Source organism: Nicotiana tomentosiformis, chromosome 9 (genome assembly GCF_000390325.3).
Source record: "Nicotiana tomentosiformis chromosome 9, ASM39032v3, whole genome shotgun sequence".
NCBI classification, from domain to species: Eukaryota; Viridiplantae; Streptophyta; class Magnoliopsida; order Solanales; family Solanaceae; genus Nicotiana; species Nicotiana tomentosiformis.
The window spans coordinates 105967263-106039351 of NC_090820.1; the positions used below are offsets into that span (position 1 = coordinate 105967263).

A 72089-nucleotide genomic window follows, 5' to 3' on the forward strand; every position below is an offset into this window, starting at 1 on the left:
GGCGTTGATAGGTGGCACCGGCGTTCTTTAATCTGAATGGCATTACATTATAAAAATAGGTGCCGAATTTAGTGATTAAATTAGTCTTCTTTTGGTCGCCAGGGTCCATCCGAATTTAGTTGTAGCCGGAATAGACATCGAGAAAGCTGAGTATCTCGTGCCCCGCCATCGCGTCGATCATTATATCGATGTTAGGCAAAGGAAAAGAATCCTTAGGGCATGCCTTGTCCAAGTCTTTGTAATCTACACACATTCTTAGCTTATTTCCCTTTTAGGTACTACCACTACGTTATCTAACCAATCTGGGTACTTAACTTCCCGAATGGGCCTTTTTAAAAAAAGTTTAGATACCTCGTCCTTGATGAATGCATGCTTGACCTCAGACTAAGGTCTCCTCTTCTATTTAACTGGGTGGAACTTCGGGTCCAAACTCAGCTTATGAGTGGTTACCTCCAGTGGGATCCCTGTCATGTCAAGATGGGACCAAGCGAAATAAACTATGTTAGTTTTAAGAAAATTAATGAGATTTTTCCTGAGCTCGGGGGCTAACCCCGTGCCCAAGTATACCTTTCAATCTGGTATATGTTCGATCAATGTGACTTGCTCCAACTCTTTGACCATCGATTTGGTGGCGTTGGTATCATCATGTGCTATGAATGATCTCGGAACTTCATAATCATCTTCCTCGTTCCTCCAGTCTGGACGGGACCGGCATCGGTGGTTGCTATTTAACTTCGTCCTTTCTAGTCAGTCCCACGTCCCTTAATGTTGATACGGCAGGTACCGGGAGTAATTCATCAACTGTGAACAACTCCTTTGTAGCCGGATGTTCTCTGTATACCGTCTTGATTCCTCCCGACGTAGGGAACTTCAATGCTTGGTGTAAGGTCGAAGGTACCACCCTCATGTTGTGAACCCATGATCTTCCGAATAGAGCATTATACCTCATGTCCCCTTCGATTACATAGAATTTCGTTTCTTGGACGGTCCCGGCGGTGTTCACTGGTAGGGTTGTCTCCTCTTTAGTGGTTTCACATGCCATGTTAAATCCATTCAACACCCGGACTGCTAGCGCTATTCGATCTTGTAACTCCAACTAATCTACGACTTTCGATCTGACGATGTTGGCCGAGCTACCTGGATCAATCAACACATGTTTAACTCAAGATTTATTAATTACGGATATTACCAGTGTATCATTATGAGGTTGTACGATGCCCTAGACATCCTCGTCGTTGAACAAAATGGTTCCCTCCAGGATATAATCTATGGTGCATTTTTCCCTTGTGATAGATACTTTAGTGTGTTTTATCATTGGCCCTTGAGGGATATCGACCCCTCCAATGATCATGTTGATGATGTGTTGAGGTTCCTCTTGTTCGGTCTGTTTGTTAGAGTCCCTATTTCTGAAGTTGTTTTTGGCTCAATCACTCAGAAATTCTCGTAGGTGCTTGTTATTAAACAACCGGGAAACTTCTTCCCTCAATTGCCGGCAATTCTCGGTCATGTGGACATGAGTGCCATGATACTTACACATCAAGTTATGATCTCTCTGGGTAGGGTCAGATTGAAATGGTCGAGGCCACTTGGTATCGTTGATGTGTCCGATGGCTGATACTATACTGGTAGCATCGATGTTGAAGTTATATTTCGACAATCTTGGTGCCTCCCTGGCCCTGAGCAGCATGTCGAAATATTTTTTGCTCATCATACCTTGGCTATTGGGCCCTCCATCGCTTCTCTTTTCGCTCCTCATAGGGTGACTCCCGGACCCGTTTCCCCTTCGATCTCAACTGTTTGATTTATACCGATCTCGGATCGATCTAGGTTCATGATCGATGACTCTCTTAAACCTGTCGTCGGTTCTAATGGGATAAATGGACCTAGAAGGAGCTCCGAGTTGGTCGTTCCCAACTCTAATTTTCGACTGGTATCTGTTGTGGACGTCAGCCTAGGTTATCGCCGGATACTCTACCAAATTTTGTTTTAGCTGCTGCAAAGCCAATGAGCTTTGGGGGTTAAGCCCTTGAGTGAATGTCTGAACGGGCCAATCATCATCAACTGGAGGCAAGTCCATTCGTTCCATCTGGAACCTCGACACTAACTCGCTATCTCTTTGTTTAACTTTGAAAAGGTCCCATTTTTTGGGTTCCACCTTGATGGCCCCGACACGTGCCTTCACAAAAGCATATGCAAACATAGCAAATGAATCAGTACAAGTTAGGGGTAAGTTGTGATACCATATCATCGCTTCTTTTGACAGAGTTTCCCAGAATTGTTTTAGCAAAACTGACTCGATTTCATCATATTCCAAGTCGTTTCCCTTGATGGCACATGTATATGAGGTCATATGCTTGTTTGTTTTGTGGTTCCGTTGTACTTTGGGGGTTGCTCCAGGGATTTGATCGACCCTTGAGTATGAGGGTTGCTCCAGGGATTTGATTGACCCTTGAGTTATATGTCTCCACCTTTTTGTCGTTGGCCTCGATTTTCCTTTCACCTGATTCCACTCGCTTCGTCAATGCTTCAAGCATTTTCACTATCTCGAGGTTGGCCCTGGCTTAGTTTCACCCGATCTCTCGGTGGTTTTCTCGTTTCTTCGGGTGTTCTCTCGGGACCATTCAGGCTCGACCCTACCAGGAGGGTGGCCTTGATTCTAAAGTTGTGTTATCGCCGCATGTTGAGCCTGCAACATTTTGAAGATTAGCCGCAGGCTTATCCCATCATCTTCGCCTTTGGGCGTTTCTCGAACTATTGGTCGAGGGCCTCCACGAGCGCTGTTTTTAGGGTCAGTTGGCAGGTGGGCGTCGATTGAATCGGCAGCTGGGACTCCATTGGGATCAGTAGGGGGCACCTCATTGCTAGGCACCAGGTTGTTGTTTTCGCCATGATGGCCAGACTCAGCCTCAACATTCAAGTGAGCAGAGTGAGAGTTTGACATATTTATGTTGTCTTGAAATTGAAACCTTAAAGAACAAGCGTAAAATAGAGTGTGTTATGGAAATTTGTATCAAACCACCACTATTATTCTTAGCCCCAACATGGGTGTCAAACTGTTTACCCTTAAAATGGATAACAATTGAATTTATACGCGGTTTTAAAGATAAATGGATTGATTCTAACATAAATAATCAAGAACATTAGATAAATGAGTTAAAGACACAATGAATAGTCAAACCAGTCGTAACGTTATGGCATAACTTGAACTTGGATTGGGTAATAGTTTCTGCCCTCGGTTGGGTCTTGGGTTCGAAGCCAATCAAGAGCAAAGAACAAAAGTAAAATAAAGACTTTTTTAGTAGTTAGAAAGTAGAGAAATAATTTTGTATTGTCTTGGTATGCGTGTTACAATGTCTCTATTCAAACAAAAGATTCCCCTTTATATAGTAGGAGAGTTTCACCCCTAGTACAAGTCTAAAAAAGATAAAAATCTTCTTTTTTCGTTAGTTACTGATCCGTTACCGAAATTGAGCAAGATTCACGACGTGATATCAAGTTGGACGCGGATATCACGACTCTCTGTTAGTCGTGTGCGACCGTTCATGCACTTCTCGAAGTCTCAGAACCCGTCCCGGCCCCGGGGTACGTCGTTTTATCAAGTCCGTTGGTGAGCATTTTATTCGAGCACTGGTGCAAAAAGTTCTCAGCCTTGATTCCGACCCCGTGTAATCGTATCCTCGCTTTGCTTGACCCACCGGGAAATCAAGGTGTACGTTGGCCCCGGTTTGACCCGTATACAATTCTTTCTAATTATTAAAATTTGTTTAGGCTTGAAAAATAATATATGAATGAAAGTTGGATTAATGAATGGGAATAATAATCATGTTTTAGGGAGAAAAATTATCATAAATTTGTATTATTATTATTTAAACATGTTTTAGATGCTATTGCCACGTGGCCCCGCTAAAATGCAAACGACGTTGTTGTGAATACCACGCTTCCTAGCAGCTACCTCACCCACTTCTTTGAAAAGACTAGGGCCGTTTGACTATAAAAATGATTCTTTTTTTTAAAATTTATTATTATTATTTTTTCAGAAGCATTATTTGGCAATGAAAATTTTAAATTTCACTTGAAATTAAATTTCAAAAAACTATTTTTTGTAAAAGTTTCACTTCAAAACACTCACAACAATTTAAAAATAGTTTCAAATTGTATTTATATCCAAACACAACTCTAATTTTCAAAAATATCATTTTCAACTTTGAATTGTTTTCTTACTTTTTTTCAGAATTTTTATGTCCAAACGCCCGCTAAACAGTAGCACTACCTAGTGGCAGTTTCGTAATTTAATCATAGCTCAGTGGCATATTCGAATCACGGCTCCATATTTACTTCTCCCTCCTCTTTCCCACTTATTTCAACTTCCAGTTCATAAGCCCGATCCTGAACCAAACCGGTTCCGAATCGAAAGACTTTCAGTCCGGTTTAATCCCGGTTTACAGCAGAGCAACCGGTTTACAGGCATCGTAAATGACGTCCGGCACGAGACTTCCGTCATGGAAAGAGAGAGAAAACAACAAACGGAGAGAACGACGGCGAAGGGCGATCGCGGCGAAGATCTTCGCCGGACTTAGAATGTATGGTAATTTTAAGCTCCCAAAACACTGTGATAATAATGAGGTGTTGAAAGCTCTGTGTAATGAAGCTGGTTGGATTGTTGAAGAAGATGGCACCACTTACAAAAAGGTAAATATCAATTTTATGTCATATACTTCTCTTTTTGATTTGTACAAAAAAAACATTTTTGTATATTTAGAATCAATTTACTTTTAAAATTTTCATTTTACTCTTATTAAGATAGATTTATAGTCACACAAATGTATATATCTTGTTTTAGATTAGAAGTTTCAAAAGTCTTCATTTTTTTCTTTCTTAAAACTCTCTGTTTTTGTTCCGAAGCTCAAATTTTCACGTTTTCAAAAAAGAAATTAAAATTGAAAAGACAAAATCCATTACATTCTCTGTGTTTGTGTAAGTAATCCATGGTCTGAGATCTTCTGAACATTTCACCCAGATGATAATTTGACATGAATGCCCCTGCCGATACTTGTGTTTCCTCTGTCGAGTTCTTTTGCTTTTCAGTAGAGAAGGCTAATTCAGTCATTTTGTTACGCCCTTATTGACTCCATAAGGACATTTTGGGAATTTTAAAGGTTAACCACTTGAGGAACAAAAATTTTATCTAAAAAAAAATGACTCATTTCTAAAATTTAACTTAAATTTTCTATTTTTACGCTTAATGATAAGTTTTAGTAGTTGGACAAATGTTACACTTTTAAAATCATAGCATATTTCAAAATCTTATAACCACACATATTATGTCCTGTGTGAGATCACAAGTTTTATTTATCTAATTTTTTTTATTAAATTCTGTGCAGAATCAAACATGGTCATATAAAATGAAATGAAGGTAGTAATAGTTTAAATTTTATACACAGACAATAAATTAATTGCATGTAAATTTTCATAATAAAATGTTCATTTGTAACTTTGAAAATGAGCAGACTATTAGTATAGTAACATATTAAATTGTGCTTATTCTTTATATTGTTCGCTTATATAACTTAAATCAGTTGCTAATTTTTTGTGTATTAAATTTGGTTATTGTCTTTTTCCGAGATTCCCGGGGTAATACACACTGCCCACCTAAAGTCAAGCATGGGATTCAATAGTTTCTTTTGCGGTGGTGTGGATTGGTTGTCAATTTGTGGGCCTTAGATGTTCTTGAAACGTTGGGGGTGTCATTTATTCTACTTTATATTGCAGTTGTTATAAAGTTAATAATGTATGACTATAATGGAAAGTAGATATCAAATCTTATATTCTTTTACATCGACGGTGTAGCTTAGTGGACAATAAAATGGAAGAAGATTCATGATGTCCAAGGTTCATATTTCACGACGTCAAAAAGGGATTAGGTGTTTTCTCTCATCTGTCTCAGCTTTTGTGAGCTGAGTTACCCAATACCTATGTTAATGGGAAAGAACATTATTGATTAACTTGTCAAGGTGTGCGTAAGATAGCCTAAACATCACCATAAAGAATCTTTGGATTCTCTTTACAACAACAACGACCCAGTAAGATCTCCAAGTGGGGTCCGGAGAATGTAGTGTGTATGCAGACCTTACCTCTACCATGAGGGATAGAGAGGCTGTTTCCGATAGACCCTCGGCTCAAGAAGAATCAAAAGAGACCTTTTGATTCTTTTTCACACACACAAAAAAAAATAGCTGGTGAGGCTGTAGAGCTTGTGGGGAAATTAATATTGGATTGGATAAGAGAATAGCTGTTGTTGGGCTAAGAGAGTGAATTATAATGATGGTGTTGACATTATTGATAGTGCCATCTCTTTTGCCCTTTTATGGTATATGGGTGTGGGTTATGTCCAATTCTTTTTGGGTATGTTTGGTACTTTTATCATTAATATGTAGGGATATGGCTGTCATGATTCTGAGTCTTTGGTCAATTGTAGGAGGGGGGACCAATAAAATATATCATAATTGTTGTGGATGAAAATTTAAGTGGTCATTTGATGACAAAAGGGTTTCAGATTTTTGGTGATGCATTGTGGAGCCTAAATCTAAGAATTGAATGGTTCTGAATTTGTATATTATTTAGTGAATTTCTTAATACAAATATAAAGTTCGTATTAAAGCTATTGATATCGGCCGAACTCATAGCTAACCTTCTAGCTCAGCCCCTAACAGTCACCTGGCAAGTGGATTGCTGAAGATGACTCCACTAATTTCTTGTGTATTTAACTATTTATGCAGAATGATTGTGGATGAGGTACTCTTATGCTATGGACTGAGATAAAATACTAGGGCTTACTAAACAATCTTAAAATTATCAAAGATGTTAGTTAAAATATAATTCATGTCAAACAGAAAGTAGTCTCATTATAAGAAAAAGGAACTGGAGCAGACACAGATTGTGATTCAACTCATTAGATTGCTGATCTCCTTTCATTTCTCATGCAGTAGGTTTTTACTGTGACCGAGTCCCTGATCAACCAATAGTATTAGTAACTACACAAGTAAGAGAAATGGTCTCAAAATGACATTCTAGCCATCAGCAATGAACATTCTTTCAAAAGTTAATAACTTATCTGCTAGATTATTAGATACATCAACTAGTTCATTGAACATATCTTAGCGATGATGTTGGTCCGCTCACAATCTGTCTCATGTTTTCACTCTGTCTTTGTATATGGAGAGCTAAGTTAAGTAGTCACTGACTCACTGTGTTGCAGAAGTTTTCTATTAACAACGAAGCAAATTGCTACATTCATAAGAACCAAAATATTGGTGGCTCCACATTCATGATATGATTTGTATGTTAAGTGATGTCTCTGCTTCTGTGTGGACACATCTATATTTTTGTGAACAATGATAGAGATGAGCGGTCAAGGTACAAGTAGTGTGCAAAATGAGTGCTCGTGCTTTGGTTGCTTTGTTTGAGTTGATATTTTAATCAATGATTTGGAAAATTATCAGCGCATTCAGGTCTGCCTTATTGCTTTGCACCAAGTAACAACTTGTTTATGGCTTTATGTTGCATCTAGAACTTGAATGTTTGACATCTTTGAGGGACGGTGACATTGCATAGTTCTGGTGGCAGATTTGTTGTCAATTCTTTTTGTGATTATCCATTTTTATATATGCTTATCGATTTTTCTATTTTCCAGGGATGCAAGCCAGTAGAACGTATGGATATTATAGGTTATTCAGCATCTGTAAATCCCTGCTCATCTTACCAACCGAGTCCAGGTGCTTCGTATAATCCAAGCCCTGCTTCCTCATCTTTCCCTAGCCCGGTCTCATCCCATTACGTTGCAAATACCCAAAATAATTCGGATCCCAACTCACTAATTCCTTGGCTTAAGAATCTGTCATCCGGTTCATCGCCTTCTTCTTCCAAATTTCCCCACCATTTGTACATTCCGGGGAGCTCTATAAGTGCGCCCGTTACTCCACCTTTGAGCTCTCCTACAGCTCGTACTCCTAGGATGAGCGATGATCCCGCAGCCAATTCAACGTCATGGGTACAACAACACTATGCTTTCTTGCCGTCCTCTACCCCAGCTAGTCCTGGTTGTCAAACACCACCCGATTCAGGTTGGCTTTCTGGTGTTCAAACTCCACAAGACGAGCCTTCATCTCCCACATTTAGCCTTGTCTCGCCAAATCCATTTGGATTTAAGGAGCCACTATCGTACGGAGGGTCTCGGATGTGGACACCAGGGCAAAGCGGGACATGTTCTCCAGCAATTGGAGCAGGTATCGACCGAACAGCTGATATACCAATGTCAGATGCTATTTCAGCGGAGTTTGCGTTTGGCAGCAATATGAAGGGATTAGTAAAGCCATGGGAAGGTGAAAGAATTCATGAGGAATGTGTGACCGATGATCTGGAGCTTACACTTGGGAACTCTAGCACAAGGTAATCCTTTCTATTACCTACTTTTGTCGAAAGTATCTTTGCTACCCATACAAGGATGGAAAGTTGATTGTAGAAAGGGGCTGATTATCATAATGTTGGCCTGAGATGAATTGAAATAGGGAACATGGTATGATTCATATAGTCGACCCCAACTTGTTTGGGATTGAGTCAATTGTTGTTGTTGTTGCTTCGCAAATAGAGTAGTGCAATGAGAAATCTATTTATTCATTGATTTGGTCATGACCTATCTTTGTGCAAGGTTTGAAATTAACTTCTTCTGTTGGTCCCTTCTGAATGTGAAGATGTTCTGATTCGTAAAACCATTTAAAATACATAGTAGGAGCAAATGGCACAGGTTCCTTAGAGCAACATTGTCTCTGTGTCACCTATAGGTCACGGGTTCGAGCCGTGGAAGCAGCCACTTTTTTTTTTTTTTTTTCCTTTTGTACTTATCTTTTGTGATTGTTCACATAATATATAGTAGCTGGTGTTGACTTAGCCAAAGTGTTTTGCATCTCCTCGAGTGAAATTGTTCCTTTCTCCATCTATTAATATTTCCTCAATAGTGATTACCTGCACTCCAAACCATACTAATTTAACATGGTTATGTCATAATTTAAGGTGAGAATATATATTGATTAACTACGATTTAGTGATAAGAATATATGTAAAGACATTTCAAAATGACTACCCACAAATAAGTCCTCTACATAAAATTTGCTTCTATATATTTAGCTTATGTAATAATTAAGGTATTCTTGTGAAATACTTTAATGGTATTAAACCGAAAGACTATCTTAATTTTTTTTTATAGAATATGAGAAATAAGAAGAGAATAACATTAAAAAGGTAAAATTTGTTTTCATTTATCTTTTCGGAAGTAGTTGTCTTTTACGAATATAAATTTAGTTAGGTCATGTATCGTTTTCTATTTTGTCTGTGTCGAGGTTAATTTAGTTAGAAATTTGTATTAGGAATGCTGTTAGTGCTAACAAGTAAAACATGGAAAATGTAATAGCCAAATTCATTGTTTAAATTTTTAAAAATTAAACTAAATAGCCGCTCATTTGATCACTTAAATTAAAAATAGCATAATAAAATTTTTCAATACGTGAGAGTGTGTATTGGGACATCAAACACTTCAATAGGCTTGATTCACTTGGGCCAAGGCTTCAACATACAATTTTAGCCCATGGACTTCAACTTTAAATGTATTTGTTCCTAAGGGAGTGATTAAAATATAGTGATGAAATCAATTAATCTTTGAATTAATTATCTTTTTTAAAATGAAAAATGGTCAAAAATATCCTTAACGTATTAAAAATGGCTTATAGATACCCTCCGTTAACCTTTTAGGCTATAAATGCCCCTAAGGTTTCTTTTGGGCTCAAATTTGCCCTTATATTTAACCAGACCTAACTTGCTCAAATTTTGGACTATAAAACAACCACGTGGCATTTTCTAAGCTTTCCACGTGTATATATAATATTAAAATGAACATACTCATATCCTTATAACGTAACCCGATTTGACCCATTATTATTTTTACCCAACACTTGCAACCCCCGTCATTTCCATGGGAGCTAAGACAACATGGAAAAATTGCTAAGAAAATCAAGACGACGACGACAACAACAACAGCCCAGAGGTAGAGAGGTTGTTTCCGATAGATCCTCGGCTCTATCCCTCCAAGAACTCCTCATCTTGCTTTTGGGTGACTCGAACTCACAACCTCTTAGTTGGAAGTGGAGGGTGCTTACCACTAGAGCAACCTACTCTTGCTAAGTAAACCAAGACATCTTCTTATATTGTTATCTCTGTATTTGTTGATTGCTTTAAGGGCCTCAAATGATTATCCAAGGCAAATTACCCAAAAGCTCTAATAGAAGCACGGGGTCAAGTGTTGGGTAAAATAAGAACGGAGGTGTTTATAAATTTAAATTAAACAGATTATGAGTCAAATCGGATTGGGTTATAAAGATAAGGGTGGGTTTAATTTAAATTAAATATTATAGACAGGTGGCAAGCTTAGAAATGCCACATGGGTTCCAAAAATTGAGTAAAGTTAGGGTCTGTTAAATATAGAGCCCATTTTGGTTTAGCTGATTGTAAATAGTTGATAAACTTGTAGTGATGAAATTTTTTTTTAAGTGCTAAAATTGATTTTTAAAATACGAAAAATGGCCAAATATACCCCTCTACTTTCGAAAATGGTCTAAGAATACCCCTCGTTAGGGCTGGCAAGTGGGCCGGTCCCGGGCCTAAACGGGCCAAGTGGGCCGGGCCAAACGGTCCCCGCCCCGGGCCCAAATTAAACGGGTCCGGACCTAAACGGGTTTTTTCTAAAGACCGGCCCGAGACCGTTTGGTCCCGGGCTAAACGGTCCCGGGCCGCAGGCTAAACAGACTATAAGATGTATATATAGTATATATGATGTATATAAGATGTATATATAGTATATCGATATAAGATGTGTGTGTATATATATATATAAGCTATATTCGATAAGCTATATATACATCTTATATACTATATATAAGATATATATATAGTATAGTATATATATTAAATGTATATATAGTATATATATTAAATGTATATATATATAAGCTATATTCGATAAGCTATATATACAGCTTATATACTATATATAAGATGTGTATATAGTATAGTATAGTATATATATTAGTCTAAAGACAAAAGGATGTTAAAAATAATATCTAAGTCTAAATATTGTAAAGAGATATGCCTTGTAATTTTATTATAGCATTAAAAAATATGACAATATCTTTCTTAGTCTTCATCCCCCTATGGAATGAGCGCAACAAGGTGCTAATACCACCATTGAGAAGAAAAGTGTAATTATAAAAAGTTTGGGATTAAAACAAAGTTGGAGGGGTTAAACGGCTATTTTATAAATAGCCAACTGCTATTTTTGACAACCCAACGGCTATATATATATATATATATATATATATATATATATTTTTTTTTTAAAAATTAATTTTCTATTTTTTTTTTTTAAAAAATAGCCGTTGGGACCGTTTGGCCCGCTAAGGGACCGGGCCGATCCCGGGCCATGGCGGGCTAAACGGTCCCGGGTCTGACGGGCCCAAATCATAGGACCGGCCCACGAGACTAGCCCAGACACGCTAAAACCGGGCCAAACGGTCCTGGCCCGTTTGGCCCGCGGTCCCGGACCTGGACCGGCCCACTTGCCACCCTTACCCCTCGTTATACTATTGGGTTATCTATATCCCTGCAGTCATACTTTGGGTTCAAATATACTCCTCATTTAAACGGAGAGACACGTGTCATCGTCCTGTTGGTCAATTCTAAATATCTCCTCATTAATTAAAAAGACTCATTATCCATACCCGATTTTTTTTTTTTTTTTTGTAAAAACTGGAAAAAACTAAAATATTTTTTTACTAAAAATTGAAATAAAATGAAAATATTTATTTTTTTAGTTTTTTCAAAAAACTGCTTTAGAAAAAACTGAAAATATATTTTTTAAACAATATTTTTGAAAAAACTGGAAAAAAAAACTGAAAAATAATTTTCTAAAGCAATTAAAAACTAGAAAAAAATGAAATATTTTAAACTAAAAACTGAAAAAAATATATATATATTTTATTTTTTCATTTTTTACAAAAATATTGCTTTAGAAAATTTATTTTCAGCTCTTTTTTTTAGTTTTTACAAAAATATGATTTTAGAAAATATTTTTCAGCTTTTTTTAAAGCAGATTTTTTGTAAAAAGTAGAAAAAAATAATTTCATTTTTTTTTTCAGTTTTTAGTAAAAACAATTCAATTTTTTCCAGTTTTTACATAAAAAATTACTTTAGAAAATTGATTTTCAGTTTTTTTTTTTCCGTTTTTACAAAAACATTGTTTTAGAAAATATTTTTCAGTTTTTTCTAAAGTAGTTTTTTGTAAAAACTGGAAAAAAAATATTTTAGTTTTTTTCAGTTTTTAGTACAAATTTGTTTTAGTTTTTTCCAGTTTTTACAAAAAAAAAAATAAATTATTTTTCGGGTATGGATAATGGGTCTTTTTAATTAATTAGGAGATATTTAGGATTGACCAACAGGACGATGACACGTGTCCCTCCGTTTAAATGAGGGGTATATTTGAACTCAAAGTATGACTGTAGGAGTATAGATAACCCAATAATATAATGAGGGGTATTCTTAGACCATTTTCGAAAGTAGAGGGGTATATTTGACCCTTTGCCGTTTAAAATAACATTTACGTGTTTGGATAGAAATGCTGAAACTGATAATAAGTAGTTGATGTGATTAAAAAGTGCTGATAAGTTATTCTTTTTTTTAAAATGACTAAAATACCCTTGATTTTTTTTCATAAGATTATAAATTAAAAATTTCTTTGTAAAGAAAAGAATTAATAACGAATATGGAATGAAGAGAAAGTCAAGAAATTTATTTTGGGAAAAGTATTTTGTGAATTAGAAAATATTATTATGGATAAATTAGTAAAAAGTGTTGGTCAAACTAAAAGTGCTTATAAGCTGAAAAGCCATAAGTTGGGGGTGACCAGCTTATGACTTATGGCTAATTTTAGCTTATAAGCACTTTGAGTGTTTACCAAACGCGTAGATAAGTCAAAGGGTGCGTATAAGTCAGTTTGACCAGCCTATAAGCTTAGCCAAACACCCTAATAGTGGCAAATTTGAGCCCAAAAGAAATGTTAGGGGCATTTGTAGTTCAAAAGGTTAACTGAGAGTATTTATGAGCCATTTTCAATATGTTAAAGGGTATTTTTGGCCCTTTCCGTTTTTAAAATGAAACTGTTATACTCCGTATATCCATTTCAATTTTTATGGTAAAAATAGACCGGGAATAGAGTTGAAAAGATCAAGGAAGATGTTTGAAACTTCTTATTATAAATATATCATAATATTTGTGTTATTATAAGACTTTTGAAATTCGGTACTCTTAAATATATCATCATAATATGATTTGTTTAGCTACAAAAGCTTATCATCAAGAATAAAATAAGAAATAAAAAACTTAAGTTAAACTATTTAACCACATAAATTGGAATCAATAAAGTATACTATAGATTTTTTGGTTGCATTGGGCATCATCTCGATTCAGAATTTTATTTAAGAACTATTGAAAACACATAACATCACATTAGAAATGTTCTGACTAATCATCACATAAGAAACACTATTTCATTCTTTCAAATATTAATTCAAAAAATTTTAATAGCTAACTCTCCTATAGTTTGTAATGCTGCAGACACATGCCCTTAAATTTAAGAAATTGCATATATCACTCCTGTCTTACTAAAAAGACAGTAATACTATTCCTTGAACATATATATTTCTTTTCTCCTTTTTATTCTAATTTTTGTAGAATTCTCCACCAATTTTCGTTGCAAATTCTCAACAAAATTCTCTTAAGCACCCTTTTTTGTTTTCGGTAGAAAGGCAAAACTGTATGTTCCCTTTTTAATTTCTATAAAATTTCCAAACAATTAAAGGATGTGATTGTAACGACTTTAGACTTTTTATCATTTTTTACGCGGTTTGCTGGGGGTAAAGGAGAAATTTTGAGTGTTTTTAAATTCATGATTTTTATTTTCAATTCTTATATTTTCTATGTAATAAGAAATTATTATTAAGAATTATATGTGGCTACTTATGCTAGCTAGTAACTATGATACAAGTAGGAAGGATAAAATAATTAACAATGAAATGAGCAATTTCTGCTTAGTCTAAATCTAGAACAAAAAATATACGACAACAACATACCCGGTGCAATCCCACATAGTGAGGTCTTTAGAAAATAGTGATAGGTTAGTAGTGGCACCCTTTAAATCTTGGGTCCGCCTCTGACGCATACCTTACCCGTATCGTGTGGAGGTAGAGGGACCATTTCCAATAGACGCTCGGCTCAAGAAACATATAAACATAACAATAATGAAAAAGAAAAATGATAGCGTAGGAACCATGAAAAAGAAGCAGTAAAACAGCAAGATAATGAGATGTCTGAAACGAAAGAAACAACCGGTAGTAGTCGAAACCTAAGAATAGGAAAATACGAGAATGCGTATCAATATTACTGGTATGGACCGGGGAAACGCTCGACTACCTACTAACTTTATATCCTAATCTTTAACCTTCCTATTAAGGCATGTTCTCTGTAAAGATGTGCCACTACAACAAAAAATATAAAAGAGGAAATTGAAGTAGCATCAAATTCATAGATTTAGCTCTCAACAGTGTAAACAATACCAATGATTTCCTAGTGATGAGAAGTAAGAAAATTGAAGGGGGTTACAAGGTCATTGCCTGCCATTTCAAAAAAGATAAATCAACTACCAAATTCCATGAATCATGGGCAAATGACTAAAGACTTTTCTTTTGGCCTTAGCTACAATATTTTACTACTTCTTGTCCTAATCTATTCACAAAAAATCTGTCTGAACACAGTTCACCAAAGTTAGATTCCAAACATAAATGGGATATTAAATTTGGAATTTGATACGATAAAGTGCATAGTTGAAATATCATGTGTTAATTAAGATTAAGATGAAACCTTAGAAAGGGAGCGAACTTGAAACAACGGTAAAGTAGTTTCTGAACGTAACTTATAGGATATGAGTTCAAAGTTATTGATATTTGTGTTACGGTTACGCTACCTATAATATACCCTTTGAAGTGCGGTCTTTTCCAAATCCTACGTAAATGCGGAATGCTTCGAGCATCTAACTGCCATTTTTAATTAAGATAAATCTTTGATTATTTGACACAAGTAGTCCAAAGAGCATTTTGGAAACTTCTAATTTGAAGTGGTGAATAGTGGGAAGTAAGTGGGGTTAATGCATGCGAGTTAAAAGTTGTTCTTGCATGGCACTAATTAATCATGATAAGTTTTGTGGGTTGTTGAAATTTTTACGCATATTGTGTAGCTTTGTGCAAGAGCCCTGCAAAAGTCAAGTGATCTACTAATCTTGTGGTAGTTAATTATATTGGTGCTCTTTTTTTTGAGTTGAATTGTAAAAGAAACTTCTGTTTCATTTTCCTTATATGGAATATTGTAGTTGAAGTATATGTAACAATCCAAGTGATATTCTTCGCTTTGAGTTTAGATTATTTACACAGTTTTAAAATGCGTCACCATTTTTCTTAGTATTTCTTACGTGTTTAGATGATCAAGAATTCTCCTAGAATTTTATATATACTCCTGTAAAATTTCTCTAATCTCGTTTAAATTCGCTCCTTTATTACCCAAGATTGCACGTGAAGTAACTTTGGTTCAACTTGTACAATTTTAAAACACGTCACTAGCTAGGATTAAAAGTTTGCCGTTTAGTACACTAATATCTTTCATGTTTTATCGATACGAAATTTGTCTAAGAAATTAGAAAGTATTACATAAATATTGTATGAGAATATAGAATGATGCAATCAATGACAAGATTATGAGGTCACACTCAATCCTAGAAAATATGTGAAATGTTTTTGCATCAATAATATTTTTTCCCAATTAAGGTTGTGCAATTCCGTTGATGAGAAGTTACTAGAAAGCTGCTGACTTGATCTACAAACTCTATTGCTTGTTCTTTTTGACATCTTCAACTATCAAAAGTGGCCTTTGACTACTACTTCATGTAGGGACAGATGCAGCTTGAAGGTATCGGGTTCATCTGAATTTAATATTTTTGATACGGATTATAAATTTATACGTAAAAATCTGATAAAATTATAATAAATAGTAGATATGAACTCACAACTTTAAAAATATAACGGATTTTATATTAAAAATCTTAAAGATTGAACCCATAAAACTTAAATTATGGATCAACCGAAATCATGCCTAGAATATGCATGTGAAGAAAAATTTAATCAAAACTTTAGTGAAGATATAACATGGTTGATTCTAGTTATGACATTTGCAAGGATGTAGTATTGAATAAAAATTTAATGTTTTAGGATTACCATTCATTTGCTGTATTGCCGATTGCATGGGAACTCATACTTGTTCTTTAATGCTCAAATCACCAGTCTTCTTCCTCCATACTCCACCGGTTTCAATTTATATGACATAATTTGACCAAACACAAAATTTAAGAATAAAAAAAAAAAACTATTGAAATAATATGAAATATGCTATAGCATTTATGTGGCTATAAGATTTTTTAAGACTTGTAGCATTAAACTTGTCATAAGCGTCAAGTGTGATGTACTCTGTTTGTTGAGTTCGACGAAGTTCTATAATTTTCATTGCCGGTATATAATAGTTGTTCCGTTTAAAGTTATTTTTAACTATTCGATTAGAGTAACATGTAACGACAAGTAGTTATCTATTAAATTAAATCGTATTGCATAGGGCCTATTAAATGAGAAAGCTTTTCTTATTTGTAATTTCTTCATTTTGAAAGCTCGAGCCCGAAATCTCTAACTAAAGGTGGAGAGATCAGCTTGTTCATTCTAGCATATATGTATGTTATTGCATCATTGCATCAAGCTCTCCTTGGTTTATTTCACAATTTTATTCTTCTAGGATTCAAGATCTTTTATCTTTAATGAATTTGCCTGATTGATCGAGAAACATAGAATATATCGAGCCAAATGTGTTTGTTAATAGAAGAGATCTTTACACAAATAGCCGGACATTTTTACTTTTTATTTTTTCTAGTCGATATACATAAATTATACATTAATTATATATGGTTATACACATATTATACATAAATTATACATATGTTATCTATTCTCTGATTATTTTTAGTTTTAAGTAATTGAGTGAGCTGCTATTTAAGTTAATTCTTAATGGTAGTATGATATTTACCTTTTTTCATTGTCACCCTCAGCCACCCTATATTCTCTTGGAAGAAAAAATGACAAGTTATAATATTAAATTATTGAAATAATATCAATAATTTAGAAGAGAATAGAGCAATTACCTGCCATCAAATAGCGTTTATACCCAAGAGGAAGCTTAGTTAGACTAATAATATATATGCAATTATTTCTAAGTGTCACAGCATTTGATGATGAATACTTAGTATACTACTTTGGAAGGAAACATTTTCTAAACCTGAAATATTACTTAGTTTTTGTAGTAATGATCTAGACAAATAGTCTTCCCATAGTTGGAAGACTCTTACTTAGTTTAAAGTGGCTCCATTTGAATTTTAAAAGTCAAACTTTTTAATTTTGACCGTAAATCTAGATATAGTATTTTCAAAATTTTCAAAATAAAATTTATATATTTAAAAATTACGTAAAAAATAATACTCCTATAAGTTAAAATAATTAATAATTCAAAATATTTAAAGACATATAAAAGTATCGTGATCAAAGAAAAACTCGTTTGACTCTCAAAATTCGATCGATACCACATAAATTGGAATACTACATAATCCTTTCGATATTTTCTTTAATTATATTATGAATCGTGATATCACTAGTGGTTAACAAAAAATACGTATACCTCAGAAGTTTTTTCCATAGTAGAAGAATTTCATTTTTGGTAATCTTTAATTATATATTCCGCTTTTAGGAAAAAAATAATGAAAAAGAACTTTCCATTTGTCAGTTAATGATTGTGACAAAAAATTCTTCTTGGCATTTATTACGTTGTGTTTTTCGGTGTGTTGTCGGATTAGATATCAAATGCTATCTTTATTTACAGCTTAATTAATGCTACACACTTTTCAACTATATCCATTCTGAATACTAACTATCACATCTTCATAATTTCCAATTTTTCATTTCATTTTTCCTTCTCCTTTTTTTTTTATTTGTACTGTTCTGTCGAATTAGTTTGTGAGCATTTTAAATATTTTATCAAGTATTTGCTATATCTCACAAATTCAAGTAGTGGAATAATCAATATCCGGATGAACCAGGGGTTCAACTACCGAGTCATACTTCAATTATTTTATTAGAAATCTGCTACCTACCACCAACACATGAACCCCTGGTTCATCCGGATATTGATTATTCCACAACCAGCTACTACCTCCCACTTTTATCGAGTATTTGCTATTTCTCATTAATTCAGGTATCAGGTTCACTTATGCGTATTTTAATTATTTCATTGAATACTTGATACTACCACCAAAATAGGCACCCCTAGTTCACGTGGAAATCGACTACACCCTAACATGCTATCCACACCCGCACAAGTGCGGAGTAACTCTGTCTATCAAACCTTAGGCAAATGGAGAAAAAAATCATGTATACATCTGCTCGAAATTGATTCTCAAACTTTATGATTCTCCTCTATCACTGTATTGACCACTAGACCACGCCTTACTTCACTTATCTTTTGCCCACTTTGTTTTCCAAATAAAATATAGTCTATGTCGTAAAGACTCTTTGTCAAAGCATAGATCTCTCCGAAAGAAACCAAAAATAAAAAATAAAAAAGAAAAGAAAAAGAAAAAAAGTTGTCCCATCTTCCTTTCTCTTTCTCTTATAACTTTTTTAGAATTAGTTTGTATAAATAGGAGAAATCCTGCTCTTTGTTGTCTCATCTTCCTATAGGTTCTTTCTTTTCTTGAACAGAACAGTGAGAAGCTTAAGAGGATTATATTACTATGGCTGATCAGATAGCAACAGGGGCTAATGGGAATCATAGTGTAACTTTGAATATTAAAGAAGATCATGATTTGAATCACAAGGATTCTTCTTCAAGTTGTAGCTTTCTTACTGTTCCTTTCATTCAAAAGGTAACTCCGTCTCTTCTTCTTATTCTTATTCTTACTATGTAAAACGACAGTTCAGTGCATAAAGTATTTCGCATTCATACAGTGTACGGAAAAGTGTCGTATCCCAAAAAGTATAATATAGACAATCAATCCTAATGCAAGTATTATTAGCTGTTTCTATAACTCGAACCTGCAACTCCGATTCTCACAGTGTAAACAAGGAAAATAGGTTCCCTGGAAGTTCTTCTATTCATTTCCTGTTTAATTGAAGACGTTGAATTGTGTGATCATTTTATTTAATTAAAAGGTAAAACAATTAGAAAGGATACACTTATATTTACTTTTTTATATTTTGAACATATGTTTTACATATTTACCTGATTATTTTTTTCTGGCCCAATTTTTTTATGGACAAATACATAAAAATTCTTTTTGTAGGATGATGGTTAGACTCGAACTCGTTACTTGCCATGATCTATGCTTAGCTTTAATACTATGTCAAATTGTATGGTTATCTTATTTAAAAACATATTAAATTGATGATTATATCATCTAAAAATTTAAGCCGTTAAAGAAGATAAACATTTAGTTATTACTCAATCTATCCTATTTCACGTGATGATATTTTATTGGATATGAAATTTAAGGAAAAAATATTTAAAACTTAATTAAAAAATTAAAAGTTAAATTGATTCTAATATCTTGCGGGAATATACTTGTTCTGTAGCTATGCTAAAAGTATCCTAGAAAATTCAGCCTCAGAGTGCCAACAAAACCTTAGAATTCACCAAAACAAATTAATAAAAAACCACAATTGGTCATTTGCACGTGTGAGATTACTGTATTATTTTGATGTATATTTTTGGTCTGATTATTTATGAAATTATAATTACATGAAGTAATAATCCGTGGCGGAGTCATATAGCTGCAAGGGGTGTCAATTGATACTTCTTGGCCAGAAAATTATACTACTATTTTATATAGGTAAAACTTTTTTATGTATATATACTATGTATTAAATTCCGTTAAATTTTTTGTGTATTTATTTTTTAAAATTTTGATACTCTTTAATGAAAATCGTGAAAATGTACAGGTTATAGCAGAAATGATAGGAACATATTTCTTGATATTTGCGGGCTGTGGATCAGTGGTGGTAAATGCAGACAAAGGAATGGTAACATTTCCAGGAATAGCCATAACTTGGGGACTTGTGGTAATGGTCATGATTTACTCAGTTGGCCACATTTCTGGTGCTCATTTTAACCCTTCTGTTACTATTGCCTTTGCCACAGTTAAAAGGTTCCCTTGGAAACAGGTATATTTGAATAAAAATTAAATTATCTTTTTCTATGAATATTAAAGTTTTCTGAGTTTTTAAAGTCATTGGTCTTGAGGAAAAAAAAGAATATTTGTAGATTTTGAGTTTGAATTGAACTATTTTATGTGTCTTTGGTTAATTATTTAGACACATTCACACTATATAAATGAACATATCCCCTCCGATCAGGGACGGAGCCAGCATGTCGCAAACATGTTCGGCCGAACCCGATAACTTTAGTTCAAATCTTGTATTTATCTTAAAAGTTTATTGAATATTTATAAATTATTAATTTACAACCTTATAACTTAAAATGATTAGAATTTCGAACCAATAAGCTTTAAATTTCCGGCTCTGCCACCAATCCTAAATATCAATTATTTTGATAAACTGAATTTATTATAAAATATTTGATAGTTTAAAGAAATGAGAAGTCATTATTTTCAAATATAACCGTACTGTTCCAATTACTGAAATATTAACTAAGTGAGACGTTTAACGAGAGATAAATGTTCTTAGGATTACGACAATTAAATATCTTTTTAAAGAAAATACATAAATCTTTAAAAGATAGATAATATAGACCAAAAATAGTATTATTTTGATGTAATAAGAATTACTTTTTCTGGTATTTTATTCAGTGCTCCAACTAATCCGAATTTTCATTGCATAAGACTTATTAATTAATTTAATCTAAAGAGATAGATTATGTTGTATACTCTCTCTAACCTATTATGTGATCATTATTTATCTTTTTTTTTTTTTTTTAAAAACATTTTTGCAGGTACCAGCTTATGTAGCAGCTCAAATTCTTGGAGCAACCCTAGCAAGTGGAACTTTACGACTAATATTTAATGGAAAACACGATCATTTTGCTGGAACTCTACCTACAGGGACTGAATTTCAATCTTTCGTAGTTGAATTCATAATCACATTTTATCTCATGTTTGTTATCTCTGGCGTTGCAACCGATAACCGAGCTGTAAGTACTCCATATATATATATATATATAGATAGTTTTATAATTAATATAATCAAACTACGGATCGATGAAAAGTAACTAGCCCGCACTATTACTAAAAAGAGAGAGACTATACTTGTACCATTGAAGTTCAATGTTCGAATCCCATAATTCCATGATAGCGGCTATTTTTCAATTACAAGGACTGAAAACTAAAGTGGTTATTTCTGCAAATATTTTCCGTTTTTAATCATCCAATAAAGAGAGGCTAGACTTGTACCAGTGAGGTTCAATGTTCGAATCCCATAATTCCATGATAGTGGCTATTTTATCAATTACAAGGACTGAAATCTAAAGTGGTTATTTTTGCAAATATTGTCCTTTTTTTAATCATCTAATATTTGACCTTCATTGACCCGACTAACTAACCGGATTCAGACCGGGTTAGCTCAGTAAGGAGGTAAACTGATCCCTGCCAAGAAGTTTGTCATTCTTAAAGCTCAAAATCAAAACCTCTAATCAAACGTGAAAAAATCACTCATCCCATTGGACTTTTAATGGTAATTTTTTAATTAATACTAATGTGCTAACTATATTTACCAATCGAGGTGTTACAAGCTAAATATAGCTGTCAAATAATCATTTAATTAGTCACAATATGGTGACTTTAATTAATGAAATCCTTCTTAGAAGTAATTTAGTTGAATAAATAAATGACTTAGGGATTCTTGAACATATCATTGTTACATAATTTCTATTTTTCTGTCATTTTTATGATTGTAGATTGGGGAACTTGCTGGTCTTGCAGTTGGGGCAACCATTTTGCTTAATGTGATGTTTGCCGGGTAATTACTCTTTTTTAATTGCTTTCTTTATTTTAATTACTTTGGTTATGTGATCACCTCTTGAGAAAAATTAGTTTCATATGCAATATTTTTCAGGTAAAAATACTTATAATTCACTCTTAATTATTAACTTTTGTTATTTTGATGCTAAAAATTAATGAGTTGTGATCAAAACTTACAGTCTAATAGTATTGGTAGAATTCTCACACGATACGTGTCAGTTTAATTCTCACTATCCCCTTTCATGATTCCCAATGTAATAGAAAATATTGAGGCAAAAATAGCTGGCCGAATTCCTCGGAACAAAAAAGAAAAAAAATCTCGGTGCCGAAAACTATAGAGGGCTGTATTAGCGAGATCCAGTGGTGAACAACTGCCCAAAGAAAGAATACCTCGAAGTCCGAGGACCTTTAGTACTACACTCTACCCCCCTTCCCCCCCCCCCACAAACAAGCAGCCTTCGCGCCAACCTCGCTGGGCCTTTGGGCGGCCGTCCTATCTCACCTTGATTTATCTATACTAGCATGTAGCCACCCATGTTAGCTCCACTTGAGAGCCGAATTCGCTATTTACTTTTTTTAGTCGATATACATAAATTATATACGATTATACATATGTTATACATAATCACATAGAAAATTTTAAGATCTTTAAACAAATAGCCGGCCGAATTTACTATTAACTTTTTCTAACATATATATATAAATTATGTATTGATTATATACAGTTATGCATATATCATATATAATCATATATTATACATTCGTTAGCTATTTTTAATGAGTTTTGTAACGGACAGGCCGATATCGGGAGCATCAATGAATCCAGCAAGGAGTTTGGGCCCAGCAATAGTGTCAACTCATTACAGAGGACTATGGATTTACTTAGTGAGCCCAACACTTGGGGCCATAGCAGGAGCTTGGGTTTACAATATCATTAGATTTACTGACAAACCTTTGCGTGAAATAACCAAAAGTGGCTCTTTTCTCAAGTCCAAAATCTCTAACACTTAAAGTACACAAACTCCACAATTAATAAGAGAAGCCTACTTTTTTTCTTCTCACATGAGGGAGAGAGACAGAGATTATTAGTTATGTGGTTACTTTTGTAATATACAAAGGAAAGACTTTGTAATTTGTAAAATAAATGAAGTTAATTGATGCTTTTAGAAAATAATTGTGCCAAAAGAACAACCCTCCTACATAGCATAATATTGTGAACTTTCAACACGGGCTAAATTATGCAAATGTCTTTTTTTTGGCTACTATTTAGATTTTGTCCATATTTTTAAAAGTTGTGCATATATAGCCCTTGAGAAATTACCCCTTTAAGGCAACGATAGACTCGGATCTAATATTTGCTCATATAATTTTCAGCTCGCTCACTGAGATCTGATATTTTCTCATAAGAATTTCAACTTGCTCAAAAATGATCTTTAGACCCTGGTCTAAAAGGTTCATCAATTTCAGGAGAAAGACATTCCCAGCATAAAATATAGCATTTCATTTGTGAAAATTCAATATCTTAAAAGGGTTTTCAACTTTTTTTCGAATATCAGATGTCAGGGATTCAATTCTCAACTAGACTAAAAAGCTAGGTAATTTCTTTCTATTTACCTCACTCACTATTGGCGATAGGTATATATAATATCAATAGTAATGAGAGGTAGCAGATACAGGCAAATCAATGACGCGAGACATATGCAAGTCGCTCAAACAATCAAAATGAGGCAAATCAATGACGCGAGAAACAATCAAAATGAGGCAAATCAATGACGCGAGACATATGCAAGTCGCTCAAACAATGTTATGGTAGATACAATAAATAGTGGATCTTCCAAAAATTAGTAAACTATACATATACATTTTTCACCATCATTCATCACTATGTCCAATTACGTTCTGATCAAAATACATATGAAAGAAATTGGAAGAAGAAAACATCCAGTATAATAACTCAAAATTATATTCTTAAAAGCACCTGAAACAAAGTTCTATATCCATAGTGAACTTTTCTTCTTTAGATCAAAGGAAAAAGAGAAGAGAAAGGAACTAAAAACAAATTGAAACAAATAAGTTTAAACAAGTACGTACTTAAGTACCACAGTTACTGCAGTAGTGATTAGTAGACTGAGCTCCACATTTGTAACAAAAGTTACATCCACACCTGTAATTTTAAAGATAACAACAATATATCAAAATTTAAAGTGAAAATGACGGGAAAATGATACAGTATAGCCGCTATAAAAATAATAGCCGAAAAAATCCAAATTTAAAACATTGTTCTCAACAACTTGTTCACAATTAATATTACACTTTGTTTGTCACTATTTTTTATCGGCCGTTCCAAAAATAATGTTATATTTCACAATTCTGCAAATTTGCCACAACAAGATATCAACTAGTAGAAAATATGAAAATAATTTAAGCTATATACACTGACGACAATATAAAAATTTTTCTCATAGGCATGATTTTGTAAATATTTTTTACATAATCAATGCATAGAACATAAGTTGTATATGAAAATCCGATGACCTATAACTTACCTGCAATGTATTTGGGCACAACCTTGAGACCTAGCAACATAGTATCTACAATTTGGACATCTTTGCCATTCTTGACTCTTAGCAAGTTGCATAAGCTGTATATCTTCCCTTTCCCTCTCATCTTTGTGCAATTTCTCAAATTCTTCACACACAATCCCTAAATGCCAAGGAACTTTACACTTAGTACAAAACAACCTTTTACATTCTGGACATTTTGATTGAGTAATAACCATATTTTCACCACTACATTCATCAATCAAAAGTGCAGAACAATCCTTAAACGGACAATAAAATTTCTCATACCCTAAAATCACTTTTTCACATAACGCATCGCCCCATCTATTAAACACTTCATTAGGCAAAATTGAACGACAATAATACGGCTCTAATAGCCCGTTACAACCTGAAACGGGACATGAAATTCGAGAAATATTCTCTTGGAGTTTTGAGGCTACATACTTAGCCATACATTGTTTGCAATAAGAATGTGTGCACCCCATTATTTTGAACATTTCACTCATTGACTTTTCGTCAACGCAAATATCACACGTAAAATTGTCATTACCGTCATCATCTATAACAATAGACTTCGAATTTGAACCCCTTTTTGAATTTTTGGAGAATGAAAAATTAGAATCCAAAATCTGAATTTCTTCATCTGGGGATTCTTTAGATAGATCAATAAAGGCCTTTTTAGTTCCACTGCAGCTAGGTTTTGAACACAAAATCTTAAATAAGGAAACTTGTTGATTTCTTTTCTCAATACCATCACTAATCTTGGCTCCTTTGCTCTTTGAAGTTTTTGGGGTTTCATATATTACTGAAACATCATCATCGTTATCGTCGGCAATATTTATTATTTTCATGACAACACTGTGAGGATTCATATAGTCGATCCCAACTTGATCATTCGGACTTGCAAATTACTTAGTTTTTGCACTGAACGGCAAGAATAGTGAACTGAGGAAAGCTTAAACTAGGGTTACAGTGACCCTTACGGTTTCAGAGGCAAAGATAATTTGTTTTTGAATTTCGTGATTAAGAAAACTATGCGTTTTTTTTAGGAATCTATATCGGCAAACCTTCAAAGTTCTATTAGCAGGCATTTTTTTTTAAAAGTTATTTTATTTCTTTCTCGTTTTTGGAAGTGGGACCATGCCATAGTAAATAAGTAAGGTAAAAGAAGAGTCTTTTTTATTTCCTTCTATTTTGGTCACATAGATATCTAAGTTTAATTTTTATACTATATTCTAATAACATTATAAATATTTTATTATAATATCAACCATCTAAAAGATAACTATACAAACTTTTACGTAAAAATTCCTACTCCTTTTGTCCTTGTGTGAAAGTTTTTTTAGTTGGATACGGAGTTTAAAAAAGAAAAAAATTATTTATGATTTAATCATGATATATTAGTATGATTTGATGTAAATACGACGGAATTAAAAACTTTATAACCTAATATTTTAATGATGTCAACAATCCTTGAATATTAAAGTATATAGTGGAGCTTGAATATCAAAATGTGCAAACTAGATCCTGTGCAAATCAAGTCAAGGAAGATCTGAATTAAAGATTTTCAGCAAAATTGAATCAAGTTAAAGAAGATATATACATGGAAACCAACATATGATTAAAGAGTTCTATGAAAAGCAATATACGGAATCCTCAATTAACCCATTTCGTCAGCAGTGCATTTAATTAAACTCGATCCTATAGGTCAGTTTATTTGGACTTGTTAAAATATTTTTAATTTATTTAGAAAAAATACATACTATAATTAATTAAAATCTAATTAATATTAAAAGTAGCTGGTTATTGCAGTTACTGCTACTGTCATTTAATTGTAACATTCATTATCAGTCTTGAATTGAAACAATTTGCTGCTATACCTAGGCTTTGTTTTTCTTCAAATACTCCGTATCATCTTTTTAAGTAATTCGAACTTAAATAGGTCATAATTCTTCTAGTTTTTCCTCTTACGTTTAACAAACAGTACAAATTATAAACCAAACAAATATTCATTAAATTTCTTTTCTAAAAATATCTCTGCGTCTTAGTTTATGTGGCAAGGTTCGTAGTATCATAGGTTAATGTATTTAACATTCGGTGTAATTTGATCATAAATTCTTCACGTTTTTTAAAATAAATTTACATATTTAAAAACTATATAAACTACTACTCTCTCTCTCTCTGTCATTAATAGTAGGAGCCAAATGATCCCCTACCATTACAAAATTGGCTCGCCTATACCCTTATTTCCAAACGACAGCAACCAACACTGCTAAAGAAATTGCTAATACTCCCTCCGGTCTATTTTTTGTGATTTTTTGGCCTTATTTTGTGGTCCATAATATTTGATTTTTTCAAATATCAAGAAAGAATTAACTTCTTTTTTTCAAAGTTGCCCTTGGAGTAAAGAGCCTAAGAGTATTTATTGAATTTCTAATGAACAAATTAAGGTTAATATAGTCAATTTTATTGTTAATTAATGCTAAAAGATGAATTCTTTAATATGTGAAAACAATCAAAAATATCAATTAAAGCGGACAGGAGGGGGTAGTAAATTAGCAACGTGTTATAAAAAAGTGCTATTAGCGATAAATTAGCACAATTTCGTAATTCCTTTTTTTTTTTTTTTAAATGAGAACCATTATTTGGATAAAAGGTTAAAGTATGAGGGGTATTTTATTTATGTCTTTACTAAAGAGTTTCCCTAGAGTCCTAAGATAAAAGGAAGCAAGAGAACTTGCCCAACAATATTACCTTTTTAGAGTCCCTAAAATCTCAGTCTTCTTCTTCCTCACCAAATTAAAACCCCCCCCCCCAACCCCCCCCCCCCCACCCCCAAAAAAAAAAAAAAAAAAAACTAAGGTTTAGTTTTGCTGCTTAACTACGTAATGGAAGTGGCAAATACTTCGTCAGTAAAGATAATATATATTGAAGATGAGAATGATGATATTTCATTAACATATGAAACCCTAAATACTTCAAAGGGTAAAGGAATCAAGATTAGTGAAAAATACTTAGGAAAAAGAGACGTTGAAGTTTGAGATTATATCATCTTTTTGTTCAAAACCTAGCAGCAGTGGAACTAAAAAGATCTTTATTGATCTATCCAAAGAATATTCAGATGATGAAATTCAGTTTTTGGGTTCTCAATTTTCATCCTTTAGACCGAAAAAAACAAGGAGGGGTTTAGATTCGAAGTGTATTGTTATAGATGATGACGGTAATGACATTTTTACGTGTGATATTTGTGTTGACAAAAAGTCAACGAACGACATGTTCAAAATAATGGGGTGCACACATTTTTATTGCAAACAATGTATGGCTAAGTACGTAGCCTCGAAATTACAAGAGAATGTCTCTACAACTTCATGCCCCGTTCCGGGGTGTAACGGGGTATTAGAGCCATATTATTGTCGTTCAATTTTGCCTAAAGAAGTATTTGATAGATGGGGCGACGCGTTATGTGAGAAATTGATTTTAGGGTTTGAGAAATTTTATTGTCCGTTTAAGGATTGTTCTGTGCTTTTGATTGATGAATGTAGAGGTGGAAATTTTGCTATTACTCAATCAGAATGCCCAGAATGTAAAAGGTTGTTTTGTGCTAAGTGTAAAGTTGCTTGGCATTTAGGGATTATGTGTGAAGAATTTCAAAAATCAAACAAAGATGAAAAGGAAAAAGAGGAGATACAGCTTATGAAACTTGCGAAGCACAGAAAATGGCAGAGATGTCCAAGTTGTAGGATTTATGTTGCAAGGAATAAAGGTTGTAACAATATGAAGTGCAGGTTAGTTAGTTCAGTCTCGAAAAAATTAATTTTCTGCTTCTACTTCACGGGCTATTAGATCTATATAATCAATTTGTGATTTAAAATATTAGGTGATTTCTTCTCATCTATTCAAATCTTGACGAAAAGAGTTACCTCATACATGTTACTTGTGAGAGGTAGCATGTATTTTACCAAGGTAGTTCTAAAATATAAAAATTAAACATAGAGAGAAGCTAAGAGAATTCGGCATATATAATATAATTTTTAGGCGAAGGAATTCGAAACCTTCCGCCCCCTAGCTCTACCCCTTTTCTCCTCCTAGCTCCGCCATCGGATACTCAGACACCACGACTATAAAAAAAAAAACTAAATTGAATAAGTATTAGTTTGTATGTTCCATATGGAGTGCAGGTTAATTAATCCATATGATTTTCATGTTTTCAATTGTAAAATATTAGGTAATTTTTCCATATTTGTTCAAACATTAATAGACAAAGTTACCTGATATATATTATTTGCGGAAGGTGAGTAGGGATTAGTTTGGTTCTGGTTTAGAGGTTAGAAGTTTTTAGTGTAAATACTGCACCTTAAATTCTTGAGGAATTCAAGAATGGCTTTGAAATAATTTATAAGGACATTAAATCTAGAGACCAAAAGGAGGGGACCCAGAATTTGAAGGTAGCAGATGCACTTTTACATTCAACCAAAATCTACTTTGTATATTTAGTACTACTACTATTTCATATACTATTTTCTAAAGATATATACATATATACATGGAATTTTTACTTAACTTTTCGAGTGTCGATGGCCCCCTCTCGTTACAACATAGATCCGCCTCTGGCTCGAATGCTAATATAAATAACACCTGAAAATTAAATTTTCTTGTATGCTGAAATAATTATTTACTTAATTACAAAGTATAAATTTTTAAGAATTTGATTTCTTGTTAAAGTATACACATTTAGCCCCCTATATAGAGATCTTTATGTTGCAATTAAGGTTTAATGGCTGTAATCATATGAATTGCAGGTTAGTTTGTCCACGTGATTTTCATGTTTTTTCAATTTGTGATGTAAAATTTGTATGTTTTCAATTCTCACAAAATCTTCACTGTTATTGTTCTTTTTTTAATGCTAATTGGATACTTCAATTCCACCCATTGGCTACATGGTTTAGTGCAAGATTTTATCTCTTTGTTTTTGTAGCCAAATTCGGATGCATCATTATTTTCATATTTGCAGGTGTGGCTGTGACTTTTGTTACAAATGTGGAGCTGCATATCCTGGGTAAATTAATATATTACCCCCTTTATCTCAATTTATGTGAAATAAGTAGAATTATTTTTAGCCATGATTTTTTCAAATACTTTTAAGATACTTTAGTTGTTAACTATAGAGATTTATAATATTTATTATATAGTTTCTAAATATATATATATATATATATATATATATATATATATATATATATATATATATATATAAAAGTTTTTTTTAAACGCCTTAAAAATTCTGTGTTCGAATTTACAAATATTAGGTAGTTTGACCTTGAATCATATTACATAAAGTGGAATATATATATATAAGTCTTTTTTTAAACGCCTTATAAATTCTGTGTTCGAATTTACAAATACTAGGTAGTTTGACCTTGAATCATATTACATAAAGTGGAACGGAGAGAGTAATTGATATAACAAGTTGTGATCAATGTTTTAAAAAATAACATTGGAACTCTTATCTGTCTAATTCTGATGCATCGTTGTTGTCTTTACAATTACAGGTACGAATGTTACAGAAACGGACAACGAAGAAACGCACCACAAACAAGGAGCGCACTTGATATTCTAATCGTTCACATTTTTACATATTTTTACATATTTAACGAATTTCATAATACAAATACAATATTTAAGCAAAAATTATTGGATTCGTCCGAAACCATAACTACTACACTACCTCCGCCCGTACGTACATACATACACACATGTGCCGTTAGAGCACCGAATGAATTTATTTTCTTGAAAGTCATATTTGTTGGATTATTGGATGTATCCTTTGGAGGCCTATAACCATAGCAAATCAAAATGACAGAGAATGATAATGTTGAATTATTATAATACATAATATCTTCTTCTACCAATTTATTTCATCTTTATTGCGATCAGAATGCAGGGGCAGAGGCACAAGCCAACCTACGGGTTCGGTCAAACCTAGTATATTTTGTTCAAATGGTGTATTTGGTATTTTCATAAAATGTGTATAAAATATTAAATATAGAACCCAGTCATTAACATTTCAAGCCGTAGTTCCAAAATCTAGAATCCATAAGATTGAATGTAATTGGACATAGTGGTAAATGATATAGAAGAAAGTATTTATATAGTTTATTATTATTCTTTTGAAAGATCCACCATTTGTTGTTTAGAGAAACAACATTTTGTTTGTTTGAGTGACTTGCATATTTCTAGTGTCTTGATTCTTTTTTTTTTTGAATAATGGCGGTGTTTAGGATAATTGTGCGTACCTAAATTTTTTCATATAATACTTGTCGCCTACAATTTGTGCGTACTTAAATTATTTCACTTGATATCCCGAAAACCTTCCAAAATTATCAACTTTTTGTCAGTTACATACTTAAAACTGTCGGGTGTTCCCAAAACCAGCAAAGTAGTCCTAACTCCTAGTTTATCACCTTCTAGGAAGGGTACAGTCTAAAACTTCATCACTAAGTAGCAAAGCCACACCACTCTATACATGGTAACTATTTAGACTATCTAACAGTTACAGCCATGACATTTGATGTGGTGCTTCACCAATGAAATTATATGACACCTCTCTCTCTCTAATCTCTCTCTCTCCTTTGGCAGGTAACACTTTGTGGGATTTTTTTGGTTTATGACGTCTAATTGCAGAAGATAACAATCAATATGCGATTGTAGTTGAGGTGCCTACTTGTGCACACCAAAATTGAAAGGCATATTTGCCAGCTCAGATCAAGTTAGAGGACTTGTTTATATATTATGCCTTATACTTGGGTCATGATTTTTTGTTCACTTACTTTTGGTTGATGTGGGATAAGTGAATGTGTGATATTGACTCCTGAATAAGTATGTGCTTGTTCACTTTTAGGATTGGTGTGATTTTAGAGTATGAAGGTAGACTCTTATTTTTGAGCACTGTGTGTTTGCTAGCTTGATTTGGGATCATTGGGGGAAGTGGAGTTTGGGTTTTTGATTGCAATAACTCCGTACATCAAAGTTTAAACATACGAAAATATATACTTAAAACGATTTTTGTCTTTGTTGAGAAGTGGTCACTTGCTTCTATGATTTTAGTTTTTTGCCCTACTTTTATCGTCGCGTTAGATCATACCCTTGAATACATAGTGATATGCCTTTCTCCTTTTGATGGTGTGTTGTTATATGTTGTATGTCCATTGAGTGATTGTGCCATTATACAATTTGATAAGTACTATAGTCTTGGCATATGGGAATTAGCAGAACTAACGGTTGAAATGCTCTTTGGTATGGGCGGACACACGATTCAACAAAGTGGTGTCATACGACACCGTTTTTATCGGAAATTTTTTATATAAATATTAGTAATGTGAGAAAATAAGAAATAGAAAAAAATAACATCTCCTGATATAGATTGTCTCCTGCCATGTTGGTTATATGCCCTTTTTTAGCTCTAAAAGATCAGATGTTCGAATATGAACTAGCACCCATTTTTGGCAAATATTTGAGAGAGCCTCTGTGAGCAAAAAATGTAGTTAAGTAGAAAGACTGAACAAAATTAATAGACTAAGAATGTTTCTTGTCTATAAAGATGATAATTAAAGTTATTTATTCCCATTCTTCTATAAATTTCGATGTCATTTACAATAATTCATGCGTACGCCCCTGCTCTTTGGGAATTTTTAGGTACACTGATTGGATAGTAGATGCCTACAGTGTGCAAACACCAAACAGCAAATTTCTTTTTCTTTTTCTGATTCTAAGTTATGCAGATAATTCCAGTGCCTTTTGTCTGCATGGAAAATATAATTAAATTAGTAAAATTTCTTACATAATTACATTGGACTAAAATTTGATGTTTGCTTTTATTTTTTCCTTCTATTTCCAACTTTATTGTGTTAGCCATGAATTTAATGAGAGGAAGCTTAGTAAGCATGTCCCTTATATTCCATGTGTTTGTTTTTTTTCTATTCTTTTTCTTGTTTTAGGGTGGGGGAAGGTGTACAAACTATAATTTCTAAACACATATTGTTATTAATTAAAATCTAATCAATATTAAAAGTAGCTGTTAATTGCCTTTAACTTAAGTTTTTCATTTTACTCTTAAGAAAAATTATTATAATCACACAAATATTATGATATGCTTAAAATCATAAATTTCAAAAAGGAAAAAAAATAACACTACACATATCTTATAAAAGAAGTTCACATAAATTAGGATAAACAATAACAATAAGAAAGACCTTTGGCTTTCGGTTTGAGAATTTACTATGAGTTAACTTTTGAATATTTAAGTATTACAAAAATAATACTATATGACTTTACACCCAAAATGAACATCAGATTTATGTCTAAGCGAACGCCAGGAAGTTTGGGACATATGTCGCGCCCTGCTAGTACCCTCATTGCGATTTTGATACACTTCGCCCTGGGACTCACCCCAAAAGTAAAAAAATCGCTATTTACCGTCCCACCCAATAAGTCAAAAATACTCTTTACCGCCTTGCCCCGTAACTCATCCAAAAAAAGTACTCTTCTTACGCACAAAGACGAAAGAGAAATTGCCGAAGTAGGTGCTCTAGAGGCGGATCTAAGATTTGATGGTGGCGAATGCCATAGTTTCATTTAATGTAGACCTTGTAATAATTAATATAGAGTTTGTTCGGAACGCTTGTTCAATTCATTTTTTCTTAGTTTATTCGAGCAATTTAATTGGCATTTTTTATTTGTAAATATGAAAATTACATCTCTATCGCATACCCTACTTGTGGGATTTCAAGTGATATGTTGTTGTTATTGTTGTTGTTAAATAAAAATGACATCTCAGACATCAAGAAGCAAATATAATTAGCATTTTAAAGAAGGAATCAAACTTTCATTATTAACAATACAAGTAAAATCAATATTTTCAATTGGGAACTACATCTTTTTTGTATGCTAAAATAAATTTGCACAAGTAAAATAACATCTTAAATAAGAAAATTTCACCAATCAGAATAAGAATAATAAAAAAATATCTCCAATAGATAAATTATACCCCATGCGTAAATGCAGATTTAGATAACTAGAAGATCCCAAAAAGTAAAATAATAAATCTCATATTCTTCTAGGCAATGCTTGCGAAATATTCATCATAATTTAATAGTAAAGAGATTTAAGTTGTATTTAACAATTATAGAATAGCACAAATTTTTATGTTATAATAAAAAATTTATAAAAATTAAATTTGATCTCAATCCAAAATTCCTATCAAGACCCAAGTTTATTGATTTTGAAAGAAAAAAATTAAAAGATTTGAGATTAAGAGAGATGCTTATTTTATGAAAATTTTAATTTGGAGGCTCTTTTTTGAGTGATCTTGTTAAAGATCACAAATAAAATAATTAGAATATAGGAAAAAATATAAATAAAAAAATAATAAATAATAAATAAAAAATTAGGAGGTAGCCAAAAAGGAAAAGTATTGGGACAAAGAAAATAAAAAGCACAATCAAAAGGAAAAGTCAGATAATGTTTAAGACAAATTCGAGCTTGAATTTACACACGAGAAAACTTTTAAAAAGGTGTACAGCCGATAACACCTTTATCTTGTTTACAACTGGGGATGACGAGATCAAATATTTAACCTCGTTTAAGAAAATTTCTATATAAATATATGATAATTTTAACCGTGCCATACCACCCTACTGGGTGGATCCGCCGCGGGGTACTCCTCCCCTTATTGGGTACTCCTCACTCTCACAGCAAAAGTGGAATCAACGTTACCTTTTGAAATCCCTAAAAACTCATCGTCTTCTCCATCACCCAAATTCCAAAAAAATTACATACTTTCCTTTACCCTATAATATATATCTGGTTCATTCTTTCTTGCTGCTTAATGCAAATACTAATAAGCAATGGAAGTGGCAACTACTTCGGCCGTGAAAATAATAGATATAGTCGAAGATAACGACGACAATGATGATATTTCAGTGATATATGAAACCCCAAAAACTTCAAATGGTAAAGGAATCAAGATTAGTGAAAAATACTTAGAGAAAAGAGACGTCGAACTTGAGATTGTAGCATCTTTTTGTTCAAAACCTAGCAGCAATGGAACTAAAAAGGTCTTTATTGATCTATCCAGAGAATATCCAGATGATGAGATTCAAATTTTGGGTAGTCAAAATTTACGAAAATGTTCAAAAGGGTGTTCAAATTCGAAGTCTATTGATATAGATGATGACCAAGATGACATTTTTACCTGTGATATTTGCGTTGACGAAAAGACAACGAGTGAAATGTTCAAAATAATGGGATGCACTCATTCTTATTGCAAAGAATGCATGGCTAAGTATGTTGCCTCAAAAATTCAAGAGAATATTTCTCAAATTTCATGTCCTGTTTCGGGGTGTAACGGGCTATTAGAGCCGTACTATTGTCGTTCAATTTTGCCTAAAGAAGTGTTTGATAGATGGGGTGACGCGTTATGTGAGAAAATGATTTTGGGGTCCCAGAAATTTTATTGTCCGTTTAAGGATTGTTCCGCGCTTTTGATTGATGAAAGCGAGGGTGGAAATTTTGTTATAACTCAATCGGAATGTCCAGAATGTAGGAGGTTGTTTTGTGCTAAGTGTAAAGTTGCTTGGCATTCGGGGATTGTGTGTGAAGAATTTGAGAAGTTGAACAAAGATGAAAGGGAAAGAGAAGATATACAACTTATGCAACTTGCTAAAGGGCAAGAATGGCAGAGATGTCCGAAGTGTAGGATGTATGTGGCAAGGTCTGATGGTTGTGCCCAAATGCTTTGCAGGTTAGTTAATTAGTCCATATGATTTTTTATGTTCTATATTTGTGTTTTAAAATTTGTATGATGATAGAAATAGTACTAGTTTGAAAGGCTCGTTGGATTTGATCTGCTATGGTATTTATGTTATACGAGAAGTACTAAATGGTATAGGCATTAGTTTGATAGCGGTTGGAGCTTAGAAGTTTTAGTGAAAATACTCCACCTAAAATGTCTGAGGAATTCTAGAATGAGATTGAAATAACTCATTTTGACATCAATCCAAGAGACAAAAAAAGCAGCTAAAAGTAGAAAAATTAGCACTGCTGTATAAGCTCAAATTTCGATATATACAAACACTTAGGTGTAATATTTTGTATGCTGAAAAATGATTTTTTTTGGATTAAAGTATACACATTTAGCACCCTATATAGAGATCTTTCAGATTTGCCATATTGAAATTAGGGACTGATGAAAAGGGGCAGAATTGTGTATGTAGTTGTGTTAAATTCTTTAACTATAGCCCCTCTGTCTCACTAGGCTTCTGATGTGCGCTTATTAGATTCAGTAGTAATCACTTAAGGTTTAATACTCTTACTGCTGTTCAATTAAAAATGGTAGTAATAATAGATTTGGCCAAGGAAAGAGCACAAATCTGTATTTAGTATATAAAGTTCATTAATAATGTTATTGCCTTATAGTTGATTGATGATCTTTAAATTATGAATAAGTTAAGGTGATTGGGAAAACTAGTGAATTACTTGTTTTGTTCTTGCATTTTAATAGTAGAAAAAGAACCATTAACCAGTAATAAATCATGTTGAAAATTATGTCTGTGTATTTTGATGTCATTGTTAGAGTTCTCTGCTGCATTTTTATATTGGTAACCATAAAGAAAAGAGTACCTAATGATATCTATGTGTGGATGTTTAAAAAAAAATTGTTCATGTTAACAGAACGAATCGTGATATGAAGTGGTAACTGTAGTCTGTAGATTCACAGTTGGATTTATTAGTTTGCCCGCAGAAAGGAAAGTTCTTACGGACCGCATATCAATTCATCACTCATGGGCAATATGGTTTAGTGCAGACTTAGTTTATCTCTTTGTAGCCAAATTTTGATGCATAATTGTTTTTTTACATTTGCAGGTGTGGCTGTTACTTTTGTTACAAATGTGGAGCTGAGTCAACAAATCATTTTTGCAGTCACTGTGGTACATAAAAACGTACTTTGTTTATAACTTATTAGTACTGTTTTTTCTTTTTCTTTTTGTTCCCAAGAATATGAGTCCGCAATGGAAGTAGCACTCTGGTTAGAATATAATGGTGAGTTTTACTTAACTGCCTCTTCCTCTAATTTTGATCACATATTACGATTAGAATTTAATTTGATATGGTGGTGAATACATGTCCATAATTATGCATATTTATTGTTCACCATTCTTGGAAGAGCCTTCATTTTGTGCAGGGGCGGAGCTAGAAGCCCGACTACGGGTTCGGCTGAACCCAGTAGCTTTTGCTCAAACAATGTATTTGTGTTAAGAAAGTATCAGACTTATTGTTGCATTTCATCTATATTATGACCGTTAGACTTCGTTACTATTGTCTCATTTTACTGTTGCGTTGATCTAACGACCCAACCGGTTATTTCGAGTTCTAGAACTCTAGTTACGAGTTCGGCTAACCTATTAGCTTTTGCACAAATATATTTGTATTAACAAAGTATTAAACTTATTGTTGCATTTAATTTATATTATGACGGGTAGACTTCATTATTATTGTCTCATTTTACCGTTGCCTTGAAGTAACGATACAATCGGTTATTTTGAGTTCTAGAACCTTTTTCAAACAGATAATGCATTTTCTTCATACCAGCTTCTTAATTTCTCATGACTTGTAATACCAGTTCTTGGGGTAGCTCGTATTAAACTTCCCTTATTTGAAATCGTCGCACTAAGTTCAGAACCTATAAAGTTGAAATCCTGGGCCTCGAATTTTGTGTCCGGAGAAACTATGGTTTGATTGTTTGAGCGACTTGCATTTGTCAGCTTGTCCTGATATGTTCTCTATTTTGGTTGTATGCTTGAAAAAGCTGTATGTCTTTGTGCCATTAGAAATATATTGAACCTTTTTGGCAGAGGGAAAATAACAGAACTAATGCTTAGATGCTCTCTTTGTAATTTTCAGGTAAATTGGACGGATTGTAGATATTGCCACCGCAGGGGTGCAAAAACTACAACTGCGCGATTTCTTCTACTGATTTTGTTTTGATGACTCTTTTTCTATCCTCGTAAATGGAGTATTTGGTTTGCGGATTAGATATTCAGAGTTGTGCTGCCTTAGGAGAAAACTGAAGAAAGAGCTGAAATCTGAACTTAGAAGTGTCTGTCTTCTAGTTATTTGATTCTTAAGTTTTGCTGATTAAAGTACATTTTGTCTGAATATAGAAGATTATAACTTTTGGTAGTTTGTTACCTAAATATATGGAACCTCAAATTTGAAGCTTTCCAACACAATGAGCAAAATTACTTGTCTATTGAGAACTCTTTTTGTATATTTGCAGCTATGCAGGTTTGGAAAGATGTAGCTTCCACCAAAGAGTGGTGGATGGTAAATGTTACTTATACCTGAATCTGAGGTCTCGGGTTCAAGCCCTCGATCCTGGGAATTGAGTCTTTTGTGGCAACTCGGGCTAAAACCCCCCATAGTGGACTTTTTTACAATACGAATTTGGATTAATCGGACTAGTCGGTTTCGGACTCTAGATGCTTGAACCCAAAAAAATAAGGTCAAGGAAGATCTGGAATTCATCAATATTTGATGAAGCAATTAGGGAAGAAAAAAAAAACTTAAGCATGAGCTAATATTTGGAGTTGAGAAAAAAAGATTGTATGTTGCTTTTATTTTGTTTTACTTTTTTTTTTTTTTTTGAGTGTCCTGGATTTGAATTTAGAAAAAAATAATTCATAGTATTCGTTTTTTAGGGTTAAATTTATAGCAATTCAACAGTAATAACATCTTTGATGGTATATTTAAATTCAATTTTCAACGTTAGCTTTAAAATCCTGGAATGCTGTTTATCAAATTTGAATTATTTGACCTTCGTTTAAAACTTTTATGTTGGATCACTTGATTGCAGAAAGTAGGAATTGCATCACATACAACACGAAATAAAATATTCATTCTCTTTGTGTTTGAAACAAAAAAAATCGAAAAGAAAAAGAAAAAAGAGAACTAATTAGTCGTCCACTATTTGCAAAATACTATACGTTGAATCCCCTTAATTTTTTCGTGTATTTATTAACAATGTTAGACGTGACTATTAGATTAACTAGTGAAATTTAGCATCCACAAATCATAGACGAATCCAAGATTTTAAGTTTATAAGTTCTTATAGCTATATCAAATTAATTGTACATTAATAGCTAGATCAACGAACTGGGCTCCAAGTTAAATATTCTTATACGCTTAATAAATTTTAGTACAAATACAAGATCGAGTTAAAAGTTACCGAATTCACGTAAACCCGTAATCTTTGCACTAGATCCGCCCTCGCCAGAAATTGTAAACAATGTAAACATATTTGGGACTTCACCACCATCTCTAGTTAATTTTTAATAATCATACTATATTATCATCATACTATATTATAAGTATTGAAGTCGGCGTTAAGAGATTGGAAGACTAAAATAACCATTAAGAGACTAGATTACCCTTCGGCAAAATCAATACATTAACCTACTTTTTCCTCTCAGCTTAATACTAAATAATTAAATCCAAACAATTACGGTTTATTGCTGCTCTAAGACGAAAAACACCGTTATGACTCTAAAAACCAGCCGTTTCAAATGGCTTACATATTCCCATTACGTTTTTGAAAACCGAAGTCGTATTTATTTGTCTTATTAAAGTCTGCTAGGCCTCTATTTTACGTACATATATAGGTTAATCCATTAGAAAATCTGAATTTATACGCAGGACTAGAATGGAAATTAGAAGAATTTGCAAAGCCAAAAATATTAAAACAAGAATCTCACTTAATATATACAAATGCTAAAGGAGAAACATCAATCATGTTTACAGATTATAATTATACAAACTAAAAAGAACTAGATGACTAAACAGAAAGTACATTAGAAAACACTGAATTTATGAATGAAGAAATAACACAAGATGACTTTGAAGTAGATATAGCCTTAGAAGAAGCAAGAAAACTCACTAAGAAAGATAAAAATATAACCTTCAAATGTAAAGGAAGTAAACAAGGAAGACTAAACTTTTTCTATCCTTTACTCTTGCTAATTTATATCTACTTCTAATCCTTGTATTTCCTAATCTAACTCCGATATATTTTCTTTCACTAATAATATTTTCTACTATTTGACTTGATCCGTGAGAGGTGTGATTTCTCACGTGTTCCAAAGCATGATATAGTTCTTGCAATATAAATCACGTCAGTGTGGCCACTGTAAAGGAACTAAATACTTGTGTTTGATGTACATTGACTCACCATAGTTCGTTACACATAATAAGAAAGTTAAGAAGTTAAAAGAATATACTATTTATTGGCGTACCACTATTAACAGCTTGTTTTGATGTTAGTTACTAATTGTTTCATAATGTATTATATGTACTATGTTGTACTGTATTGTATTATTTTATAAATATAATATTTGAATTGATTATATCGTTTGTGGTGATTTATAACATATTTATTGGTTAGTTTAACTGTACCACGACTGATAATTTTACTAATATAGCCTTAACTGTAACGATTAAATTTATCAAAGATTACTAATAAAATAATAACATAACAATAATGAGCACACACGCTCAATAAAAAGACAAACCAAGTAATAATGATGATAAGTAATTATTAAAAAGCAAAAGGGTGAGACGGGGCTGTAGGGAATATTTTCTTTGCTATTTCGTGGATTTGTCGCTGGCTTTTCCTACAGCCCCTTAACGTTCTTCAATTTGAAACCACATGGAATTTCATATTGTACTCCTTTTATAGTTTCTTATATTTTCTTTTCTTTTTGTCGTGTAATATTTACTTTTGCTTGTAAATTTTCTTTGCTTGTAATATTTACATAGAGAGAGTTGATTGTAATTGCAAAATAAAGAGTCAAGGCCAGTCGGTTTCAAGGAGTAATAATCTCACACATTTAATACCCTCTCCAGATTCTTACTGTACAATTATATCGAGTTTGTTGTTATTGTAAAATATTTCACCAACCGTAAATCACTATTTTATCTATTTAATAATATCAATAGGATGAATTACATCCTTACACAGGGTCTATACTAATCTTCTTTGTATTATTTCAATTTTGTCGGATATTACCGAAGGGATCATACGAGAATAATTGAAGTACTAAGTCAGAGACTACTTGCTAGACGTTGCAGTGCAACTCTCCAAAAAAGACAGTCCGGTATTACTAAGCTCCCGCTATGAGCGAGTTTCGGGCAAGGGCGGAACTACAAGCGTCTATTGTACGCAACTTTATCCTGCATAGCAACTCTCTAATAAATAGAAAAACATGAAAATCATATTGACTAACTGACCTGCATTTCATTTGGGCACAACCTTAAGACCTCCCAACATAAATCCTACAACTTGGACATCTTTGCCATTCTTTACTCTTAGCAAGTTGCATTAACTGTATATCTTCCCTTTCCCTTTCATCTTTATTCAAATTTTCAAATTCTTCACACAAAATATCTGAATGCCAAGGAACTTTACACTTAGCACAAAATAACCTTCTACATTCTGGGCATTCTGATTGAGTAATAGTAACACAAATTTCACCCTTACATTCATCAATCAAAAGTGCAGAACAATCCTTAAACGGACAATAAAATTTCTCAGACTCCAAAATTATCGACTCACATAACGCGTCACCTCACTTATCAAACACATTATTAGGCAAAATTGAACGACAATAATATGGCTCTAATAACCCGTTACACCCCGAAACGGGACATGGAATTTGAGAAATGTTCTCTTGGAGTTTTTTTGGCTATGTAATTAGCCATGCATTGTTTGCAATAAAAATGAGTGCAACCCATTATTTTGAACATTTCACTTACAGATTTCTCATAAGCACAAATCTCACACGTAAAATTATTATCATGGCCATTTAAACGAACAAACTTTGGACTTGTGACTTCCATTGATGTTTAGTTTTTGCGTTAAACCACAAAAATTAACCTTAAACTAGGGTTAAGTGACCCTTACAATCTCAAAGGCAAATAAAGATTCTTGAATTTGGTGATAATTAAAGAACATAATGCGTTATTTTGGGGATTAGAAATCGTTAGCCTCTGAACTTCTATGCAGAAGCTTATCTAGAATACTAGGCAATGGATATGATTTTTCGGAAAATGACTTATCTAGAAATATTTTTGAAGTTTCTTTTTTGATATTTGGTTGGTGAGAATTTTTTTTTTTTTTATAGAATGAATGGAAACGCATTGCATTGATTTGAAATATATCACTATTTATTTTTCCTTATAGACCCTAAACTGAGATAAATATTTTACCATTAATGTAGATACTAAATTAAAATGAAAATAAATATTTTACATTATTGTCACACCTCCTTTTTTCCGAGGGGGATAGGGGATAGGGGAGTTTTTCCAATTAAAGTGACAATATTCGAAATGGGATTATTTATTTGATCAGAGTCGCCACTTGGAATAATTTATGGTGTCCCAAGTCACCGATTTATTTTAAATTCCAAATCGAGGAAATTTGACTCTATTTATGATCTGCGAACACAGAAGACCGGGTAAGGAATTCTGTTAACCCGGGAGAAAGTGTGAGGCACTCCCGAGTTCCGTGGTTTTAGCACGGTCGCTCAACTGTAATAATTGGCCTAATTATCTGATTTATTATATATTTAAAATCTATTGTGCTTTTTAGCTTTCTGACCGCTTTTAATTATTTATAGAATTATTTTTGGAACAAGTCACGATGTCGTATACTTGTCATTTTGGCACACGTTGCAAACTGCGCCACATGAAATGTACCCGCGATTTACGACATGCTTGTTTTTATTATTATTTGAAGTTGTGGTCGAGTTACGTGAAACGCACACTCGGATTGGGGTTACGTATCATAACTATGCCACGGGAACCGTACCCATAGTCACGATGATTTATTATTAATCGCGCCTAAAGCAAAACTACGCATATTCATGGTTTGATTATCCTAAAGTTCGAGATTGCATGTGAGGTACAAACGTTATGGAGATATACTGTAGGAGCCATATCATTCTTTCCTGAGGGTCTTAGACTATTCAAAATGACATTTAATTTCTAGAAGTAAACATTATATAGAATTATAAACTAACATGTTATCAACTCAATTTAATTTATGAGATAATCGACAGCCAACCAAGAGAATGATCGAACTTGATTCCAATTTACAGCACAAGTACATTCTGAATTTGCAACACTAGTATAATAACACTTCGGCTACACCAGCTCTGAACAAATACACGATCAGGCCCTATTACTAGGCTCCATACCCCAGGCCCAATGGCCTAAGGTCCAGACTCGTTCAAAGGACTCCCAACTGGCCCAAGTTACAAGTCTGGCCCATTTATGAAGTCCCTGTAAAGACGAAATCTGGAGAAGAACATCATTCACCCAAATTTCGAAACCATGTGTAAAGCTAAATTAGAAGTTAAATTTACAAAGATAACCTACTCCATAGCTACTAATTACAGTAGTTGAATTCATGAATTATTACAAACCTTTTCAAAACAAATCTTGTACAAATCATTCATCAGGAGGCAACCCTCAAACTTAACGTTACAGAAGCCTTAACTATTGCTATCAAGGGCACTTTGCTTATGAAGCCCTTTGTTACACAACATAATGCCTAACGTGACCCTGAGCTTCCTACTTGAGGACTTCTGCTTCCAATTACTCTCCCAAACTTACAAAGATATAGCCATTGGGCTATTCTTCATAAACTGTTTGGCGAATCAAATGGCCCATATGTTCAGGTTTGACTAAGGTATTGCTGGCAGTCTCATCCAAAACAAAGTCATTTTTTCTTGAGAATGTATATTAACAGCAATAGGAAGAAAAGGAAAAGCAATACAAATGGTCAATCCAAGCAAAACAACTTAAACAACATTTAGAACTAACAAACCAGACATACAAGGCTGAAACACGCAACATGTCACTATGAACAAACTAAATCTGCCCTTAAAAAAATATCAGCAATAAGAAACTATTTAAATACATTAGGATTTAAGTCAATACATCGAAAACACAGTGATAAGTCAACAAAGAAAAAATTAGCAATCCCTTTTGAAGCATAACCAATGTATAGAATTGTGATAAATACCTAACAACAGATAGACCAGCTGAAGAGCCAAATAAAGCTGAGCCTCAAACACAGCTAGTCAACAGCAGCAGCAAACCAGAGAAAAACAGCCTTAAGTCTGGGAATTTCCAGTACTCTCTAGAAGAAATCCATCTCAGAAAATGAGAAGAAGATTCAATTTCAAAGAACTCTCCCTAAATTCTGTCTATTCCCGATTGTATTTGAGAGGAATAAAACTCAGTCTAAATCCCACCCTTCGTTTCTGTGTGAAGGGTGTATATATAGTCTATCTAAAATCAGAGAAGGTCTGTTGGGGGGAAGGAATATGTCAGCGTGAATTCAGAAAATATAGACGAGGGGAGGGAATCTTTTTCCAACTGAAAAATGCCAGTTGTCCCTTCTAGAAACAAACTATCTGCTTAGGCTTGAACCCAAATGGCCCAAGACCAAGCCCAGATCCGACATTAAAGAAAACAACCCACAAAAGAAATGAAACAACAAATGCCATATTTCAAATAAAATCAGAGATTTGACTAAATACTTAACCTTTAATTAATCTAAATCAGTTTATTAGTTGAACAAATTGAACATGCAATTAACGACGAAGCTTAATCAACCAATCTGGAAAAAAGAAAAAGAAGGAAAAACAACAAAACAAAATAAAAACAAACAAGAAAAACACAGAGCCGGAACAAATGAGGAAAAAGAATACTAATTTAACGTTAATGAAATGAGTAAATGAAACAACCCGACGGGCAACGGGAACGATAAACTCTAGCCGCGAATCGATGAAAGGACCGGACTCCGGTAACTTCGAAACGGGTCGATACTAGCCTAGAATAGATGCTCCCAACAAGATTACTCGATGCATGTAAGTCTTGAACTAAAATAAACAGAAACACCAAAGTTATTTAGAAATAAATCAGACTAGGGTTTTTCTGGAATTTTAGATCTAAGATTCGCTAATTTTGGTGGGGTTTTGATAAAATTGATGGGGGATTAGGGATTAGGAGGGTATGAGGGTCATAGGGTGCGAGTTTGAGAGGATTCGGAGTGGTGCCGTCGGCGTGGGGATTCTGGGCGGCTAGGGTTTGGAGTGAGTTTGAGAGAGAGACGAGGGGTTTGGGGGCGGCTAGGGTTTGGTGAGTGAAGGAGAGGGAGAGGAAAATGAGGGGGGTCTCTAGGGTTTGGGGGGTGGATCCGACAGATATAAGGGTTAGGGGGGGAGAGAGTTACGGGCCGTTAGATCAAAGGAGATCAACGGCTGAGATCACCTGTTAACGAAACGACGTCGTTTTGGTTAAGTGACGAGGCTGGGCCGGGTGAGGGGTTGGGCTTAGCGGACTTGGGGCGATCGTTTGGGCCAGACATTGTTTTGGCCCAAGTTTGAGACCAAACAGAATTTCTTTCTTTTCTTTTCTTTTTCTTGATTTTAAATTATAATTAATTAAAACTAAATTAAGTATTAAATCAAGCTAATTTGTAGAAATAAACCTAGTTATCTATTTTACCATAATTAATTAATTTAGACTAATAAAAGAAGAATTACTAATTTGCAATTTAAAGCCTAAAAATGTAAAAACGACTCATATTTTTCGTGATTTTTTGTTTAATAATGCAGTTAACTCATGCAATTAAATTCTAAATGCAACTAGACCTAAAATATTATGTACGAAATACTTTAGACATTTTGGTATTTTTCTTATGATTTTAGAATGTTAAATATGCAACTAAATGCAGGCAGTTTTTAAACCGAAATTCCTACAAATTCTATAAAACTAAAAACAATTAAGAAAAAAAAATCTATTTGTGAATTTCTATAGGAATATTTTAGTCGAGCAAAAATCACGTGCTCACAGTTGCCCCTCTTTGCTTGGAAACACGAAGAGTTTTCGGGCAAAGATACATTGAGCAAATACGAGCGATTTTTGACTATTTGTATACTCCATGGAAGCATTTTGAAAGCGCTTGACCGAACCTTGCTTCCGAGGTTGCCTACATATCCTCGGCTATGGAGGAATCAGGTCAGTGTAGTTCTGGAAGTTTTGGTAGCTGGAACTACCGAGAGGATGTGATTTCACTGTTGCTGCCGCTGCTGCTCTTTCTTGCTGAGCTCCCTATTACACCAAAGTCAAAATGAAAAAGAAACTAACTAAGCCTATCAGCTACGAGTTACAAGATTCCTATCTATGAGTCTTCTGAAGCTTGATCTTGAGTCTTGAATGGTTCTTCATGTGGACTTTTGACTTGAACCTTGATGCTTGCTAACTGCAGGTTCTAGTTCTTTCTTCTTCAGCTTTTCGGATCAAGATGGGACATGCAAAGCTTGCGACTTCAATCATGTCTTGAGCAGCCCATATCTTTTCATCTACTTCTGTATTTTGGATTCAGTTCTCTTTTTTTATTTATTCTGGATTGAGACTTCTTCCTTTGATCATCTTGGACTGTCAGCTCGCATTCTTGAGGCGAGCTTCTGCTACTTCTAACTTGAATTGAATCCTTAAATAGTTTCCCTCGTTCTCCAGGTGGGTGCCTGATGACTTAAAACTCGAAATAAATTCCCTCATTCTCCAGGTGGGCGCCTGCTGACTTAAAAACTTGAAATAAATTTCCTCATTCTCCAGGTGGGCGCCTATGCTGACTTAAAAATAGAAATGAATTCCCTCGTTTTCCAGGTGGGCGCCTGATGACTTAAAAACTTGAAATAAATTTCCTCGTTTTCCAGGTGGGCGCCTGATAATGACTTGAAAATTAAAACAAATTCCCTCATTCTCCAGGTGGGTGCCTGATGACTGACTCGAAATAAATTCCCTCATTCTCCAGGTGGGCACCTGTGCTGACTTAAAAATAGAAATGAATTCCCTCGTTTTCCAGGTGGGCGCCTGATGACTTAAAAACTTGAAATAAATTCCCTCGTTCTCCAGGTGGGTGCCTGATGACTGACTCGAAATAAATTCCCTCATTCTCTAGGTGGGCGCCTGCTGACTTAAAAACTTGAAATAAATTCCCTCATTTTCCAGGTGAGCGCCTGATGACTTAAAACTTTAAATAAATTCCCTCATTCTCCAGGTGGGTGCCTGCTTACTTAAAAATTTGAAATAAACTCTCTCATTCTCCAGGTGGGCGCCTGTGCTGACTTAAAACAGAAATGAATTCCCTCGTTTTCCATGTGGGCACCTGATTACTTAAAACTGAAACGAATTCCCTCGTTCTCCAGGTGGGCGCCTGCTGACTTAAAACTTTAAATAAATTCTCTCGTTCTCCAGGTGGGCGCCTGATTACTTAAAACTTTAAATAAATTCCATCATTCTCCAGGTGGGTGCCTGATGACTTAAAACTTTAAATAAATTCCCTCATTCTCCAGGTGGGCGCCTGCTGACTTAAAAACTTGAAATAAATTCCCTCGTTTTCCAGGTGGGCGCCTGCTGTTGACTTAAACTTGAAATGAATTCCCTCGTTTTTCAGGTGGGCGCCTGATTACTTAAAACTGAAACGAATTCCCTCGTTCTCCAGGTGGGCGCCTGATGACTTAAAACTTTAAATAAATTCCCTCGTTCTCCAGGTGGGCGCCTGATATTGACTTAAAAACTTGAAATGAATTCCCTCGTTTTCTAGGTGGGCGCCTGATTACTTAAAAACTTGAAATGAATTCCCTCATTTTCCAGGTGGGTGCCTGATGTTGACTTAAACTTGAAATGAATTCCCTCGTTCTCCAGGTGGGCGCCTGCAATCATGACAACACAGACAAAACAGAGAAAATTTTCTGCCCCAGTTTGTACCAGGAAAATTCATTGATTGTTAGTTGCATCCCATTATCCAGGAGGGTCCTGAAACTTAAAATTAGATCCCGTTATCCAGGAGGGTCCTGAAAACTTAAGACTGAACTTATCTGGAACATACTTTCCTCATAGGGGATTCCCAGCACAGCAAACAAGATCTCTTTCCCCTGCTTAAAACAAAGAAAAATTTGTTAGTTTGAAACTGTGGCGGTTAGTTTGCGGCATCCTTGCTGAAGGTGTCTGCTTCTGCCACTATCCTGTTCATTCTGATTAGCTTCTTCGGGCTACGAAGAATTGTTTGACCTTTCAATCGGACCTCGAACACAAAACCTCTGAATGACTTGAATCCCTTACACTCAACTCGTCGTATAACACTTTCATTCTGACAACTGTGAAACCTTTGCATTTCCTACAAATTCACGAATCACTTGACCACCTGAACTTCAGTTACCATCGCATTGCTCATTCTAAACCATGTCACTTGGAATGTGCCTGGCCAAATTTCGCTTAGTGCAAATAAAAAGCCGATAATGAGCTTTGAAGTCCTTTCTTGCTTGCTTAACAAAAGACTAATTTGACAGAGACTTAGAAAAATAGACCCAAAAGAAACGAAGCAAAGTGACTTCGAGAATTAGGAAATAAAAGAAAGACTGAGATGACTATTTGAAGAAAAATTGAAAAGAGACTTATCTGAATGAATCAACTGGCTCTAATGACCATGACATGCATTTCGGATTGATCAGCCTAATCCATTCAACTAATCACATTTCTGTTCATGTCATGTCTTCATACTTCAAAACCCGGGCTTTCAACGATCCAACTTTTCCGTAAAGTCACCAACCTCTTTCGACTTGTAGTGCCCCGAAAGGTTTTCACCAACAAGCCTCTCTCATTTGTCCATCTCTCAACTCACCGCCGCCTTACGGTGCCCGTGAGGGTTTTCACCAATAAGACTCTCTCATTTTAAATTTTTCCTCAGCTCACCATCGCCTTATGGTGTCCGTGAGGGTTTTCACCAATAAGACTCTCTTATTTTAAATTTTTCCTCAGCTCACCATCGCCTTATGGTGCCCGTGAGGGTTTTTACCAATAAGACTCTCTCGTTTATTCACTTTTCCTCGTGCCCGTGAACAAAGGTGCTACCCATGATGCAAATAATACCTCCATCTCACTTGACTTGGCATCCTCAAAGTTGATCAGAAGGTCTTTCTTTGGACTATAGTGTAGGTTTTGGACAGGGTTAGAAAGAAAGGGTGGCATGCAGGCTCAAAATAATTTAAGATGAAGGATTTCAAAATTACAACTTTTGGAATCAGATCTTTTTACAAAACAAAAACTTCTGCCCCAGTTTCTTCGAATCTGGGGAATTTTTGGATTTTTATTTTGATGGGACCGAACCGTGTAAGGCTGCCTACATATCTTTAAAAGGAATCAGGTCGAACGTAGTTCAAACTAGTAAAAGTTGTTTTTTTTTTCTATTTTTCTTTTTCTCCTTTCTTTTCTCTTTTCTTTCTTTTGTTTTTCTCTTTTCCTTCTCTTTTTCTTTTCTTCTTTTTTTTTTTCTCTTTTTTTTTCCTTTTTATTTTTTTATATTTCTAACTCTGCTTCTGATTCCAAAAGAGGGGTATGAAAGAAAATAAATAAGGCTCAAAAAGGGGTAACAAATGATAAAAGTATTTGGGATAGCAGAATAAAATGCCTTCGTCATTCCAACTTTGAACATGCCCAGTACAAAATGCGATTGAAGATAAGCAAAGAAAGCATACGTAATATCTCTTGACTGCGTCGGAATTGATGGCCATATCCACACATTTACCTTATATGTCTGTTAAATACAAAGCACCATTGGGCAACACCTTCGTCACAATGAAAGGCCCCTTCCAGTTTTGGGCGAACTTGCCTTTAGCTTCAGCCTGATGTGGAAGGATGCGTTTCAATACCAGCTGACCAACCTCAAATTTTCGGGGACGCACCTTCTTGTTGTATGCTCTTGCCATTCTTCTCTGATACAATTGACCATGGAATACTGCCGCCAATCGTTTTTCATCAATCAAACTCAATTGCTCTAACCGGGTTTTGACCCACTCATCATCATCAATTTCAGCTTCAACAACAATCCGCAGGGATGGAATCTCAATTTTCGCAGGTATAATTGCCTCGGTTCCATATACCAGCAAATAGGGAGTTGCGCCTATTGAAGTGCGAACAGTAGTGCGATAACCCAGTAAAGCAAAAGGTAACTTTTCATGCCATTGCCTGAAACCTTGCACCATCTTACGAAGTATCTTCTTTATGTTCTTGTTAGCAGCCTCAACAGCTCCGTTTGCCTTAGGACAATATGGAGTGGAGTTTCGATGCATAATCTTGAACTGTTGGCATACCTCTTTCATCAAATGACTGTTGAGGTTAGCAGCATTATCTGTGATGATTATCTTGGGAATTCCGAACCGACAAATGATGTTTGAATGAACAAAATCTACCACTGCCTTCTTGGTCACGGACTTGAAAGTTACAGCTTCGACCCACTTAGTAAAGTAATCAATGGCCACCAGAATAAACCTATGTCCGTTTGACGCTGCCGGCTCAATCGGTCCAATGACATCCATGCCCCAAGCAACAAAGGGCCAAGGTGCCGACATTGATGACATTTGCGAACAAAGCTGATGCAATCACGTTCCATGGTGAGCCAATAATAACCTGCTCGAAGAATCTTCTTCGCCAAGACATACCCACTCATATGTGGCCCGCAAACCCCGGAATGCACTTCGGCCATGATAGTCGAGGCTTGTTTAGCATCTATACACCTTAGTAATCCTAGATCTGGAGTTCTCATGTACAATATTCCCCCACTTAAGAAAAATCCGCTAGCCAGACGTCGAATGGTTCTCTTTTGATCGCCTGTGGCATGTGCCGGATATACCCCTGATTTGATGTATTCCTTGACATCATGGAACCAAGGCTCGCCATCAAGTTCCTCCTCAACCACATTGCAATAGGCATGCTGATCACGGATTTAGATTTGCAGAGGGTCGACGTAAGTCTTATCTGGATGGTGTAACATTGACGCCAGAGTAGCCAGGGCGTCGGCAATCTCATTATGAATCCTGGGAATATGCCTGAATTCTATCGACCTGAATCGTTGACAAAGATCATGCAGACATTGTTGATACGGTATGAGCTTCAAATCCCGAGTCTCCCATTCTTCCTGAATCTGGTGAACCAACAAATCTGAATCTCCCAAAACCAATATTTCTTGAACTCCCATGTCTATAGCTAGCCTCAAACCCAGAATGCATGCCTCGTATTCAGCCATGTTGTTAGTGCAATAAAATCGAAGTTGAGCTGTTACGGGGTAGTGATGCCTTGTTTCAGAAATGAGTACAGCCCATATTCTGACACCTTTCATGTTAGCAGCTCCATCAAAGAAGAGTTTCCAACCTGGCTTTTCATCATGATCAGCCTCGTCAACATACATCACTTCTTCATCAGGAAAATAAGTCTTCAGTGTCTCATATACTTCATCCACTGGATTCTCGACCAAGTGATCGGCTAGGGCTTGGGCTTTCATCGCGGTTCGAGTCACATAGATGATGTCAAATTCTGTGAGTAAAATCTGCCACTTTGCCAACCTCCCTGTGGGCATAGGCTTCTGAAAGATATACCTTAGAGGATCCATGCGAGAAATGAGGTAAGTAGTGTAGGATGACAGATAATGCTTCAACTTTTGCGCCACCCAAGTCAGGGCGCAACATGTCCTTTCAAGAAGAGTATACTTAACCTCATAAGGAGTGAACTTCTTGCTGAGGTAATAAATGGCTTGCTCTTTCTTGCCCATGATGTCATGTTGACCCAACACACAACCAAAAGAATTATCCATGACCGTCAAATAGAGGATTAAAGGTCTCCCAGGTTCTGGCGGGACCAACACAGGGGGGTTTAGCAGGTAATTCTTGATCTTATCAAATGCTTCCTGACACTCATCGGTCCATTTAACCGCATCATTCTTCTTTAGCAACTTAAAGATAGGCTCACAAGTTGTCGTGAGTTGAGCGATAAACCTGCTGATGTAGTTTAACCTCCCGAGCAGGCTCATCACCTCAGTTTTATTCTTTGGTGGTGGTAATTCTTGGATGGCCTTAATCTTTGACGGGTCCAACTCGATACCGCGTCGACTGACTATGAATCCCAACAGTTTTCCCGACGGGACACCAAATACACATTTCGCCAGATTGAGCTTGAGGTTGTACCTGCGGAGCCTTTGGAAAAACTTTCTCAAATCCCCAACATGGTCGGACTGTTTCTTTGACTTTATGATCACATCATCTACATAAACCTCAATTTCCTTATGTATCATGTCATGAAATATGGTAGCCATCGCCTTCATGTAAGTTGCCCCAGCATTCTTTAAACCGAATGGCATTACCCGGTAGCAATACGTCCCCCATGGCATAATGAATGCTGTCTTTTCTGCGTCTTCCTCGTCCATCAGGATCTGATTATATCCCGCATAACGATCCACGAAAGACCCGATCTCATGCTTGGCGCAATTATCAATCAGAATGTAGATGTTCGGCAATGGAAAGTTATCCTTTGGACTTGCCTTGTTGAGATCACTATAATCAACACACACCCTCGTCTTACCATCCTTCTTTGGTACTGGAACCACATTAGCTAACCAAGTGGGATACTGAGTGACCCGAATGACTTTTGCCTCCAGTTGCTTTGTGATTTCTTCTTTAATCTTCACACTCATGTCAGTCTTGAACTTTCTTAACTTTTGCTTGACAAGAGGGAACGTAGGGTCAGTTGGCAATTTATGTGCTACCAAATCAGTGCTCAAACCTGGCATGTCGTCATACGACCATGCAAAGACATCTTTGTATGCAAACAGTGTTTTGATTATTTCTTCCTTGTTCTGCGGTTCCAGATGCACACTTATCTTGGTTTCCCTGACATTATTTTGATCTCCTAAATTGATTGCTTCGGTTTCACTCAAATTAGGCTTGGGTTTTTCTTCGAAGTGTTTTAGTTCTCTACTGACTTCCTCAAATGCCGCTTCTTCATCATATTCTGCTTCATCATCACCCTCTACTTCTTGGGTCTTTATTTCAGAATTAGATCGGCTTTTAAGATTTGGCTGAAAATTCCTCATGCATGTCATGTCATTGAAACCAGCATAAAAAGAACTGTACAGAGAGAAAAAGCAAAAAACAAAAATGAAACGCTATCAAGACTAATGGAAAACTGGAAATTGTATTTCATTGAAAATAAAAGGATAGAAGGGTTTGTACATTGAAACAAGCAAAAACTAAGAAAAATCTGGATTATAACCCTGGAATAACACAGATGACAAAAAGGAAAACAAAGCGAACTACCAAAACTCCTTCCGGATGGGGAGATGAGTAGCTTTCCAATTGCTAAGCTTCACATTTGGCCCAACAATCTGCACATCGGCATTACTGGAACCTTCCCCAATTTCGACCATATTAACCTCATCAAACAGACTCTGGAACCTCTTGATCAGATCTTCATCAAAGTCGACCACAGATTTTGGGACCACTGATATCGGGCGTTTGGCGACCCCTGACTTGACGAAAGACTTGGAGATATGTGGAACAGGTTTAGGGAGTCACCATGCCTTTCCTTTCAAACTTTTAGCCCTTTTCACGTCCTTCCCTGTGAGTGTGAATCCCAAACCAAATATACCAAAACTTTCACATGGACACACCGGGTGCACAATACCCTGCAGAGATGAACCCAGACCTTTGCCCGGCAGAAAACCATTCTTCAATATTTCATTTGCTACCATGACGGACGCGGATGGTATCTTCGGACCTGGAGTGCATTCTCCTTCGGGAATTTTATCGACAGACACTGTTTCAAACATTTGGTAAACCCAAGGCCCTTTATCATCTTCAACTTCAATAAATGGAACGATTGTGTCATTGTAAGCAGATAAGTTCTCATCACCGTGCACAACTATTTCCTGCCTGTCCCATTCGAACTTTACCATTTGATGCAGAGAAGATGGGATTGCCTTGGCAGCATGAATCCAGGGCCTGCCCAGCAACAAGTTATAGGAGACAACCACATCTAGCACTTGGAACTCCATAGTGAACTCTACTGGCCCTATTGACAAATTGAGCATTATATCACCGACAAAATCTTTCCCTCCTCCATCGAAGCCTCGAACGCATACATTATTAGTGTGGATCCTTTCAGTGCCAATCTTCAACTTTTGCAAAGTGTACAGAGGGCAAATATTTGCACTAGAACCGTTATCCACCAGTACCCTTGAGACAGTAGAATCCTCGCACTTCACTGTGAGATAAAGAGCTCGATTGTGTTCTGTACCCTCTATAGGGAGTTCATCATCTGAGAAAGTGATCCTGTTTGCTTCGAAAATATTGTTAGCAATCTTTTCCAAGTGGTTCACCATGATCTTATCAGGAACATGAGCCTCGTTCAAAATCTTCATCAGGGCTTTACGATGTTCATCTGAATGTATCAGCAAAGACAAAAGAGAGATCTGAGCTGGTGTTTTCCTCAACTGTTCTACAATGGAATAGTCTTGCATTTTCATCTTTTTCAGGAATTCCTCAGCCTCTTCTTCGGTGACCGGCTTTTTTACCGGGATGTGGCCGTCCTTGAATGGCTTGGTTTTCCTCAGTTCTTCTGGGGTAAAACATCTCCCAGAACGAGTCAGTCCTCCGGTTCCATTGACTTCTTCCTCTACTTCTTTCCCTTGGTATGTTACTATCACCTGTTTGTAATTCCACGGGACGACCTTTGTGTCAACCATTGGTAACTGGGTCACTGGCTTAATAATAACGGGGGGTAACACGAGCCCCTTCTACGATTATGACAGGCTTGCCCGGGACCCCTGGCACGACCACTTTTTGCTTTTCCTGGTTCGCTTCAACATCAACCGGAGGACCTTTCACAACCAATACAGATGGCTTCACGTTGAGCGTGATTGGCTTCTCCGACACCCCTTCAACTGTCAAAGGCATTTCTTTTGCAAAATCTGAAGCTTTAACTGGATTACTTTCGCTAGCCCGGATCATCATGACAGACTTGGAAGAATTCTTGGGCTCCCCGTCCTTATGAACTATCTCAATCATATGTGTCTCTGCATGGGCTGGCAAAGGATTTTGGTTGATGTTTGGCGCCTCCGGGCTCTGGACCACAATTTGATTTGTATCAATAAGCTCTTGGATCGCCCTCTTCAAATGCCAACACTTCTCTGTGTCGTGCCCTGGGGCATCAGAACAATATGCGCATCTGAGGGAATAATCAAGGTTCCTTGGAGGTGGATTTGGTGTCTTTGGCTCAATCGGCCTCAAAACGTCCAACTGCCTCAACCTTTGAAACAAACTGGTGTACAACTCTCCAAGAGGGGTGAAGGTTTCTTTTCGCTGCTGCCTCTCTTTTCTATAATCCGGCCTTGATCGAAAGCTTGGACCAGTAGGGTCTCGGTATGGTTGTGGGGATGGATAAGGATTTTATGGAGTTGGAGCATGCCATTGCGGGTAAGGAGGGGGTTGTGCATATGACTGTGCGTGGTGAACATAGTATTGGGGTAGCTCGACAGAATATCGAGGGTCTTGTGGTGGGAAATAATGCTGAGATGGATTATATGGAGCTTGGGTGTAGGTTTGAGGCCGGGGTTGAGTTTGGGTGTACTGGTGAGGCTGGCCCCTTGGGCCACGCCACGATCCGGAGACAAACATAGCGACATCTTCTTTCTTCTTTTTGCCTAACAGGCTTCCAGTGCCACTTTGAATTGCTTGTGTAGTTGCTTTTATGGCAGAGTAGCTCATGATCTTGCTTGACTTGAGCCCCTCTTCCACCATTCCTCCTATCTTTACCACATCGTTGAAGGACTTACCTATGGCTGAGATCAAATAGCCAAAGTAAGTGAGCTCTAGGGCTTGAAGAAAGTACTCGACCATCTCATCTTCTTCCATCGGAGGGTAGACTCGTGCAGCTTGTTCTCTCCATCTGAAACCATATTCCCTAAAGCTTTCATTGGGCCTCTTCTCTACCTTGGTCAAAGATAGGCGATCCGGGACAATGTCTATATTATACTGAAAGTGCCGAGCAAAGGCCTGAGCCGAGTCATCCCATGTGTACCACCTGCTAGTGTCTTGGCGGGTGTACCATTCTAAAGCTGCCCCACTCAGACTCTGACTGAAATACGCCATTAATAGTTAATCTTTCCCACCGGCGCCTCTCATATTGCTGCAAAAGCCTCTCAAATGGGCCACGAGATCTCCATGTCCATCGTACGGGTCAAACTTGGGCATCTTGAACCCAGCGGGCAGTTGGACATCCGGAAATAAGCATAAATCCTTGTAAGCCACACTTACTTGGCTCCCTATCCCTTGCATGTTCTTCAAAGATTGCTCTAGACTCTTCACTTTCCTGAACATCTCGTCTTGCTCCACGTTCCGGTATGGTTTCTCAGTTTCGACAGGAGGTTCAAAGTGAGGGGTGTGGGAATAAGGATCCGCAACTTTGAAAGTTGGTTCCGGGACATGATATTGGGTATCTAGTGCTTGGAACGCAGGTTCACTAGAAGATCTGTGAAGAGTGGCTCGCGGAGGGGCTACGAAAATAGGAGCGGATGTCGGAGCATGGTATGCGGTTGTTTTGGCTGGTGGAGCATGAAAGGTTTGGGACGAGGTTCCAGGATAATGATGATAAGGGGTAAAGCCTGGTGCGTGCTGAGGGAAAAGATCGATGGTAGTGGGATCTTGGGCCTGTGATAGTGGTGGGATGAAAGCGGGATTTTCTGTGTAGTCAGCGGGGAATGAAGGTGGAGGATGCCCCCTGATCCAGGCTCAATACATTTCTGCCATTTGATGCTTCAACCTGTAGACCTCATCTTTCAATTCAGACTCCGATTCTACAATCTCCCTTGGCGGGTCGACAACACCCGTGTCCGATTCTTTGCTAGTCATGACTGCCTTGCACTTTGATCTGGTGTTATAGGGGTGACTTGCCAGGATGCCAACAAACTAACCACCTAAAACAGAACCTGTCTCTTGCACACACAACAACTTGGTCAGTTTTAAAGCAATTTACAGATAGGTAATCGCACATTAGGGATGCAATGCACCTGAGCAGTTAAACGTTTCTAAATGCTTTGCGACGGCTCGTATGTTTCATCCCGGCTTTTCCAAATTCTCCAATCCTGACTTTTCCATCTCTCCTTCTATTGTGTTTCGCTCTTTTAATTCTTATTCTTTTTCTTTAGTTTGGCCTCTTTTTTTTTCTTCCCTCATTTTCTCTCTTTTTCTCTCTCTTCTTTTTCTATTTTCTTTTAAGATTATGATCGAATCCTATGGGGATTGCCTATGTATCATGACGCCGCATGAATCAGATCATTACGTAGTTCAGAGATATAAATGCGAAAGGAAAGAAAAGAAACTTTTTTTTGGGGGGGGGGGGGTTTAATATTTCATTAATAAAAGACATCTTTTTGGATTTTCTATAACAAAGACTTAAAAGTAGTGATGACTACAAAAGAAAATCTACAGACTCAAAATAAAACAATACGCAACCTTGACAAAGACGAATAAAACTCGATAAAAAGTAAAATACAGACTCAAAAAAAAAATGGACAATCAAAAGTACATAAGAGCCTCCACTGGTACTCCGGGGGCCTGCGAGACATCGGTCGGTCTCCGCACGGGCCTACGGGCAATATCTTCTTGAAGGTGGTCTAGGTCAACCATCACCTGGCGAACAAGTGTCATCACAGAAGCAAAAAATATAGACCTGGTCATGTCTTCACATTCATGGCATTTCATTACAACATAATCAGCTATCTCTTTAATCCTCATTCTGATGACACCCTTTTGTTGAAGTAAACGTCCAATCTGCTGGGCCCGAGCCTCCAACACTTGTGCATCTGTGTTGTTTTGGTCTTGTAACTGCTGCATGCTTTCTTGTAATTGATAAATCAATGCGTAGCAATGCTCTCTTTCTGCCTTGAAATTCTTTGTTTTCTTGACCATTTCATTCTCAAGGGCAACCATCCTTTTCTGTAAAATTGCTGCTTCTTTGTCATATTTCTGCTTCAACTGGTGGACTAATCTAGCTTGTTCCTCCGCACCTTTGGCCAACTTTGCTTGAGCATTTAACAAGTCTCTTTCGGCCTTTGTCAAGTCAGCCGCATAGTCATGCACCTTCATCCTTAGGTTGCCGATGAGTTTTTCATCTCTCTCGCTCCTCACCGGTGTTTCAGCGACCATCCTCATGTCCTGGAGTTGGGCTCGGAGCGCCTCATTTTCCTGAACCAATCTCTTCTTTTCTCCTTCATCCTCGGCAGCTTGCAAACTACTATCAAATTTGATTTTTCCGATTTGTTGTTCTAATTTGCTTATGGTGGTCCGGTATTCCTTTTCTTTGGCTAACCAAGCCCACTGCTCCTGCGATGCGTCAACAAATTCTTGGATATGAGGTCTTTTAGTTGGCCGTTCAGATTCACCATTCGTCGCGACTCTCTTTCCATACCAGGCAACATAACTAGGTAAGACCTCACCCCTAGACAAATCACGTACTTGGGTGTTTGCCCCTAAATACTGGCATTCGCTCCAAATTTTGCGAACCGCTTCTTCGGGAAATTGGGCATCAGAGCGGATTTCGACCACATAAGTGCTAAGATCTTCATCTCTAGGAACTGTCCGGCATCTTCCAAGTTGTCTCAAAACTCGGTACGGAGCATAGGGTTGGATGCTTCGGAGACCCATTAGCAAGAAGTAGGGACCAGTGGCGGGCATATAAACAATCTCATCAACGGGAAGCCAACCTAATGTCCACTCTATCTGATCTGCGGTCGTAGATCGAAGGCGGGTAATCCAATCTTTGACCCCTTTCAGCATTTCGAATCCCGTTACTCGTGTACCAAACTCTTCAATGCAGTTTTTCCCCGTAGATCCATAGTTCATGTATCGAGGACGATGACAAAGGTATTCGATCATCCACATTTGCAACAGCAGGTTGCATCCCTCGAAAAAACTGACCCGGCCTTATAGAATGTGAGGGCTCGGAATATATCTGATACGATCATGGGTGCGAGAGTACTTTTGGCCTGAGTAGTCAGAACGTGGACAACCCCGGCTACCCGTAAATCAATATGCCCATCTTCCCTTGGAAACACCAAAAGGCCTAAAAACGCCACCATGAAGGCAAAACATCTATGGGTCTCCCATTTTGATCGGTTTCCTTTACTGCAGAGTCCATTTTTCGGGTCTTCGAATCCCCTTAAATGCCCGTATCGCCGATATAGAAAATGAAAAGTGGAAGTTCCCCCTGCTAGACTTCCAGTCTTGATTTGTCTGCTTATCTTTAGTAAGTCCAGAAACTTGTGGGGAGTAATAGTCCTTGGAGATACCGGGTACTTGTGTCTCAATCCCTCCGTGCTCCCAGTATAACCCGCCATTTCTTCCAAAGTGGGCGTAAGCTCAAAATCTGAGAAGTGTAAAACATTATGAGCGGGGTCCCAGAATGCCACTAATGCCTCTATCAGGTCCCTTCTAGGTTGAATTTTCAATAGTCCAGTGAGCGCCCCTAGGTATTGGTTGACCATGTCTCGTCCTTATTTTCCCAAATCTTCTCACCACATGTGGAGTGCCAGTGGAATCTGATCCATAACCTTCACATGTAAGGTTTGAACGGTGCTCATTCTGCACATTTTAAATTAGGGTGACCAGATTAAAATTTTGTAAAAAACTAACCATGAAAAGATTATTATTTTTTATTTATTTTATTTTAATTTATTTTTTTTGCAAAATACAACCGAAAACAAATCACGGCCACTTATGCAAATACGGCCTTTCAACACTTTGGAGGAGAAGATTTTAGGGCTGTGTTTGCTAAGTGGTCAATTTTTTTTATTTATTTTTTTAAAAACAAAGACTTATAAAAAAAATATATATATTTTTGGAATTTGATTATTTTTTTCTAATTGTTTTCCGATAGGACTTCTATATAAGAAAGAAAAATATTTTTTGGTTTTTGATGTTTTTGTCTCTTTTTTTTGGATTTTTTGGGAGAAAGACTTTCTAAAAAAGGTAGAAAATATTTTTTTGGATTTTAATTTCATTTGTTTTCTTTTTCTAATGAAAGACTCCTACAAATAAAATATTATTTTTTAATATTTTATTTGTTTGGGATTTTCTAAAAAAAAAAAAACTCCTAAAAGAAGGAATTAAAGGAAATATTTTTGGATTTTTAAAAATGGGGTCTCAAAGAAAGACTTTCTAAACAAGGAAATAAAGGAAAATATTTTTAGATTTTTTTTGAAAATTGGGGCCGGAACCGATGAGGTTTGCCTACGTATCTCACATCCGGTGAAAATCAGACCCGCGTAGTTCGGTGAGTTTTGACTCATGAAAAAATAGGACTTATATTTTCAAAGACCCATCCTTTTCTTTTCTCTTTTTTTTTTTAAAAAAAATTCGGCAGAGTTTCAAGATATTTTGAACACTGGTATTTTCCGGATATTTCTCTATCCTACCTCACTTCTTGATTTTGCTTGATTTTCTTTCCCTATTCTAAAAGCCGGTCAACATACAAGCCGAAACCGATAAATACACAAGTAGCATATAGAAATGCATCAGAATGGTCTTTTGAATTGGGTGCACCTGTCCTTGACAGACCCAACCCCTGTGTTGAGTCTCCAAAGTCAAATGCACGTGATGCAAACAAATGTACCTACTAGGGATCCGGCATGAGGCTATGTTATTCTAGGTTTAAAACCCTGGGTGTATGGTTCTAGACCTGACTTACCCGAGCGGACAACTCGAGCCGGGAGGGGGGGGGGACGTACCGGTAACCAAAAGGCCATCCGGCTTTGTAACTGATCCGATCCTCGTTCTAAATTAGGATATGACACTAACAGAAAAGAAGTCACGCCAGCGTGCACTTCCCAGAAGATTTAGAAGACTCAGAGAGGAGAATGGTTTCGTGACAGTTTATATACAGTCCAAACAATATCAAAGTAGTAAAAATAAGCATTTAGCACATTAGGCTCAAACACGTAAAAAAAATCAGATAATAAGTAAAAGCCAAGTATAACAGTCATCTAAGCTCGAATTCTGAACCCTGAACCAGAGATTCTGGGTTCGTTCCCCAGCAGAGTCGCCAGAGCTGTCACACCTCCTTTTTCCCGAGGGGGATAGGGGATAGGGGAGTTTTTCCAATTAAATTGACAATATTCGAAATGGGATTATTTATTTGATCAGAGTCGCCACTTGGAATAATTTATGGTGTCCCAAGTCACCGATTTATTTTAAATCCCAAATTGAGGAAATTTGACTCTATTTATGATCTGCGAACACAGAAGACCGGGTAAGGAATTCTGTTAACCTGGGAGAAGGTGTGAGGCACTCCCGAGTTCTGTGGTTTTAGCACGGTCTCTCAACTGTAATAATTGGCCTAATTATCTGATTTATTACATATTTAAAATCTATTATGCTTTTTAGCTTTCTGACCGCTTTCAATTATTTATAGAATTATTTTTGGAACAAGTCACGATGTCGTACACTTGTCATTTTGGCACACGTTGCAAACCGCGCCACATGAAATGGACCCGCAATTTACGACATGCTTGTTTTTATTATTGTTTGAAGTTGTGGTCGAGTTACATGAAACGCACACTCGGATTGGGGTTACGTATCATAACTATGCCACGGGAACCGTACCCATAGTCACGATGATTTATTATTAATCGCGTCTAAAGCAAAACCACGCATATTCATGGTTTGATTATCCTAAAGTTTGAGATTGCATGTGAGGTACAAACGTTATGGAGATATACTGTAGGAGCCAGATCATTCTTTCCTGAGGGTCTTAGACTATTCAAAATGACATTTAATTTCCAGAAGCAAACATTATATAGAATTATAAACTAACATATTATCAACTCAATTTAATTTATGAGATAATCGACAGCCAACCAAGAGAATGATCGAACTTGATTCCAATTTACAGCACAAGTACATTCTGAATTTGCAACACTAGTATAATAACACTTCGGCTACACCAGCTCTGAACAAATATACGATCAGGCCCTATTACTAGGCTCCATACCCCAGGCCCAATGGCCTAAGGTCCAAACTCGTTCAAAGGACTCCCAACTGGCCCAAGTTACAAGTCTGGCCCATTTATGAAGTCCCTGTTAAGACGAAATCTGGAGAAGAACATCATTCACCCAAATTTCGAAACCATGTGTAAAGCTAAATTAGAGGTTAAATTTGCAAAGATAACCTACTCCATAGCTACTGATTACAGTAGCTGAATTCATGAATTATTACAAACCTTTTCAAAACAAATCTTGTACAAATCATTCATCAGGAGGCAACCCTCAAACTTAACGTTACAGAAGACTTAACTATTGCTATCAAGGGCACTTTGCTTATGAAGTCCTTTATTACACAATATAATGCCTAACGTGACCCTGAGCTTCCTACTTGAGGACTTCTGCTTCCAATTACTCTCCCAAACTTACAAAGATATAGCCATTGGGCTATTCTTCATAAACTGTTTGGCGAATCAAATGGCCCATATGTTCAGGTTTGACTAAGGTATTGCTGGCAGTCTCATCCAAAACAAAGTCATTTTTTCTTGAGAATGTATATTAACAGCAATAGGAAGAAAAGGAAAAGCAATACAAATGGTCAATCCAAGCAAAACAACTTAAACAACATTTAGAACTAACAAACCAGACATACAAGGCTGAAACACGCAACATGTCACTATGAACGAACTAAATCTGCCCTTAAAAAATATCAGCAATAAGAAACTATTTAAATACATTAGGATTTAAGTCAATACATCGAAAACACAGTGATAAGTCAACAAAGAGAAAATTAGCAATCCCTTTTGAAGCATAACCAACGTATAGAATTGTGATAAATACCTAACAACAGATAGACCAGCTGAAGAGCCAAATAAAGGCCAAGAGAGAAATAAACAACCAGCAGAATTGAGTAGCAACCAAGAAAACCAAGCAACAATCCTAGCCTTAAAGCTGAGCCTCAAACACAGCTAGTCAACAGCAGCAGCAAACCAGAGAAAAACAGCCTTAAGTCTGGGAATTTCCAGTACTCTCTAGAAGAAATCCATCTCAGAAAATGAGAAGAAGATTCAATTTCAAAGAACTCTCCCTAAAATCTGTCTATTCCCGATTGTATTTGAGAGGAATAAAACTCAGTCTAAATCCCACCCTTCGTTTCTGTGTGAAGGGTGTATATATAGGCTATCTAAAATCAGAGAAGGTCTGTTGGGGGGAAGGAATATGTCAGCGTGAATTCAGGAAAAATAGACGAGGGGAGAGAATCTTTTTCCAACTGAAAAATGCCAGCTGTCCCTTCTAGAAACAGACTATCTGCTTAGGCTTGGACCCAAATGGCCCAAGACCAAGCCCAGATCCGACATTAAAGAAAACAGCCCACAAAAGAAATGAAACAACAAATGCCATATTTCAAATAAAATCAGAGATTTGACTAAATACTTAACCTTTAATTAATCTAAATCAGTTTATTAGTTGAACAAATTGAACATGCAATTAACGACGAAGTTTAATCAACCAATCTGGAAAAAAGAAAAAGAAGGAAAAACAACAAAACAAAAACAAACAAGAAAAACACAGAGCCGGAACAAATGAGGAAAAAGAATACTAATTTAACGCTAAAGAAATGAGTAAACGAAACAACCCGACGGGCAACAAAAATGATGAACTCTAGCCGCGAATCGATGAAAGGACCGGACTCCGGTAACTTCGAAACGGGTCGAGACTAGCCTAGAATAGATGCTCTCAACAAGATTACTCGATGCATGTAAGTCTTGAACTAAAATAAACAGAAACACCAAAGTTATTTAGAAATAAACCAGACTAGGGTTTTTTTGGAATTTTAGATCTAAGATTCGCTAATTTTGGTGGGGTTTTTGATGAAATTGATGGGGGATTAGGGATTAGGAGGGTATGAGGGTCATAGGGTGCGAGTTTGAGAGGATTCAGAGTGGTGCCGTCGGCGTGGGGATTCTGGGCGGCTAGGGTTTGGAGTGAGTTTGAGAGAGAGAGACGAGGGGTTTGGGGGCGGCTAGGGTTTGGTGAGTGAAGGAGAGGGAGAGGAAAATGAGGTGGGTCTCTAGGGTTTGGGGGGTGGATCCGACAGATATAAGGGTTAGGGGGGAGTTACGGGCCGTTAGATCAAAGGAGATCAACGGCTGAGATCGCTTGTTAACGAAACGACGTCGTTTTGGTTAAGTGACGAGGCTGGGCCGGGTGAGAGGTTGGGCTTAGCGGACTTGGGGCGATCGTTTGGGCCAGACATTGTTTTGGCCCAAGTTTGAGACCAAACAGAATTTCTTTCTTTTCTTTTCTTTTTCTTGATTTTAAATTCTAATTAATTAAAACCTAAATTAAGTATTAAATCAAGCTAATTTGTAGAAATAAACCTAGTTATCTATTTTACCATAATTAATTAATTTAGACTAATAAAAGAAGAATTACTAATTTGCAATTTAAAGCCTAAAAATGTAAAAACGACTCATATTTTTCGTGATTTTTTCTTTAATAATGCAGTTAACTCATGCAATTAAATCCTAAATGCAACTAGACCTAAAATGTTATGCACGAAATACTTTAGACATTTTGGTATTTTTCTTATGATTTTAGAATGTTAAATATGCAACTAAATGCAGGCAGCTTTTAAACCGAAATTCCTACAAATTCTATAAAACTAAAAACAATTAAGAAAAAAAAATCTATTTGTGAATTTCTATAAAAATATTTTAGTCGGGCAAAAATCACGTGCTCACAATTATCGTAAAATATTCCTAAATTAAAAGGATTTTTTTTTCTACAGTGCATCCATTTTTAGTTTGTTTCTATCGTGTATTTTTAATTTGAGAATTTACTTCAAGTATTTAGTCTATTATCTGATCGTTTTAATTTTGTCATCCACATTTGGTTATTAAAAGTATTAAGAGAAGCATTACTGCATTAAGAATATATACACAGGCAAACTTCTATATAACAGTTTCGTTTGTTCCAAATATTTTTAGATGTTATAGCAAATTATTGTTATAGAAAACACATATTATAATAAAACATAAAATTTGGTTCCGAAAAAATTTGGGTTTTGTAGTGAAGTGTTGTTATAGAGAGATCTGACTGTATATATATATGTTACCTGGACAAATTTATAAATATCCATTTTTAGCAGATTTTGAGTGGGAGAAATTTATTAGGCTGTTTCAGTTTGAGATTCTTTGTAAGGAGAAATTTTAAGTTGGGTCTCACACAACCACAATAATTGTGTGAGGCTCCATTCAAATTGTGACAAATGGAAAACATGGGTCCCACGAGATTAGTTTATTGTTTTATCAATCAAATACCTTCTTTTTTCCGTATAGTTCAAACTATCAAACTAATACATCTTTTTTCCGTTTTATTTTACTCTTTTCTGCCCTCTATCTCTCACAAACACGCACAATTAATATTACGCAGATTTATAAAATTAAAAAATTGGAAGTTTAAAAAAATTACAACTTTGAAATCAATTCAATTATTTCAAACAGAGAAACTCCGAATTTTTCACTAACTATACATACATTAATTCAATAATTTCTATGTTATTAAAGCTATATACACAATATAGGAGTATAATGTTACCAAAGGAAAAATCCAAAAAAGAAAATAAATAATTTTTTTTTTTGTGATTCTGAAAATTTGGCATGTAGTCGGAAAATTGGATTTCTCGATTACTTTTTCAGTAGTCGAATCAACTATTTTCTAATAGTGATTGATAAAACTCATAACGACATGTTGGGTCGTTACATCCACAATCGTATTATAAGCTTAATTATCATTTACGTAAGTAACCATATTATGAGCACGATTAATCTCAGAACATGAAGTATTTCAATTCAGACCAACAAAGTAGGGTTCGTCAATAACAAAGAGACATCAATTTTAGCAACAATCTAAACACCCTAGTGGTCTAAGAATGTAGCAGTAAGCACAACAACAGCACCCAATTGTTGCACTAACACGCTAAACTGTCGAACCTCGACCGGTTCCTTAGGCGGCGAGCCTATAAACGCCGCATCACAATTAGCACTTTCCGCCAACGCCCCATTACCACCATCCACAGTCTTTCTAAAATCTCCAGACTGTAAAATTTTCCCAGTTTGGTTGAACAAATTTGCGCAGTTCAAATAGTGGAACGCGCACGCTTGTAACCTCGTTCCCAAGACCCCTTTGGCACTTTCCAAGAGTTGATTAACCAAATCCAACGTCTGTCTAGCACTCTTCTCTGAAAAGTCTATGGCAATTTGGCATAGACCACGAAGATCCGCGTTTGCGGAACGCGGATCTGAGTTATAAGCTAGTAGGCATAAAGAAGGATTTGGTGCCTTTGAACATATCAAAGAGATTGAATATTTGCTACTTGCATGTGCCTCGTATATGCCTTGCAGAACTATAATTGTCAATAAAAATTGTTTGTTAAGTGAAAATGCCATTTTTGTGCCTTCTTGTTTATGGTTGGACTCTTTCTATCCCAATATTTATAAGGGATTTTTACACAAATAGCTGACCATATTCAATGTTTAATTTTTCTATGTAGTATACACCGGTTATATATTAATTATACATAGTTTTTTTGGAAAATTTCTAGGGGAACCCGTAGTCGCTACTCTTCAGGTACGCACTGGGTAACCTGCTCACTGTGCAGTTGCTCGCAAACCACCGATACAACGAGCTCTGACTGAGGAGACTGCTGTTTTATTTCAGTTATGATTTCTTAGGATATAATCATTAGTAGAATATGGAGGACAAAGATAAAATAGGAAAAAATTTAACTAGCTCGGATACTCTAGGAAGTTTTTTGGAGATTTTGTAATCAAATTCCCATTTTCAAAATTGATTGCGCCAAGATTCTTATTCACTCGCTTACATTGGGCTATTATTTATTTGTTAAATCCCAATTGAGGTTACTATTTTTGCCACAACTTCTTTAAAGATATAGTAAGAAAATAAATGATATACTTAAACTTCTTTAAATATTTATGGGAAAAAATATTTTCTATATTTGATTGGAGAGAGAAAAATATTTTTTAGAATAAAAGAAAACTCATTGCATTGATTTGAAACAAGTCACTATTTATTTTTTCTTACAGGCCCTAAACTAAAAGGAAGATAATATTCTATCATTAATGTAGGTACTAAACTAGAAGGCAAATAAATATTCTACAGATATCATAAAATATTTCCTAAACTATAAGAAAAATTAATATTTTGCAATTAATGTACATTTAAACTAGAAAAGTAATTATAATAGAGTATCTCTGAATACTACTCCCTCATTCTCATTTAGTTGTCGCATTTCTCTTCTCGAAAGTTAAACTATATGAACTTTGATCAACATTTCACATGTATTTTTACCATATAATATGAGCAAATTGCAAATTATAATACTTTTCATATAATTTTTGAATATCCAAATTTTACAATAATAAGCCCAATATAATCCCATAGATGGGATCTGGGGAGGGTAGTGTGTACGTAGACCTTACCCTTACCTTGAAAAGGTAGAGAGATTGTTTTCGGAAGATCCTTGGCTCGAGGAAAGATACAAAAGATGTAGTAGCAACAAACAATAAAACTAGCACTCCAATAAGGAAATCGAAGCAAAAAAAATAAAAAACAAATAGTAGTAGAAAATCACGACTAAGAAAATACAAGACTAACACTAACAGTATTGATAGGCCAAGGAACACACTGGACTATCTAACTTCTACCATAATTCTCGACCTCCACACTTTCCTATCAAGGGTCATGTCCTGGGTAAGCTGAAATATTGTCATGTCTTACCTAATCACCCATTTCTATTACTTCTTCTGCCTATCTATACCTCTCATAAGACTCGCCAACCTCTCACACCTCCTTACTAGGGCATTGGTGCCTCTCATCTTCACATGTTCAAATCATCTAAGCCTCGCTTCTCGCGTCTTGTCCTCTACGGGAGCCATACCACCTTGTCCCGAATATTTTCCTTCATAATCATATCCATTTTGGTATGCCCGCACATCCATCTTCGCATTCACATTTCTAAAACCTTCATCTTTTTGAACATGATGAGAATTCTTGATTGGCCAACAATCTGTAATGACCCGACTTGTTGTTTTGAACATCTATGTTCCTTTCAAAAATTTGAAGTCTTGATCAGCTTCGTAATATGTACTATGACTTGTGTGAATTGTCGGCTTTGGTTTTCGGATAATTCAGGATTTAATTGAGAGAACAATCCTTGTTTAGAAACTTAAATGAAAAGAGTTGACCGATTTGACTTTTTGAGCAAATAACTCCGGAATGGAGTTTTGATGGTTCCAATAGCTCTGTATGGTGATTTTAGACTTAGGAGTGTGTCCAGATATTCATTTTGAAGTTCGTAGTTAAATTCGGCTTGAAATGGCGAAAATAGAAAATTTAAAGTTTGAAAGTTTGACCGGGGAGTTGACTTTCTGATATTGAGTTCGGAATCATATTTTGAAAATTGGAATAGCTTTGTTATGTCATTTATGACTTGTACGTAAAATTTGAGTTCATTCCGGATTGATTTGCTATGTTTCGGCATCAAACCTAGAATGTTCGATGTCGATTCTTCAAGAATACGTGGTATCACATTAAGAAACTGAGCTCAAAATTCAGTTTTTATTGAAGCATTAGATCCGTATTGAAATTACGGAGCCATAGAAAAAAGAATCGTCGAATTCGGACATCGTATGAGAGAGTTATGCCCATTTCTGTGTCGGAAAAGATTTTTCGTCGCCGCGATTCTAGAAAGTGCGCCACATGCAGCGCCCCACACTACTTGTAGCGCTCGAAAATACCAGAGGCTCTATAAACGGGGTTTTTGGCCATTTTGTCAAAAATGGAGTTGGGAGCTCGGTTTAGGCAAAATTTGGGCGATTTTTATGGGTAAACATTGGGGTAAGTATTCCTTATCATAAATTGATTATATTTCATGATTCCATATTCATTTACATCATGAATCCGTGAATTTATAGAAGAAAAATTAGATTTTTATAAAAGCTTCCAAAAATGTAAAATGAAGATTTGAAGGTCAATCCGATGTCGGAATTCGATAATTTTTGTATGGTTGAACTCGTATCAGAACGGGTGTTCGGATTTTGTGAGTTTTTTTCGAGATCTGAGATGTGGGTCCTACTGTTAATTTTTGAATTAATTTCGGGTTTTTATTGTAAAATTTAGCATTTTCATATGGAATTAATTCCTATACCTCGTGTTGATTGTGTCGAATTATTTTGACTAAGATTCGAGGCATTCGGAGGCTGAATCACGAGGAAAAGGTTTATTGGAATAAAGAATTTGCTCGGATTGAGGTAAGTAACTCTTCTAATCTTGGAGCTTAGAGTATAAACCCTGAATTATACATGTTATGTGTTTGGTGTTGAGGTGACGCACATGCTAGGTGACAGGCGTGTGGGCGTGCACCGTGTGAACTGTGATTCCGTTATTCCTGTGGTACTGTGTAGTTACCTGAACTTATCTAAAATCATAGATTTCTCTACGTACTATAGCTATTGAGCTGAGAATCATGTTAAAATTATATTGAGGCTATATGCTAGTATTATTGAGACACACAGAGGTCATATTGTTGTTGAATTTGTTTAAATTGAAAATTTAAAACTCAGTCATGTGCATTCATTTCATATCATCTCTCAGTATCTGTTGCTATTTATTGATTCATCATATCATCATTTTTGGACTGATTTTTATGACATTGTGAGCCCGAGAGACTAAAAAGATTGATGACTGAGTGAGACCGAGGGCCTGATTATGAGGATGATTATGGGATCGGGTTGCATGCCGCAGTAGGCCATATTGTCTTTATATATATATATATATATATATATATATATATATATATATATATATATATATATATATATTATTTATGGGATCGGGCTGCCCGCCGCAGCGTGAGTGACTGATTTATGCCATGATTGGCTTGTTATAGCGCTTGGGCTGAAGGAGCCCCTCTGGAGTATGTACACACCCCCAGTGAGCGCAGGTACCTACTGAGCGCGAGTGCCGAGTGACTTGGGATGATTAAGTGACTGTGAGGCATGAGTGACTGTGAAGATTGAGTGACTGGGAGGACTGAGTGACTGGGAGGACTGAGTGATTGGGAGGACTGAGAGGATTGAGTGACTGGGAGGATTCAGTGAAATGATACTCTGAGATTATGCATATGGTTTTGTAACTGAGGTGCATCGCATTGACATGCACACTTGACATACATGCATAGAGATGCATTTTTCTCATGATGTACGGTATCACGTCATTCATGACTTCTCACACATATGGGCATATTGATGCATTTTCCACTGGCTATGTGGAAAGAAAATGAAACATCTTATTTATTATTGAAAGGAATTGAAAAATTTCTGTTTCAAACTTATATTTTTGGCAACTTCGGTAAAAGACTTGAGTTTTCACTGATACACTTGAAAGGCAGAGCTATTTTCAGAAATCATGATTAAGTTGGGCATGTTATTGTTGAATTATTACTTGTGCTGCTTTATATTGTTATGAAATATTGTTGGCTATTGGTGTTGGTCCCCGACTTGTGTTCCAGCTCGTCACTACTTTCAACCTAAGGTTAGGTTTGTTACTTATTGAGTACATGGGGTTGGTTGTACTCATACTACACTTTTGCACCTTGCGTGCAGATGTTGGCTGCTGATGTTGTTATGTTCGTTGGGAGTTGGATCTGAAGATGTACATGCGTTCCGTTGTAGCTGCCTCTTGTTTATGGTAGCCTTAGATTTATAACAATCTGTTCATGTACATTTCGAATAGATGATGTATTAGTTCATACTAGTTTTGTAAATCCTATTCTTAGAAGCTCATGATTTGTACTACCAGTCCTTGGGAAATGTTTGTATAAAAGCGGTGTATTATCATTTCTTATCTTAATAAATTTCATTAAGTTGGACAATAATTAATTGGTTTACCTGACGGGTTGGGTTAGGTGCCATCACGACTAGGTGGATTTTGGGTCGTGACAAGTTGGTATCAGAGCTCTAGGTTCATAGGTTCTACAAGTCATGAGCAAGTGTCTAGTAGAGTCTTGCGAATCGATATGATGACGTCCATACTTATCTTCAAGAGGCTACAGGGCATTTAGGATAATTTTCCATCTTTTTTTCTTTATCGTGCGGAATTGATTCAGCTTGAAATATAACTCTTTGAATTTCTTCCACGCATTCGTATGCGCACATGAGCGCTCGGTATCATATGTGCATCGCCCGCTTATGATTCCATGGACGAGGTTCGAGGTGAGTATTCTGTGTTTTGGTGATGGGCCAGTCTGGAGGACTTGAGGCCATGGTTAGACCGCAGCTTAAGCTTGGTAACTTTAGTTGTAACTTGTACAATTGAACTCATATGTTTGGTAATGACCCTAAGAATGTAATTTATGGCTCGATGAGCGGTGGAATGCCTGTGTGATGGGTATGATGTGACCGCGGGATGTGTTAAGACGATTTGAATATGACGAGAAGTGTTTCCTTGAAATGTAAAGGAAAGGCCATTGGGTTCTTGATTTTCGATTTGATGTGACGTACAGTCGAGTATGAATATTTTGAAGGATCTTTCACGTTGTTAAATTCTGGGACAAACTAAATTCTCATGTCTTGTTAATAAGTTTGGATTTGGAAAGATTAAGTGATTGCGTAGTAATTGTGACTGCAAAAGGGTATAACAAGATACCAATTTGAGGCTATGTAGGTGGGTTATCCCCTGCAGAGTAATGTACGTGGTTATGTTCCTTATATGTGAGTGGAGAGTTTATTTTCTGCCAGCAGAGCGTATGTGTGGAGATTTGAATTTGAATCTGGCTGAGAAAATTGACTTGAGTGTCAAAAGAATGATTGCGAGCTTAGCGGATGATTTGGGGTATTTTTGTGGTTGGCGTTGCATGAGTTTGAGAAGAAGTTTCGTTGAATTGACTGTGGCATTATGGTAGTAACAAAGTATTGGTATTGTGAGTTATGGAATGTTTTAATATATGGCTTTGAGCCAAGTGGGGGATCCTGCTATTGATAATTCAATTTCATGGTTATATGTAAAGGTTTAGTTTTGGACTGAGGAATACTAGTGGGTTAGTTATGACTTGCAGAAGTTGAGATCGAGGATGACTCGAATAAGAAAATTTCTGGATACGGGTTATATTGCACTTATGAGTATATGAAAATAGTGGGATGAGTGAGTTGTTATTTGTGAATGATGTAGTGCACATGGAGTATGAATTTGATAGGTG

General features: G+C 35.7%; 5 protein-coding genes, 1 non-coding gene and 1 pseudogene across 8 annotated transcripts; 4 read left to right on the forward strand and 3 right to left on the reverse strand.

The window, feature by feature from the left end:
- The first annotated feature begins 4357 nt into the window (after positions 1-4357).
- LOC104088065 (BES1/BZR1 homolog protein 4-like) lies at positions 4358-8721 on the forward strand. Its single transcript, XM_009592682.4, has 2 exons — positions 4358-4689; positions 7691-8721. Exons 1-2 carry the CDS (start codon positions 4474-4476, stop codon positions 8447-8449), a joined length of 975 nt encoding a protein of 324 aa, XP_009590977.1. The 5' UTR covers positions 4358-4473; the 3' UTR covers positions 8450-8721.
- A 10246-nt stretch (positions 8722-18967) lies between these two features.
- On the forward strand, positions 18968-23455 carry LOC104088066 (aquaporin NIP1-1-like). The gene is made up of 5 exons (XM_009592683.4): positions 18968-19159; positions 20232-20453; positions 21241-21438; positions 22201-22262; positions 23062-23455. The coding sequence occupies exons 1-5, from the start codon at positions 19028-19030 to the stop codon at positions 23273-23275; spliced, it is 828 nt and encodes a 275-aa protein (XP_009590978.1). The 5' UTR covers positions 18968-19027; the 3' UTR covers positions 23276-23455.
- A 900-nt stretch (positions 23456-24355) lies between these two features.
- On the reverse strand, positions 24356-25697 carry LOC104088070 (E3 ubiquitin-protein ligase RSL1-like). Its single transcript, XM_009592686.1, has 2 exons — positions 24811-25697; positions 24356-24428 (listed from the first exon to the last, which is right to left on the reverse strand). The coding sequence occupies exons 1-2, from the start codon at positions 25695-25697 to the stop codon at positions 24356-24358; spliced, it is 960 nt and encodes a 319-aa protein (XP_009590981.1).
- A 2016-nt stretch (positions 25698-27713) lies between these two features.
- On the forward strand, positions 27714-29885 carry LOC117274614 (E3 ubiquitin-protein ligase RSL1-like). The gene is made up of 3 exons (XM_070185486.1): positions 27714-27810; positions 27947-28610; positions 29837-29885. Exons 1-3 carry the CDS (start codon positions 27714-27716, stop codon positions 29883-29885), a joined length of 810 nt encoding a protein of 269 aa, XP_070041587.1.
- Positions 29886-34409: 4524 nt separating this feature from the next.
- On the forward strand, positions 34410-38138 carry LOC104107153 (E3 ubiquitin-protein ligase RSL1-like). Of its 3 annotated transcripts, none has more exons than XR_688750.4 (3): positions 34410-35623; positions 36745-36921; positions 37783-38138. XR_688750.4 is itself a non-coding variant. In XM_009615998.4 (3 exons), the coding sequence occupies exons 1-2, from the start codon at positions 34728-34730 to the stop codon at positions 36815-36817; spliced, it is 969 nt and encodes a 322-aa protein (XP_009614293.1). In that variant the 5' UTR covers positions 34411-34727; the 3' UTR covers positions 36818-36821; positions 37783-38138. The 3 variants fall into 3 exon arrangements, 2 of the variants coding, with proteins under 2 accessions (XP_009614293.1, XP_009614208.1); XM_009615998.4 differs by having other exon boundaries at positions 34411-35623; positions 36745-36821; XM_009615913.4 differs by having other exon boundaries at positions 34411-35623; positions 36745-36809.
- A 2711-nt stretch (positions 38139-40849) lies between these two features.
- LOC117279550 (U6 spliceosomal RNA) lies at positions 40850-40951 on the reverse strand. Its single transcript, XR_004509965.1, has one exon. It is a non-coding gene; the product is annotated as a U6 spliceosomal RNA (small nuclear RNA).
- An 85-nt stretch (positions 40952-41036) lies between these two features.
- On the reverse strand, positions 41037-41772 carry LOC138899325 (E3 ubiquitin-protein ligase RSL1-like; annotated as a pseudogene).
- Between the last annotated feature and the right edge of the window lie 30317 nt (positions 41773-72089).

Coding starts and splice junctions, on each gene's coding strand:
- LOC104088065 (XM_009592682.4), top strand. CDS start 4,474: ATGACGTCCGGCACGAGACTTCCGTCATGGAAAGAGAGAGAAAACAAC. Junction 4,690..7,690: donor ATGGCACCACTTACAAAAAG/GTAAATATCAAT, acceptor TCTATTTTCCAG/GGATGCAAGCCAGTAGAACG.
- LOC104088066 (XM_009592683.4), top strand. CDS start 19,028: ATGGCTGATCAGATAGCAACAGGGGCTAATGGGAATCATAGTGTAACT. Junction 21,439..22,200: donor TTGCAACCGATAACCGAGCT/GTAAGTACTCCA, acceptor TTATGATTGTAG/ATTGGGGAACTTGCTGGTCT. Junction 22,263..23,061: donor CTTAATGTGATGTTTGCCGG/GTAATTACTCTT, acceptor TGTAACGGACAG/GCCGATATCGGGAGCATCAA.
- LOC104088070 (XM_009592686.1), bottom strand. CDS start 25,697: ATGAATCCTCACAGTGTTGTCATGAAAATAATAAATATTGCCGACGAT. Junction 24,429..24,810: donor TGTGCCCAAATACATTGCAG/GTAAGTTATAGG, acceptor TTAAAATTACAG/GTGTGGATGTAACTTTTGTT.
- LOC117274614 (XM_070185486.1), top strand. CDS start 27,714: ATGGAAGTGGCAAATACTTCGTCAGTAAAGATAATATATATTGAAGAT. Junction 27,811..27,946: donor AACCCTAAATACTTCAAAGG/GTAAAGGAATCA, acceptor AAGAATATTCAG/ATGATGAAATTCAGTTTTTG. Junction 28,611..29,836: donor TGTAACAATATGAAGTGCAG/GTTAGTTAGTTC, acceptor TCATATTTGCAG/GTGTGGCTGTGACTTTTGTT.
- LOC104107153 (XM_009615913.4), top strand. CDS start 34,728: ATGGAAGTGGCAACTACTTCGGCCGTGAAAATAATAGATATAGTCGAA. Junction 35,624..36,744: donor TGTGCCCAAATGCTTTGCAG/GTTAGTTAATTA, acceptor TTACATTTGCAG/GTGTGGCTGTTACTTTTGTT. Junction 36,810..37,782: donor TCATTTTTGCAGTCACTGTG/GTACATAAAAAC, acceptor TGTAATTTTCAG/GTAAATTGGACGGATTGTAG.